The sequence below is a fragment of the Adiantum capillus-veneris genome, chromosome 22 (assembly GCF_014529385.1).
Source record: "Adiantum capillus-veneris isolate H3 chromosome 22, ASM1452938v2, whole genome shotgun sequence".
In the NCBI taxonomy this organism is placed as follows: domain Eukaryota; kingdom Viridiplantae; phylum Streptophyta; class Polypodiopsida; order Polypodiales; family Pteridaceae; genus Adiantum; species Adiantum capillus-veneris.
Genome location: NC_140952.1, coordinates 114,089,426 through 114,161,514, shown reverse-complemented (window position 1 = coordinate 114,161,514; position 72,089 = coordinate 114,089,426). Strand labels below are relative to the sequence as shown.

General features: G+C 41.1%; 1 protein-coding gene and 1 long non-coding RNA gene across 3 annotated transcripts; one reads left to right on the top strand and one right to left on the bottom strand.

The window, feature by feature from the left end:
• Positions 1-16,982: 16,982 nt before the first annotated feature.
• On the bottom strand, positions 16,983-42,649 carry LOC147430047 (uncharacterized). Its single transcript, XR_015185920.1, has 2 exons — positions 42,521-42,649; positions 16,983-18,081 (listed from the first exon to the last, which is right to left on the bottom strand). It is a non-coding gene; the product is annotated as an uncharacterized LOC147430047 (long non-coding RNA).
• LOC147430046 (uncharacterized) lies at positions 42,230-45,425 on the top strand. 2 transcript variants are annotated; one of them, XM_086496238.1, is made up of 4 exons: positions 42,230-42,319; positions 42,616-42,620; positions 42,722-42,987; positions 43,282-45,425. In XM_086496238.1, exons 1-4 carry the CDS (start codon positions 42,245-42,247, stop codon positions 44,952-44,954), a joined length of 2,019 nt encoding a protein of 672 aa, XP_086352364.1. In that variant the 5' UTR covers positions 42,230-42,244; the 3' UTR covers positions 44,955-45,425. The 2 variants fall into 2 exon arrangements, with proteins under 2 accessions (XP_086352364.1, XP_086352363.1); XM_086496237.1 differs by lacking the exon at positions 42,616-42,620 and having other exon boundaries at positions 42,232-42,389.
• The last annotated feature ends 26,664 nt before the right edge of the window (positions 45,426-72,089 follow it).

Below are 72,089 nucleotides of genomic sequence, written 5' to 3'. Positions count from 1 at the left end.
ATATCTTCTCTCTCTAAATATTTTCCTCCACCTCTCTCTCTATCCCCATCAATCTTTGATCCCCTACTTCTCTCTTTATCCCTCTTTTTCTCCATTTCTCTATGTATCCCTACCCCTCTTTTTCTCTATACCTATTTGTTGATTTCTTTTCCTTCCTCTCTCTCTCTCTCTCTCTCTCTCTCTCTCTATCATAATAATCAATATCTAATTCTCCTAAATGATTTTCTCATATTAAACTGGTCATTTAATGTGGGGAAGTGCCAGGGGAGAAAAGGCTAGAATACTAGTTAAGCTAGCAGACCGGCCATAGTAGGGATCCAAAGGAGGGAAATAGGGATCCACAGGGGGGGGCATCTGCAAAAGAGCCATGTGCAACAATGGGATAAAAAGACCCTAAGGTTCAGCCCATTAAGACTTCCAAAATGCTAAGGTTCCAAAATTCAAAGGTTGTGTCCAAAGGGTTAAAGCTTAGGGGGAATTGGATGCTTTGTGTGCTCTCCAAAGTCAACACATATCCCTACATGGGAGGGGGCGAGCCCTTCTTCTAGGGGATGAGAGAGAAAGCCACACACACACACACACAGAGGCTCCCTTTACACAAAGGGAATGAGGGACACATGTCAGCTCCCTAGGCCAGATGCCCACAAGGTGTGCCCAGTTTCTATTGGCTGACCCTTGAAGTGGACCAATAAGAATTAAGCTAGAGTAAATTTAGTTTAATTAATTTAAAAACATTTAATAAAAGAAACCAATGAGAATTAAGTCTCCTAGAAGACTATTGGGCAGTCTCACAAGGGGTCCAATGAGCATTCAGGAGCCCAATGGCTTGCTTGATTCCTATTGGGCACGAGGCAAAGGGGTCCAATGAGAGTTTAGTTTAATTATTTAATTACCTAAATCTCTCACAAAAGGGGAAAGGGGGACACGTGTCAGAACGCTATCACTTATGCTGCTTAATAGTCATTGGCTTGACTTGGCGAGAGCCAATGAGGGCTCAGCAAGAGCAAATAGCAAGAGGGCTCGCCCAAGAGAGAGAGGGGGCTGATTTTTTCAAGGCATTATCACACACACACTCACACAATCTCATGTGTGAAGAAAGAGAAGACTATCTCTTCCCAAGCTTTAATGGAGATCTCATCACCTACTCCAAGCTTGTGAGATAGAAGCCTACATCAACACACTCTTGGCATGTGGATGAAAATCCAACCAAGAGCCAAGCTTAAATGCATGCTCATCTCCTCTACCAAGCTAATTACTAAGCTAAGCTTTGCTAATATGAGTGATTATGTGAGGAGATGTACATCTTTCTCGTAAGATACTCCTTCTTCCTCTCAATCTACTCTCATACCCTGCTAGCTCTCACCATCTTCGAAGGTATGTGAGGTCTTGGGTCTGAGAACGGGGATAATTCAAGTTTTGTTTGCTAAGTTTTTTGCTTAGTGCATGAAGCTTTCATCTTCATTGCACTAGCTAGTCTTGAAGGAACACAAAGAATTGTATTGTACAATGTCTCTCTTGATGGGAGAAACCATAATACAAAGCCTTTTGGAGGGGGGACCGGCTCCATGCAAATCCGGTCCTCAACTGTTGTCATTAGCTTAATTTCTCTCTCTTTTGAAATTATTGTCGATGCTATCTAACTAGGTGTTATGCTTTTTGTTGCTCTCTCCACCCAAGCACTCTTGTAATTCTCATTAGGAATCTATTCTAATGAAATGCCCACTATGTTCATGCTCATTTCCGCTACACACAAGTTATTAGTCCACTAAATGTTACATTGGTATCAGAGCACAAGGTTTCTCTTTTCTTGCTCAAGAAGGGAGGTCCTCAAGCTAGCTACAAATGGTTGGTATTATTAATTGCCTGTGAGTAAGTAGAATAGGGATTTTTCAGCCTTGCAGTGTGCCTGCCTTTGTGCAGTTAACGGGGCATCACCGTCGAGACCTATGGTCTTAATAGTGGAGTACTACAGGGCTTGCCTACGGCTTAACCACTATTGAGCTATTAGAAGCTTGACAGGAGCCGGTGCTATTTTGATGTCGAAAGACCCTCTCTTCTATTCCTTGCAATTAATGGTATTCCAGCCGTGGATACAGTAGCTTGAGTGCGTTTTCTAAAGGGGTAAAGAGGAGTAGCAACTAGGGCTTGAAGTGCCAAAGTACACCTAAAAAGTTTACACCTAAAAGTTGTTAGAATGGCTGACAATAGTAAAGAGAGTGAAATTAATGTTGATAACTTTGATTTTGCTCATAAGCAAGCTACTAATGATGCTTCAATGCTTGTTAACTATCTTGTTTCTAGGCTTCAACAAGCCATGGGTAATCCATCTCTCCAAAGTGAAGTGCAACGGCAACTCCGTGCTCACGGGATTCTCCAAGCTCATCACCATGACAAGAGAACACCTAGGAAGCCTCCTTGTGAGACTACCAAAAGAGGTCTCTCTCCGATTCGGGAAGAAGAAGAGAATCCATATGAAGGGCTCAAGAATTTACTTCTTGATGATGCATCTCCTTCCCAAAGGAGAACTCAAGAGCCTCCACCGAAGGAACGAGAAAGAAGCGAGTCTCCCGCCACCTCGACAGAGATGGCTCCACGAAGACGACGGGCTAAACGCTCTCCATCACCACCAAAGCGTAGAAGACCATCATATTCTTCTCCTCACTACAATTCAAAGAGGGATGATAAAAAGCAAGAGAAGAAAAAGGTGAGAAAGAGGACACCCTCTTCTCCATCTTCTTCATCCTCTTCCTCTTATGAAAGTGATGGTGAAGACGACAAAGATCAAGACAAGAAAAAGGCGAGAAAGAGGTCACCCTCTTCTCCACCTTCTTCAAATTCTTCACCTTCTGAAGAAAGTGATGGTGCAACCTTTGAACCATAAAAAAGAAGAGGCCATAGGAAATCCTATGCCGCATGGAAGAGGTCGTCCAAGCTGAAGAAATTCAAAGAGGGAGGGAAGAGAATCTCTTTCCTTACTTATGATGGCACCTTTGGTGCTATGGACAAAGTCTTGGCCTTTATCTAGCAATTCGATGCGGCGTTTGGAGATGAGGGCTTCACGGAGTCCTCTAAGCTACTCCATGTAGCTATGCACTTTCAAAAGTCCTCCAGACAATGGTGGTCTAGCCTACGAGCCAACGGTAAAGCTCCACGAACATGGAAAGCTTTAAGAGCTTCCATTATGACAAAGTACTCACCGAATGGCGAAGCTTAAAGCTCTCCCCCAATGAATCCATCCACAAATATGTAGACAAGTTTTGGGACCTACAACTCAAAGCCACTATCTTCAAAAAGTTGGATTTTGGAGAGAAAAAGCAACAATTTTGTGCGGGCTTAACCAAAGAAATGGCAGAGTATGTCAACTCCCAAAGGCCACGTACCATATCGGCGGTAATACACCATACTATGGTGGCCTCTCGAATCAATTTTCAAACGGGGGCTAAAAGAAATAATAAGCCCCGGAAAACAACGGTTCCAATGAGCCTAAGGGGAAGGACAATGTCCAAAAGTCTCATAAGGGCAACTCCAACAAAGCTAAAGAGAAGGGAGTTTACAAAGGTAAGAATAAACTCTCTCTTGAAGAGCTTGAGTGTTATCGTAAGGATAACCAATGTTTCAAGTGCGGCGAACAAGGGCATGCGTACCGCACTTGTCCCCAAAAGAACAACCACCAAGATCCTCCTAGATCTTCCTTGGTTGAAATCCAAGAGGAGGAGACTCACCAAACTCACCACAAAGGATCTCCTCTATGCCATGCTTGGGGAAAGGTAAGAGAACATGATGCTTTTATTCTCTTTGACCCTGGTTCTACTCACAATTTTATATCTATGGAGTTAGCCACCAAGCTAGGCATACAATCCTACGAGATGGGAGATGTCCTACCTGCAGACAGTGCCTTCAAGGGGCAAGAAGCTTCAGTCACTCCCTTAATTGGGAAATTGAGGCTTCATGTCCAAGGCTATGTGGACAAAGAGGACTTCTTTATCTCTCCTCTCAAGCATGAGGATGTAATCCTAGGGGCACCATGGTTTGACCGCCTGGCTGCCGATGTTAAATTTCCTGAAAGGAGAATCTCCTTTAAGTTCAGGGAAAAATACATGTATATAGATGCTAAGGAAATGGGTAACACTATCCCCATTGTACAGACACCAGCTTTCAACAAGTCAATAAAGAGCTCTATTTCCATGTACATGATTTTTGTTAAAGACTCTCAAAATGAACCTAATGCTTTAGCAAAAGAAAATAAAAGCAATTAAAAGGAATTAGAGTTATCCAATTTTCTCAAGGGGTTTCAAGATGTTTTTATTGACGACATCCCTTGTGAGCTACCTCCTAAACGAGGTAATGATGACCATGCAATCGAACTTCTTCCAGGAAGTTCACCGCCTAACAAACCTTCTTATAGAGTTTCTCAAGCTCAACAAGAGGAGATTATGCGGCAAGTGCATGAGTTAGTTGAGAAGGGTATGGTTAGGCCAAGCTCATTTCCATTTTGCTCACCTGTGCTATTAGTGCAAAAGAAAGACGGCACATATCGTATGTGTGTCGACTATAGAGCACTAAATAGGCTCACTATCAAGAATAGGTTTCCCGTTCCACGGGTAGAAGACCTATTTGATAAGCTACAAGGATTGACCTACTTCAGTAGGATTGACCTAAAAAGTGGCTATCATCAAATAAGGATAGTTGATCAAGACATTGTAAAGACCGCATTTCGCACCACATTTGGTCTTTACAAATACATTGTCATGCCTTTTGGCTTGACCAATGCACCAGCCACATTCAACCGCTTGATGGAGAAGCTGTTCAGGCCTCATCGAACCTTCAATGGAGTGTTCTTTGATGATATTATCATCTACTCTAATTCATTGGAGGAACACAAGCAACACCTCCAGGTAATATTTCAAGTTTTAAGAGACAATAAACTTTATGTCAATCGAACGAAAAGTGAATTTTTCTTGCAAGAGATTCAGTATTTAGGTCATATTATCTCTCAAGATGGCATCCAAATGGATCCATCTAAGTCAGAGGTAATAAAAGGATGGCCTAAACCAAGGAATCTTCATGAACTAAGAAGCTTTATAGGTATGTGTGCATACTATAGACGCTTCATAGAAAAGCTCTCACAAATTGCGGGACCATTACATGACCTAACAAAGAAAAGCGTTAGGTATACATGGTCTGCTAAGGAGAACAATGCTTTCGAAAAGCTTAAAGAAAAGCTTATCTCTCAACCTGTGCTTACACTACCGGATCTCTCAAAACCATTTGAGGTCCAATGTGATGCTTGTGGTGATTGCCTTGGAGTTGTTTTACTCCAAGAAGGGCATGCCATAGGCTATGAGAGTCGAAGGCTCGACCCTGTTGAACAAGCTCTAGGCATATATGAAAAGGAACTCCTTACAATTCTACATGCCTTAGACTCATGGAAGCACTATTTAATGGGGACTCCTTTCATTCTGCGAACGGATCACCAAAGTCTTAAGTACTTCATGACGCAGACCAAGCTCTCCGACAAACAAATGAGGTGGGCAAATTTCCTTTCGCAATTTCATTTTCATATTGCTCACATTGCTGGCAAGCATAATCAAGTAGCTGATGCACTCTCAAGATGGCCGAGAGTGAATGCGGTTTCCATAGCAACTCACAATGATCTATCTTCAATGATAGATGAGTACGCTATTGATCCCGATTTTAGAGATGTGATTTCAGCCCTTGCATTAGGGAAGAAAGAGGAACCATTTACCTTACAAGATGGTTATCTTCTCTATGGCAATAGACTATGCGTTACTAACTCACTACGTGAGAAAGTAATGTATGAATCTCATGCTTCACCTTATGCGGGGCATAGAGGGATTCAGTCTACCTTAAAGGGAATTGAAACATATTTCTATTGGCCTACCATGAAAGTGAACATACAAGAGTATGTTTCTAAATGTGTGGTATGCCAAAAGACAAAATTTGATAGAGGGAAGCAACTTGAATTGCTTCAACCCTTGCCAATCCCTAATTCACCATGGGAGAGCATATCCATGGATTTTATCTTTGGATTGCCTAAGTCTATCCATGGGAATACGGGAATATGGACGATAGTAGACAGGTTCAGTAAACAAGCTCATTTTATACCTGTCAAAAAGACTATCAAAGCCCATCAAATGGCAACCCTCTTCATTTCACAAATTTTCAAGTACCATGGCTTGCCAATGTCCATAGTGTCGGATAGAAATCCTAGAATGACCAGTAATTTCTGGAAGGGTCTCTTTGAGAATTTAGGGACAAGGCTAAACTTCTCTTCGGCCTATCATCCACAAACGGATGGCCAAAGTGAAATAGCTAACCTAACCATTCTCGATCTACTAAAAGCCTATGTAACGGAAGTAGATCAAAGATCCCAATGGGAGAAGTACTTACCCTTAGTGGAGTATGCTTACAAAAACACTGTACATACTTCCACGGGAAAATCACCTTTCGAGGTAATTGAGAGAAGATCAAAAAGTCCCTTGCTACTTAAGGTACATGGGAAGATCTTCGCTGCATATGAGTATAGCCGAGACCTACAAGAATCTTTCCAAAAGATTAAGGATGCTATCTCTATCTCACAGCAAATGCAAAAGGCTGATGTTGACAAGCACATAAGAGCCCAAGCTTTTAAAGAAAACGATTGGGTCTTGTTAAAGTTTCCCAAGGCTCGATTAAGGCACACGACGGGCAAGAATCCTACGGGCCACCAAAAGTACTATGCTAAACTAGCAAAAAGGTACTATGCTCCCTTTCAGATTCTTAGGCCAATCAATGAGATGGCCTATCAACTCAAGTTCCCAATCATTGGCTCATACACAATGCTTTCCATGTGAGCCTATTAAAGCCTTACAAAGGAGAGCCACCTCAAGAACCAACTATTGAAGACCCGCCGGAGATCGAGGACCAAGAGGAGGTGCTACAGCCCGAGTCCATTCTCCGACATGAAGACAAGGTGCTTAGAGGCGGTAAGACTATCCGACGATATCTTATTAAGTTTAAGAATTATCCTTTTGAAAATGCTAGATGGATGCAAGGCATACAATTAAAGGATAACCTAAACCTTGTCAATGCTTACAATGCTTCCCAATGAGTAAGCAAATGTACAAAATGTTAAAAATGAACAAAGTTTTTGTCTTATAAGACTTTCTTTTTCTTTATTGTGCACAAAAATGAAGTAGTATGCATGCTTAGATCAAGTTTGCGTAGACGACGTCTCCCAAACACCAAGTAGAGCTTGTCTCTCTGTCTCTCTCTCTCTCTCTCTCTCTCTCTCTCTCTCTCTCTCTCTCTCTCTCTCTCTCTCTCTCTCCCTTTCTCTTGCTAAATCTTTCTCTATGTATTTCCCTATTTCAGCACCTCCTCTCCCTTTTGATATCTTCTCTCTCTAAATATTTTCCTCCACCTCTCTCTCTATCCCCATCAATCTTTGATCCCCTACTTCTCTCTCTATCCCTCTTTTTCTCCATTTCTCTATGTATCCCTACCCCTCTTTTTCTCTATACCTATTTGTTGATTTCTTTTCCTTCCTCTCTCTCTCTCTCTCTCTCTCTCTCTCTCTCTCTCTCTCTCTCTCTCTCTCTCTCTCTCTCTCATAATAATCAATATCTAATTCTCCTAAATGATTTTCTCATATTAAACTGATCATTTAATGTGGGGAAGTGCCAGGGGAGAAAAGGCTACAATATTGGTTAAGCTAGCAGACCGGCCACAATAGGGATCCAAAGGAGGGAAAATAGGGATCCAAAGGGGGGGACATCTGCAAAAGAGCCATGTGCAACAATGGGATAAAAAGACCCTAAGGTTCAGCCCATTAAGACTTCCAAAATGCTAAGGTTCCAAAATTCAAAGGTTGTGTCCAAAGGGTTAAAGCTTAGGGGGAATTGGATGCTTTGTGTGCTCTCCAAAGTCAACACATATCCCTACATGGGAGGGGGCGAGCCCTTCTTCTAGGGGATGAGAGAGAAAGCCACACACACACACACACACAGAGGCTCCCTTTACACAAAGGGAATGAGGGACACATGTCAGCTCCCTAGGCCAGATGCCCACAAGGTGTGCCCAGTTTCTATTGGATGCCCCTTGACGTGGACCAATGAGAATTAAGCTAGAGTAAATCTAGTTTAATTAATTTAAAAACATTTAATAAAAGAAACCAATGAGAATTAAGTCTCCTAGAAGACTGTTGGGCAGTCTCACAAGGGGTCCAATGAGCATTCAGGAGCCCAATGGCTTGCCTGATTCCTATTGGGCAGGAGGCAAAGGGGTCCAATGAGAGTTTAGTTTAATTATTTAATTACCTAAATCTCTCACAAAAGGAGAAAGGGGGACACATTTCAGAAGGCTATCACTTATGCTGCTTAATAGTCATTGGCTTGACTTGGGGAGAGCCAATGAGGGCTCAGCAAGAGCAAATAGCAAGAGGGCTCGCCCAAGAGAGAGAGGGGGCTGATTTTTGCAAGGCATTATCACACACACACTCACACAATCTCATGTGTGAAGAAAGAGAAGACTATCTCTTCCCAAGCTTTAATGGAGAGCTCATCACCTACTCCAAGCTTGAGATAGAAGCCTACATCAACACACTCTTGGCATGTGGATGCAAATCCAACCAAGAGCCAAGCTTCAATGCATGCTCATCTCCTCTACCAAGCTAATTACTAAGCTAAGCTATGCTAATATGAGTGATTATGTGAGGAGATGTACATCTTTCTCGTAAGATACTCCTTCTTCCTCTCAATCTACTCTCATACCCTGCTAGCTCTCACCATCTTCGAAGGTGTGTGAGGTCTTGGGTCTGAGAACGGGGATAATTCAAGTTGTGTTTGCTAAGTGTTTTGCTTAGTGCATGAAGCTTTCATCTTCATTGCACTAGCTAGTCTTGAAGGAACCAGCTCCATGCAAATCCGGTCCTCAACTGTTGTCATTAGCTTAATTTCTCTCTCTTTTGAAAGTATTGTCGATGCTATCTAACTAGGTGTTATGCTTTTTGTTGCTCTCTCCACCCAAGCACTCTTGTAATTCTCATTAGGAATCTATTCTAATGAAATGCCCACTATGTTCATGCTCATTTCTGATGCACACAAGTTATTAGGCCATTAAATGTTTCTCTCTCTCTCTCTCTCTCTCTCTCTCTCTCTCTCTCTCTCTCTCTCTCTCTCTCTCTCTCTCTCTCTCTCTCTCTCTCTCTCTCTCTCTCTCTCTCTCTCTCTCTCTCTCTCTCTCTCCATCTCTATCTCTAAACCCTAACCCTCTCTGTGCATCCCCCCCTGGGCGAGGGCGACCATGTGGGGGGGCGTTACTGCACCAGCACCGCCCACAGCCAGAAGGTGAAGCTTGCGGCCGTCGCCCGTGCTCTGCGACTGCCGTCTGTGCCGACCTGCATCCCCTGATTTCTGGGATTGTCGTCCCTACCGAGGAACCTTTAACCCCGCACCACTGTGCAGTACACCCGACCACCAATGCTCCTTGTTGTTTTTGTTACCCCCCTCGACAGCATGACGGCCTCTGTGCCATCGAACCCGACAGCGTGCCGTCGTCCATCCCCTTCTGGAAACCCTCTTGTCAAAAAAACCCTACCTCCGACAGTTGACGGGTGTGTTCCCCCGAATGGCCACTCGTGCCTCGTCCCAAAGCAAACCCGTCTTTGCAGGGATCGTGACAACACCTCCTAAAATGGATAGTATTATCCGCCTTTAGCATGAAGTTGAATGGCTTCGCAAGGAGAATGACGAGCTGAAACGAAAGCTCATCTCCATTGAGACATGGTAATCGTAGTGGAGAACCACCAGAAGGAAGCAATGGAATAGATGCAAACCAAGTTTGACAAAACAAAGGAAGAAGTGGCGACCACCCTTACAAAGGCGGTCAAAAACCAAATACAAGAAGCCATCGCCCACAAGGTTGATGACTGTGTGGCGTCCTGGCTACGCGAACGACAACGGTGAGTGGAGATCACCCTCAATGTTCGCATTGGTGGGCTGCCAAGTGACTAGAAAGGAGAGGGAGACCTCAACCGCGAATACATTGCCCGCATCCAAACAACAACCCACATGATATAGTGGGATCCAACAACAATCAACTCCATCACACATGAGCATCGCACCAATCATGCGTTCTCACTTTCAAGACCAAAGTGGACCGAATTAAATTCCTTGAGCAATCAAGGCTTCTCAAGGGCACTAAAATCTGGTTTTCAAAAGATCTCACCCCCGGGCAACTCAAGCAGAAGAAGGTAGAACTACAAAAGGTGCGAGCAGCACGCACGGCCGGAAAATGGGCAGTTTATCGGGAAGGTAAAGCCATTATTTGGGAGTTTCACACTCCCAAAAGGGTTCCCCTCTCACCCACCCCCCCCCCCCCCCCCCTTAGGGTTTATAGAATTTTGTCTTTTGTTCACCTCCACTGGACCCTCAGTCCTTAACTGAGATGTATCTGAAAATCTCCTCGCTTAGAAGGAACTTTTTTGTAATGTGTTGTCTTTCGGTCCCATAGGTCATATCTGACCTCCATGGACAATATCAATCTCTCTCTCTCTCTCTCTCTCTCTCTCTCTCTCTCTCTCTCTCTCTCTCTCTCGGGGGGTGCACTATGTAATCATATTAATGTATAATGTGAGTTCCATAGGAGGGGCTTTTAAATGCAAAATTTTTAGTCAGTTTAACAGAGATACATTAAAATAAGTGGGTTTTATATTCATTTTTGTAAAACATCCTAAAATAAGGGGGCATTTATTCATTCAGACATGTTAAAAGAGGGGTTTTTTGAATACCCTACGAACACACATTCTCTCTCTCTCTCTCTCTCTCTCTCTCTCTCTCTCTCTACTTGCATCTACCTAAATTTCTCTCTCTATTGCTATCACAAACCCCACACAATTTTAGCTACCCTAGTAGTTCTTCTACGTTCATTTTATTTAACTATATTTTATGTACCGAAACATGTTATCAGATTCACGACTTTGTAACGGTTTGGTCTCATAGGTCATTTTGGCCTTTTGAAGACATTAATATATCTCTTTTTTTCATTTCATCTCTCTCTCTCTCTCTCTATTACAAACCCCGCACAGTTCCAACTACCCAAAGTAGTTCTTCTACTTTCATTTCATTTCATTTTATTTTATTTTATGTACCCAAACATGGTATCAGATTCACTAGTTTGTAAGGGTTTGGTATCATAGGTCATTTTTGCCTTTTGAAGATGTTAATATATCTCTTTTTTCATTTCATCTCTCTCTCTCTCTCTCTCTCTCTCTCTCTCTCTCTCTCTCTCTCTCTCTCTCTCTCTCTCTTTTTGCCTCTATGTAAATTTCTCTCTCTATCTCTATCACAAACCTCGCACAGTTCTAGCTATCCAAAGTAGTTCTTCTACTTTCATTTTATTTCAATTTATTTTATGTACCCAAACACTGTATCAGATACACCACTTTGTACTGGTTATGTCTCACATGTATCCCTACTACTCTTCAATGTATCACATGTATCCCTACTACTCTTCAATGTTTCTCTCTCTTTTATTTCAATTTATTTTATGTACCCAAACACTGTATCAGATACACCACTTTGTACTGGTTACGTCTCACATGTATCCCTACTACTCTTCAATGTTTCTCTCTCTATATCCTATCCAGGAGCTCGCGAGCAAGGGAGCTTTCCAGCTCGCACATATCCTTTGCATGCAAGCTAGTGCTAAAAGGCACGTTAGTGTGCACAAAACTAGCAACCATATCGCCAACATTAGCGGAGCAAGAATGGAGCAAGAGATACCTGTGTGTACGCTTGGAGCAGAAGATGTCTGTAGAGCTCTCAACAGAGCTTGGAGCAGGACTTTGCAGAAATCTCTCTCTCTCTCTCTCTCTCTCTCTCTCTCTCTCTCTCTCACACACACACACACACACACACACACACACTTGCTGGATAATCATAATAGCATCATGGAAAACAATTCTGCTTTTTTAGTATAACGCTGCAATTGGATGCATAATCTCGACCGATGTGTAATACGATGTAATGATTCTAGGAACATACATCTACTATATTAGTAATTTCTAAATGATTGACTGGATATACACATCGTGTAGCTTACTTAAATGTTTTTAGACATAAAAGAGAACATTGTTTAATTGAAAGGCATATAATGGTAAACATTCTCTCATGAAAAAGCATATTGTTTGTTTTTTGGCAACCATACATCAAGGTAACAGACAAGGTGTAGTGTCAACACAAATTGTGCAAATGACAACCTCAGGCTTTTAGGCTTTTAGGTAGACTTCCTATCTACTGAGAGAATGTCTAGCCAATATTTAGAATAATATCTTATTGGTTTTTAAACACTAAGTTTATAAAACAAAGTCTTCTGTGTAATTGGTATTGATAATGGAAAAGGGGGATTGTCTTACACTTCAAAGATTGATTCAATTACTTGTAAAGGAAGTTGTTTCTATGCTTATTGATATAACCTTTGGGAAAGTTTTTTCAAATTTGTTTTTTTCTCATGTGAGGCTCCTCATAAAGGAAAGAATGTTTATTTTGAAAAATAAGTCTAATTACAAATAGAACTCTGCCAAAATTTTGACAAAAGAGAAAAGATGTTTCTTGGTGTTAAAAGTATGACATAACCGTGTCCTTAAAATTGCATACGTACTTTGTCAAGTAATTATGGATTATCATCAAAAACAAAATCCTCATGTGAGGCTCCTAATAAAGGAGGGCCGGTTTACGTTTTGAAAAATGAGTCTACTGACAAACGAAACTCTGCCAAAATTTTGGCAAAATACATTACTTCTTATTTAAAAGTAGTATATATCTTATATCAGTGACATAACCCCAAAATGGAGTTTTTAATCTCTTTTTCTCTCTATCTCTCTCTCTTTATCCTCTCATGCTCTCACTCTATCCACTTGTGGGGTAAGTTTTTTTATTAAACAAATCCACATGTAATCACTATACAAAAAATGTTGCTTTCAGGCTTAGTGTTCTATAGCTACTCTTAGAAGATATCATCAAGCATAGACCACTAATAGATAATATCTAGTTTATGAAATTGTAATACAGGGCGTGATGCTTTCTATCGGAATCCAAACTACGGGGATATACCATCCTTTGAGGATGCGAGCCCTAAAACTCACAAGAGATGTTACTTATCCAATGGAAAGACACGTCTTTCCGCCATACGTGATTTTTTGGAAGGATGCAAATCGGTCTTCCTCATCAAAACCCAAAACAACTATTGTGCCATTTCAAACTTTGGTAGAGAAAAATCTACCCAACAAACCCATTGTAGAAAACACCGTTAAAAAATGGATCATGTCCAATAGACAAGCAAAGAAAAAACTCCATCGAAATGCATATAAGGAGAGTGAAGAGGTTTAGGGCTATGGGACATCAATAACAAGCAGAATAGACTGTTTGGATACCTGTCTTCTCATCAAGGTTTTCCATGTTCTAACTGGCTGCTTGTATTGGATGGTGACAGGTATAGGTCTATTCTTTCATGGGTTCTGAAGCTCAATTGTTCTCCTACAAGAACCGATCGTACCAGCATAAAGTAATGAAATTTGTCTTTTGTCTATTGTCTATTGTTTTTTATTTTTGGTATATTTTGGTCAAGTGTCAATATATGGTTCTCTAAGAGGGGATATCAAATTTAATCTTTCTCTTTATATTTCTCGAGTTGTCCTTGGTTGGGTAACTACCATATATTGAACTTGCCTGCATTCTACACTGTGTATAATTTTGTCTCTTAAAACATCCTTCAGGTTGGCTGGATTGTATCTCTTACACGTTTTGGATACTCCAACTGATTTAGACTTATATTTCTCATCACTACCTTCCATAGTTAAGAAGCTTTGTTTCATTGATAATCTCCCTATCCTTCCTCTTGCAATTAAGCAATGTCAAGAGATTATGAACCCTTGTTTGGATCTGGAACTCTTAGATCAAGCAGAAAAGGAAGCCCTAGGCCTAATTGACGACCCTTATTTTCAAAAAAATTGAAAGGTCTATGCCCAGACATTTTTCGAAGTCATTCCACTACTCCCTTTCAAAAAAATTGAGCTTAACGTTGTTCATCTTGAAAACAAACTGTGGGATTTTGAGATATTGAATCAATGTGCTCCATTCACGATTGATTCTTTAGCTCTAATGTATAGTCTACCACCTGATGTAGTAGAACAATGCAAGACATCGGCACTTCAATCAAAGCATCTACTATCACATGATAAGCCTTATAAGCAGATAAAACTATCAGACATTGACAGTAAAAAGTGCTCTAACACTTCCATGGTAGCCCATACAAAGGGACTATCACTCAATGAGAAAGAAAATGATATTCGAAAGTTCTTGAAGAATTTTTGGAACACATGCAGGCCATTCATCAAGTGCACTTGTAAGAAGAACTCTGGTTCAAGCTGCCCTGCAATGATCATATGGTTTGATCACCTTCTATGGTTTGTGTTTCAAAATCTCCCGAGGTTCTTTCCTTATTCCTCTAGACCCACACAAGTATATGCTTTCATTGGATGGGTTACATCCTTTCCCATTGAAGTTCAACATGCTGTAGTAGTTTTTTACGCTCTTCATGAATATTTGATTGATGCAACAAAAGGTTTAGTATTATATACACAAGGAACTCCATTCCTCTCTCTCATATTGCATCATGGTTTTTAAATTTTAATATATATTGAAAATAAGAAAAATGTTTCAAGAACTGAACATCTGGTTCTTTTGTCTTCAGTTTTAATTTAAAAGCAATGGAGGAAAATGTGGGCACAAGTGGTACGAAGAAGCCAAAGAATAAAAAAGCTCCTGGAAAAGAGTGGGATTATGCTCACAACATATGCGATCGATATATGGAGTGGCAATGTAGATTTTGTCACACAACAAAATTGGGCGGTGCACCACGTATTAGGGATCATTTTTTGGGTAGCGTTAAAAAGAGTTGTAAGAAATGTGAACATCCTCAGGCACCTGCAATCGCAAAGCGTTTGAGAGAAGAGATCGCCAAAAAGGGTGGCAAGAGACAATAGATATATAGCTCTGAGGTTTTGAGTCAAGGGTTCTCAGAGCCAAATATTAACTCCATAGATCCTATAGTGACGCTAACTAACCTTGGAGAACAACCTACACAGAGAGAGGAAATCCCAGACAGTGTTCCTTTTAAGCATCACAATGAAGGTGTACTTAGTCAAATGCGTCAAAAATCATTATATCAAATCTTTCAAGTGAAGTCTCTAGCTGCACTCGCCAAAGAAATATTCTTTACTGAAAGTGCTTTGGTCATGGTAAACAGCAATCATTGGAAGGCTTCTTGGAAGAAAATCAGTGAGTTTGTCCCAGGATTTTCAGCTCCTTCTTATCACATGATACAAAATGTTTTCTTGGACAAATGTTACATCGAAGTCAAAGAGCGTGTTGGCAAAATAATACTTGGGAATATTTTGCTTTTAGGATGTAAGATTGTGAGTGATGACTGGTCAAATGTTAAAAGAAGACCGCTGATCAAGGTAATGCTGGTTTGTCCAAGGGGAGAAATGTTTATCAAGGCGATTGATAGTTCTGGTGCAATTAAAAGTGGCAAATACATTTTTGAGGTCTTGATTTATGTAATTAAAGAAATTGATGCTAAACATGTTGTTCAAGTAGTTATGGACAACGCAAAGAATTGTAAAAACACCAGTAAATCAATAAAGAAGTGCTTTCTACACATTTTTGCCAATGGTTGTAATATGCACAGTTTAAACTTGGTGCTAAAATATTGGTACACTAGCGATGAGACCACATGGTTTGCCAAAATAATTGATACATCACGTCAGGTTGTGAAATTTATCTTGAAACAACAAAGACTGCTCAATTTGTGTAGGATGTGCATGTCAGTGATGTTGAAGCTTCCTGCTGAAACTCAGTTTTGCACACACTTTTGTACCTTGGAATCACTTCTTCGTAATAAATGCACTATGATTGACACATTCAATTGTGTGGCCTTTGATGAATGGCAGCTTGAGCAGAAAGAAAAAGTGAAAGATAAAATTACATGTCTACGTGGCAATGTAAACAAGGATGCTTGGTGGAGGAGTGTAATGGATGTATACCATGTAATGATGCCCGTTATGTTCACAATCTACAATCTTGATCAAAGGGCGCCAAACTTGGGCAAAGTGTGGATGACATGGTGGTCAGTCCAACAGAGTCTTGAAAATCCCAAAGAGCTGAAAGAGTCTATAGTAGAGAAAGGAGTGGCGACTACCATTCTCTGGCAAACAACGAAACGTTTTGGCCAAGTATTTTTATGCAAGTTGGAAGAGTGCTCATAGTCCACTCCATAGTGTTGCTTACATGCTCGATCCAGAGTATTGGAATTTAGATATGATGTCCAATACAAAGGTGGTAAGTGATTTCTATCATGTGGTCAACACGTTCTACTCTAATGTTCAAGACCAAATTGATTGCATCAAAGAGATAGGTGCATTTAGATTAAAAGAAGGTCCTTTTGCGAATGATTTTGTACAGGTAATGGCAAAAGAGCAACCTACATGGAAGTGGTGGATGATGAATGGTGGAGAGCATTACTCTACCTTACGTCTCCTTGCAATGAAAGTACTGGCACAATGTGTAGCAAACTCAAGTTCAGAGAGAAACTGGATTATGTACAAGTATGTTCACAGCACTATTCACAATAGACTATTAGCAGACAAAGTGGAAAATTAGTGTATATGTTTTGCAACAAAAAGATATTGAATCACGTCAAAAGTGTTGGCTACAAGGAGGAAATGTCAACCTGGTTGTATGATTGTCAAAATGAAGACAAAGAAAAGTTCAATGTTGGTGTATCCCAATGCACTGTAGACGAAATAGAAGAGAAATTGATACTAGATGTGGAGGTTGAAATACAAGGAGAACCACAACACTCAGACTTAGAACCAGATAACAACTTTACAGATTCAATATAGCTTGAGAGTAGAATGAATATCGTGTCAAAAACCATTGTAAAAGACCTTGTATTCAAATGTGTTTTGATTATATACAATGCTTCACATTTTGCGATTATACATAGTTTGTCGATCTCAATTGTGTTGCTCTGAAGTAGCATCTTGTTCACCAAACAAATTTCTAATTGTGCTAGGGGTACCTTGGCAGGCTTGCTTGAATTTATACTCATTTGTCATGCCAAACATTATATATATTCCTTGTGGAATATCTTGTGATCAGATTGCGCATCGGTTACTATTTTGCATTAAAAGAATAAGACAGACGAAGTGATAATAATGATTGAATGTCAATGTATAATGTCCACTCCATCCATCAAAATTCTTGTAGCAAACTGGACATTGGGAAGAAGAGGACCCATCTGAAGTACACGAGGGGCCCAAATCTGGATGCAAGACAAGGTGGCTAATGTGTGTCCCTTGTACAGGTGTTGGATTCACTCGCTATGTCAGATTTTGAACATCCTGGCTTAAGCAGTGAATGATTTTCTCCATCCGGACTTGTGAGAGTTGGGGTGTCTGGGTCGCTATAGAAAGTCGTGTTATTTCTGCATCTTTCTCTGCCAATTGTGACGTGTAAATATCCTTCTCTCTCTTTAGCTGTAGGTCGGTGCCTTCCACCATTATATCATGAGTGGAAACCATTGTCTCCTTTGACGAAAAGTCTACTAGTCATTGTTGCACAAAGTGAACATATAACATTTTTGAAAAATATAGCGCACAATCTGCATGTGCATGGGATGGCCATAAACTTCCAAGTAAATCCTCTCATCGGTTTCTTTGATCGCATCATGGTTGCACTTTGAAACCTTCCACCTTCCTTTCTTGATCGCTGAGTCCTCACATGGCCATATTGTCTTGATCATGTCCTTTGTCACTTCTTTATTGATCTCTTTCTATTACATATGGTTTGGATTTTCCCATTTTGAGAGTCATCGAGCAGTGCGCGTTGCTTGTTGTGCCGACATACCGTGTGCTAGAGATTTCATGCGCTGAAATGCATTAACAGCCGCTCGTTGTTGATCATCGGGCACTGATGATGTGCCAATATCTTGTTCTTCATCGGCCATTTTCTCTTGGAGCTGCAATCAACATATAGACGAATATTCAATATCATTGAACAATATATATTCTCACAATTGAACAGTCTCACAGATGCACAAGATAGCAACTTCTCCTTCACTACATTAGACATCAAAATCCACTAAATCAAACCACAACTAATGAGACTAATTGAACCACAAGGCAAATTTGAAATACCAACACTCAACATGACAAATTTGAAATGACTAAAGATAATTGACTCAATTAGGTGAACCACTTCCAACCAGATAATACACTTTAACAAAAAATAGAATACCCTGGACAAGACATGTAGCTCATAAAAATGTTTAGATCGGATAAAATGATGGTGCAAGTTCAACAAGGGGATGTTGGATAGGGTTAGGGTCTGTCTTTAATTGTTCTTTGAAAAATATCCACACGTCACAAGCATTTCTTCTTTGCTCCCACTCTTTAACTTCATCCAACAATCTACTTTAATCCAAATAGCCCTTATAACATCTTCTTCCGGGTGGTGAAAAACTTCTTCTAGAAAATAAACTTTTCTGGCTGCACTCCAAAAATTTGCCAGAATGTCAAATAGATAGCCCAAGGCATAAATGTCGATCGCTTTTGTGTATGCATCTTTGCAGCATGGATCGTATAGTTCTGGAGCAATCCACGGTCGCTTAACCATCTCGGCATCCCTACTCTTTGTGCCTCCAAAACTGTAGAGTCCGACTGTGTGCTTGGATGCAGATCATTAATTGTTGCACGCTTAGCTGGCATTCTAAGCATCATCCCCCAATCAATGATGCCGACATGGGGTTAGTTGGTGTGAGTAAAGTCCAACATTATGTTGAACGGGTGCAAGTCACTGTGCACTATCCTGGCCGAGTGGGCGGCCGCAACGCGATCGATTAAAGCGTGACAAATGGTTGGCATCTGCTCGATCACTGCTTTGATCCATGCCGTGTCTATCTCTTGTATAGGAATATTTGTTGTAGGCAATGACCTCCAGCTGTGTTATAGCCTGTTCATGTGTCGTCTGAACAATCCGTGAGCAAATGGTAAGCGGCACATCATGTCGCCCATGGTACCCCCATTGTAGTATGGGAATATTGTGATCCAAGGAGCTTTTGTAGTAAAGCCGATGGACCTTACAATGGAGGGGTCAAGCATGTTCATTCTTTGTTCTGTCTGAAAGCTGCCAAATTTTGCCTCACTTCCTCCCTTGTAACATTTTCTGACATATGTAATGTGGTCTGGAAAAAAAGAGATGCCTTTGATGGTGTACAATGTGCACACACACCCTGCTCCAACCCTAATACCTTCTACCAAGGATTCGTGAGGGATGCTGACAAGATGAGCGCACTTGGAATTCAAAGCCGTGCGCATGATTGTGTCAGTGCCACTGGCATCGGATCGACCTCCCAAAGCTGCTTGCACATATTGGGCCATCTTCAATCTCTTGGGTAAGGTTGCTTGGTCCTGTGCTTTCACAAGCTTCATCTTTACCTTCTGTTCTTCCCACAATTTATCCCAGAGATTTGATTTTGACATGTTGCAGGCAGGTGGGATATCTTCCTTTAAGTCTCTGCAACATACTTTCATATTGCCCAACACTATCCTAACCTTGTGGTGGGGATCAAATTCTTGAATCCCTGCTAGAATCAACAACGCGTATTGGCCTTCACCTCGTAGCCTGCACTCTGTATTCTCCCATATAGCGCTAGTGAGGTCTTTGATGAAGACATCGCTTCCACTAATTTGCTATATGCGACCATTTGCACATGATGAGATTGCCAAAATACATTCTTTACGAATGGCACGCATAATACTTTTCTTTTGATCTGGCGTCATATTTACAATGGACAATAAAAAACAGCATATCAAATAGTCATTCATGGTTGTGAATGACACTAAAGCTCTCACACTATTTCAAGAAAACCCTTAACCACGACTTGTAGACTTTAAGAAATGTGCAAGAAAATATTGATAAAAATTTTTTAAAAAAATTGTTTAAAATTGCAATCTATTACACGTGTAAAATGCAGATCAAACAAGTGGTTTATAATAACTTAATTCAGATCAAACAATACATAATAACAGTCTGGCACATTTCAGCATATATTGAATTTTTAACTTATATTTTTCTCTGTGTGCACATACTAGTTCTAACAAAGTACACACTGACTTAAAGACTTCAAAAACATTTAAAACATTGGAAGTATACAAATCCGACTAGAAAATTGCAAAGAATGTCTTGTTCTTTAAAAAGATAGAAATAAATATTTAAATGCAAATTGTGTTCACACACTTTTTTACATAAAATTTATGTAAATGTAGCATTCAAAATAGCGATGATAATTGATGCTCTTTAAAAAGATACAAAAGAATATTTAACATGCAAATTGTGTGCAAATTCTGTTTTACAGAGAATTTATGCAAATGAAGCATTAAAAATAGCGATGATGCTTGAGGTCCTTTAAAAAAATTAAAAAATGTAAATGTAGCATTCAAAATAGCGATGATAATTGATGCTCTTTAAAAAGATATAAAAGAATATTTAACATGCAAATTGTGTGCAAATTTTGTCTTACAGAGAATTTATGTAAATGAATTGAAAATGGTGATGATGCTTGAGGTTCTTTAAAAAGATTAAAAAGAATATTTAACATGCAAATTGTGTGCAAATACTTTTTTACATATAATTTATATAAATGGAGCATTTAAAATAGTGATGATTGATAAATAAAGCATTCTTTTGAATATGATTAGCTGGTATATAATTTCATATGGACAGTTAAAAACAACAAAATCAAACAATTCAAACATTTGTATATGAAACACTCTTCACAGCCGCGTTACCGACCAAAAATTTCATATACTTAATACTTAAAAAATTAACTGCACATGCACATACAAATTATATGACGTTCGTACAACAGCCGGGTTAATGACCTGAATGCCACATTTATCCAAAAACAGATGCTTCTAACAAACGACACTCTATAGCCACATTACCTTTCGAGTGCCGCCTGAATCTAAGGAGAAATAATAGCTTGCATACAAACATCATATGGCCGCGTTACCGACCGATGCCCATGTGTTTTTTGGGAAAGGGGAAGGGAAGTTGACTTACCATAAGGATACTAGATTCGCCGCATTACCAATGTAGTACCTAGACAGTAAGCCAATACTTACCACAAGGACACCATCTTCCCCACGTCACCGAGGTGATGCCCCCGTTGTAAGCATTGTTCCGTAGAACAGCTTACGCACACCCTCCAATTGTGTGGTAAGGTGCCTTATGACTGCCGTGCAATACGACAAAAGGCACACCACCACACAACGCATACACACACATAACACATACCCGGATCGTGTGGTCAGGTACTCCTCTACTGCCGTGCACTACGCCGCAAAGCACGCTCCCACACAACCCCCTCTCTCTCTCTCTCTCCTCTCTCCTCTCTCCTCTCAACGTACCTGTAAAGGCGATCTCTCTCTCTCTCTCTCTCTCTCTCTCTCTCTCTCTCTCTCTCTCTGTGAGAAGATGAAGCAATGAAATAACACGCAACGGGCTCGATCGGGCCCACGGGCTCGATCGGGCCCGTATATGTATATAATTCTACGCGCCCATTGGGCTTTTCTGTATTCTCGGCGGGCCCGCAAGGAAAATGGAAAAGCCCAGCGGGCTCGTGGGAATACTAAAAATCCCAGCGGGATTTTAGTGGGTTTCCAGGTTGCCTTAACCGAATTCTTTGTGATCATGTTTAATCATGTAAATGTGTCAATAAAACCTTGAGATCACACAAAATTTGTCGTAATTACGTAAATATTAAATCCCTGATTGGAATTTATCCAAATACACATTTTTACATGTGGTTTGGACAAATCAGCCCAAGCTCCTGTCTTTATTTGTAAATGAATGCATGCAAAGAATAGATTGAATTCTTCAGAATTCATGCCTATACACGAATGCAGTAACACCATCGTCTCTCTCATTAATTCACGATGCAAGGAGTTTAGTGTCATACCTTCTCCTAGTTGAGGCCTTCCCTACATTATGGGTAACTATAAAGTTCACAAATCAGAGTTTTGTTGGATAACAAATTCCCTTGATTGTGTTTTATCTCCTGTGGCTAGTATGATCACTAATTTTTTACAAGGTTTTTCTAACGGGCTTATTGAATATACCAAGAACTTTTGAAAAAACCTACAAACATTCTCAAAGGTTAATACTAACGCGTACTGGATCATTAACAACCAGTACAAAGCTTTAATAAACCTTCCTAAACTGATTTATTCTATACATACATATGATATTAAAGCTCGTCATGAAGCAATTTCTCACCATGGGAAGCATAGCCTGATGGAGTCTTTGCGAAACATCAAAAGATTAGTAATGGGTCAAGGTTATTAAGGTTTTAAACCATCTAGAAGAAAAATCACCCTTACAGAAAAGAAATCAGAAGTAAAATGGTCATTCGAATTCTTTGATGCTTTAAATATCTTTGTGTTAGACAATTGCTTCTCAAGGTTAGGGTCGGATATATACCGAAAAACTAAAGGAATCCCAATGGGATACTCATGTTCTCCTTTATGGGGAAATCTATACCTTGCTTGGTTTGAGCTAGAGTATGTTAGAAAATTATCCAGACTCAAAAAATCTGACATGATTTGAGCTTTTATACATTCTAATTATAAACAATATATGGATGATCTACTATTCATTAATAACACATATATTACGCAATGCATGAATCACAACAAACATTGTCCCCTGAGGACCCCTTTACTATATATCCATTGGATATCACTTCAGTTAAACCAACTCATACCAGTTTTGGTTCTACATATTTGAACACAAATATAATACTACAAGGACCTTTCATTGGGGTATATACTACGAAAACAACATGGAAAAAAGACATATTACCAGGACACCAAGTATCCTTCATACAATCGCCCTACACAATTAGCATACAAAGTGTATGTGTCACAGGTCTTAGCCATCATTTATAATGCCTCATGCGTAGTTACAACATTTAATGATTTACAACGGCTGAGCTTTATGTTTACTTCTAACAGATTCAAAAAAACCCGCATCAAAACATTAATCCACAATTTCTATTAAAAGGTAACTTTCTTGGTATTAGGTTCAAGGTCAAATCTTTGACAAATATAATAAACAAACAAGAAATAGAACATGATGCACATAGTTGTGGGAGCATTGAGAGAAATATCTCTGAAACAACTGGTTTGAATGCAGGAGAGTAATCAACAAAGCGAGGACACACAATGAAAAGGAAGAATGGCAGACAGACATACACTACAAGAGGCTCTTCACATTAGCGACGCTCACACAGCGACGCTCAAAAAAAAAATTCCCGGCGTCGCTATGAGCGTCGCTATAAGCGTCGCTATGAGCGTCGCAAATTTCTTTGTAAATTTGCGACGCTCATAGCGACGCTTATAGCGACGCTCATAGCGACGCCAGCTGGGGTAAAAAAAATAACCGAGCGCGCCCAAAAACTCAGATCTCAGATCTGAGTTTTTCGGCGCCCTCAAGCAAAGAGCAGGTAACGCTCTCCCTCACTCTCTCTCTCTCTCTCTCTCTTTTTCTTTTACACACACACACACACACACACACACGCACGCACGAGGAGAGGAAGGAGAGACAGGTATGCTCCTTCCCTCTCCTCATTCTCATGTTCCCTTCCTTTCTTTCTCTCTCCCTCGCTCTCTCTCTCACACACACACACATACACACACACATATAGTGTTTTTGAGAGAGAGAGAGAGAGAGAGAGAGAGAGAGAGAGAGAGAGAGAGTGCAAAAACGCACACACATACATAAACAAAGAATGCACACACACATTGAGAGAGAAAAAGAGAGAGAGAGCATGCATAAACAAAAAACGCACGCATTGAGAGAGGAAAAGAGAGAGAGAACATGCATAAACAAAAAACGCACACATTGAGAGAGGAAAAGAGAAAGAAAACATGCATACGATCCAAAAAAACGCACACACATTGAAAGAGAAAGAAAGAGAAACTAAGGGAGCGTCGTAAGAAACTAATTAAAATTAAAAGACCTAAAGATCTAGCCGACGAAGAGTTGAACTGAAGACCTATTATTCAAGAGAGAAATGGCATAATCAATCTATCATACTTGGCATGGGTGATAGAAAGGTTATACCATTTATCTCTTTTTATTGGCACACACATCCACACACGCGCACACACACAGGAAGAAGAGAGTTATAACGTCGTAGGAAACTATTTTAAAAGACGTTAAAGATTAGGTTATATGTAGACTTACATTAAATTAGATTTAGGTTTATTTTTAACTAGATTTACATTTATTTAAGCTAGATTTAGATTTATGTTATATTAGATTAGATGCGGGTCTCCATAGACTGCGATGCCTGCATGAAGCGGGTGAAGAAAGCCCTCAATGGAATATAGGGTATTGCTGCCTTCTCTCATAGTGGGCTCCGTCGATCCAAAAGTACTGGTGAAATGTCTTCAGAAGATAGGGAAGAAGGTGGATCTTCAGGGCGGCAAGAGTCACTACATCCCCGACACAATGACCATCTAGACAACCTCTAGTCATTAGACTTACGTTAAATTAGATTTAGCTTTATTTTTAGTTAGATTTACGTTTATTTAGATTTACGCTTATTTACGTTAGATCGAGTCCACGCAAGAATTACTTACGGTTTAGGGTTTAGAGTTAGACGAACAGTGAAAAGATCTACTGTGAAAAGATGTTAAGATGAAGTGAAGTGCTACAGCTAGAGAAGAGGCAAAGGGATTTTGTCCACTACATGCAGTATCATGTAGACGTGGGTGTCTAGATTTCTTGTACCCACAAATATAGGTATTGACCAATAAAGACGAGATTATAACCCGGTGGTTCTGATCTCCGTGCACCTCTAGACCGAGGTGTGCGGGGATTGGACATGACTAGAGAATGTGAGGTAAAGAGAGAGAGAGAGAGAGAGAGAGAGAGAGAGAGAGAGAGAGAGAGAGAGAGAGAGATAAGACGAAGAATGCCAATAGAATATTAAATTTGTTGTCTAGGTTATAAGTTTTTTATCCTCATTATGAGTAGCGACGAGGATGTGGGACCGTCCAACCGAAACACCTATCTCTCAACGAGGGTCTTATGTCCTTGTAATCAATGCAAGCATGCTGTGCGACGGACAAGACGTGTTTCTTTGCAGCACGTTCGTGAATTTGGCGAGTTCGATCCATCTATTATAGATCGAGTTGTTGCCAATTATAACTCGTCGGACTCTGACGCTGGCCAACAAGCAGCAATCTTGCAACCCAATAGACGTATTCGCAGGCGCTTTGGTCAAGCAGCATATGTGAGGCCACAAGATGTAGCCTCTGACAGCTCGGGGGATGATCATGCAGAGCACATTCCCAACGAGGCAATGTTTGAGCCCGAGATTGATGAAATGATCGAGACGATCATGGATTCAGAAAGGCTTATCTATGATGATATGAAAAGTGAAGCCGATACATCATTGTATAATGGAGCACGTATGTCTAGATTGAAAGCACTCCTGGTTCTTCTCAACATGCAGGCAAAGTTTGGATGGAGTGACACTAGCGTCACAGCGCTTTTCAGGTGATCTATTACAATTAGTTTACTTTAATAGAACTCATGGTGTATAATGATCTGATAGATTTTTACACGACTGTATCATATTTTTATGTTGTGTAGATTGCTGAAAGAGCACATTCTACCAGCTGACAATGTGATGCCAGATTCCCGAGATGAAGCAAGAAAGATTTTGCGAAACTTGGGGATGGATTACAATTCTATCCACGCTTGTCCTAATGACTGCATTCTTTTCAGAGGGGAATACACAGACATGGAGAAGTGTCCGAAATGTGATTCCGAAAGATATCGAGTAGATCTCCACGGGACAAAAATTCCACAAAAGGTTTTGCGACATTTTCCTTTGCTTCCTCGCATCAAGCATTTCTTCGAATGTAAGTCCATGGCCGCCCTAGCATCATGGCATGAGGAGAATAAATCTTCGGATGGTGTGCTACGAATTCCTGCAGATTGCGCAGCCTGGAAACATATAGATGGAACATGGTCGGATTTTGCCAGGGAAGCTCGAAATTTGCGCTTAGGCCTGGCTATGGATGGCGTAAATCCATTTGGTCAAAGATCAACATCTTACAGTGTATGGCCCGTTGTCATCGTCAACTACAACATTCCCCCGTGGTTGACTACGAAGAAGGGGCACCTATGGCTAAGCTTGATTGTGCCAGGGCGATATAAAGTGGGGAATATGGATGTGTATCTTCGTCCACTATTGGAAGAGCTACAACAATTGTGGATTGGCATAGAGGTGGTGGATATGAGCCGACACACAGGACGACGGAATGCTTTGATCAGAGGTATTCTAATGTGGACCATGCATGACTATCCCGGGCTAACAGAATGCTCAGGTGATCTATTGACACTCCTCTCTCAGACACTGTAAATCTGGTTTTTCCCCATAGTTGATCTATTATCATGTGTATACATGCAGGGCTTCAAACAAGCGGATACAGAGCATGTGTCACATGTGGACCTAGACTGAATGCACGTAGAGCACCCTCACTGAAGAAGCAAATCTACGAAGGTCATCAAGCGTATCTTCCGGAGAATCATGTGTTACGCGACGGCTTTTTGGGAAGAGAGCCACCAAGGATGTCTGCACAAGCATGGTTAGAGCAGAAGGAGATGTGCGATGACGGATTGCCTCCAGGGATGAAGAGACTATCTCTATGGTACGAGTTACCATACTGGCCTCGACTCGTGATCAATCACTTGCTCGATCCAATGCACATATTCAAGAATGTGGGTAATCTACTATGGGACCATTTGACCGGCAAGAAAGATACTTTGGGAGCCAGAGTTGACCTTAGAAATGTGGATCGTATGGAGCAATATTGGCCGCAAACAGCGTCTGATGGATCGATAAAACTTCCTAAAGCACCATGGATTTTCACAGGAGCCCAAGAACGCAAAGTAAAAGAGGCCATTCGATCTTTGCGGACCCCCACTGGCGTAATGCACTCGCTCCGAACGTGTTTTACTAAAGAAGGAAAGCTTACCGGTTTGAAGTCACACGATTGGCATAAAATGTGTCAGGTACGTTCATAGTGGACTTTAATATCATTGCATAAAATGTAGACTTTAATATCATTGCTGCACATACTTTACAGTTTATTTTACCGGTTGCCATTGAGGGATGTTTGTCTCTCGACATCCGTAACACAATCTACAAACTTGCAAAGCTGGTGCAATGGATCTCACAAAAGGAGATCGACGTAGACTCCATACCATTCGCCAAACTAAATGCTGCGGAGCTTGTGTGCATGTTTGAGAAACATTTTCCTACTACAATGCTAACCATTCAGGTGCATCTTCTTATTCACATAGTTGATGAGGTGGAAATAGCTGGCACAGTTCATTCCAGATGGATGTTCTTCTTAGAGCGTTTCATGAAAACGCTTAAGGGATATGTGCGTCAAAAGGCACGTCCGGAGGGTAGCATGGCAGAAGGTTGGTTGGTATCAGAGTCCCTAGTGTACATTGGAGAGTGGCTAGACGGATTTGATAAATCCCGGGACACGCTATGGCGAACCATAGATGATGAGCGCATATCTGGGATTGTCATGTGCAATCTCGGTGTTGAGAAGAAGATGACGGAAGATCTAGAGGCTAAAATCAACCGATTTTGCATGCTTCACAATCCAGTGATGCAAAAGTGGATTTCACAATATGAGGATGCAAAGCAAGAGCGACAAAGGGCACGAATCGAGTGGAGACGGGGAAGACGACCACCGATGCACTATCCAGCGGTTCTGGAGAGCCTACCAACCTTCATGAGCTTAAGATGGTTGCACAACCAATTGAAAAGCGCACAACAATGCGGTGACGAAGTGACTGAAGAAGAGTGGGAGTACTCTCGGGGTTGCGCGACCAAGGTAAGTTTGCAATGTACGACTAGCAAGTGACTTTATTTATAAACGTTTGAACGGCCACTCATAATCTTTGTTCGTTGTAGTATAAGTCATACACAGCAGCATGGTGTAAAGGTCGACATTTTAGGGTGGAACGAATCGACAAAAAGCGTTTTACTCAAGATTGTGGAATCATGGCAAAATTTGAACAGTCTAGTCGACGACGTTCCTCTGATGCAGATCCCGTGGTGGCGGAACTCACTTACTTCGGCACGCTGCAAGAGATTTTGAGGATCGATTACAGAGGATTTTTTGTCGACTTGTTCGACGTGCAATGGTTCAAGATAATCATGGAGGGTCGAAACGCTACTGTGCGTAGAGGAGAGTCTGGTTTTCTTGAGGTGGATTCTACTAAGAAATGGACTGACCTAAGAGACACTTTCGTACTACCCGAGCATTGTGAACAAGTAAGTATATAAATAGTTAACATCCCCCTTTTACAAGTTATGTGCTTGAAAGCTCTCATGTAAGTTATGTGGCTTTGGCAGGTAGTATTTCATCCTACAAAGTCTACATCAAACTGGTGGTACGTCATAGAGTTAGCCCCTCGTAGTGCAAGGACGTATGAAGGCTACCATGTGCCAATCACAACGACATCAATGGAGGAGATCAGAGAAGATGCTCAATCAGAAGCCGCTGCGGTGGTGCCAGACGAGCATCAAGATGCTACTGCTCTATATGGGGTGCATGCAGAGGAGCTACAAAATGAAACAGAGGATATGTGTTTAAACGGAGAGCTCTATATAGATATAGGAAGTTATGCTGAGTTATGCGAGGATGAGAGAGAGATCTCTTAAAGCCACAAATATTGTATTTGAACAATTTTGCTCCGTGCTGTAAAAGCTCTAGCTCTCTAAGTAGCTTCCATGGTGTGTAACGCTCTTTTCTACTCGCGCTCACATCTTTTGATTGAAAATTCTGAGTTTTCGACTTGCCTCTTCTACCACTCGATTCATTGCGTCATTGTATTTATATGCGTCATTACGTCATTGTATTTAATGGTCTTTGCGTCATTGTCTACTCTATTCATTCAATATTAAGTTTAAATATTCGTGTGTTTAATGCAGGTATGGATGATGAGGAGTTTCTTTCTTCTTTGTCACCGCAGCAGAGACAGTGGTACGTGGAGCGTCATCGCTCTGGCGCATCATCGCGCGTTCCTACACCATCCGCATCTCCCTCTCTTTCGGAGCATTCGGCGCGCTCCGAAGCTTCGGCGTCGACGAGACGAGCGTCACACTCTTCTAGACACCGGCGCTCTAGTGGTGGCGGTGGCGGTTGTTGTGGGGATTCCGCCACCGATGCCTCCACACCGCCTCGTGTTCGACGAGGCTCTTTACCCTCCCCTTCTTTGCCCGCCCCCACACCAGCCACAGCATCGCCGTCTACGCCAGGTTTTGCACGGCTGACTGTTCCTAGAAGCTACACACCTCTACCTACTCCGCCAGGAGCCACCCCACTCGACACTCCTCGCTTCGGGGCCCAGACGCCGGTGGAGACACCTGACGTCCGTACCCCCATCGACACGCCGCTAGAGACCCCTGCCGGGACACCCAGGTTCACGCGTCACCGGCCAGAGGGCTTGCCTTACTCCGTCGACATCAGCGGCGGCATCATCATGGATGATGACGGCAAGAAGGTGATCTCGCGCATGCGTGGTCTTTGCTCTCAGCTGTTTAGACACTATATACTAAACAAATGGAGTGAAGTACCAAGTGATTTAAAAAACAGAGTCATCAGCATACTTCATGATGAGTTTCCCGTTCCAACACGGGATCAGCGCTTCAATGAAGACCTGATGAAGATTCGAATGCGCGAATACTGCAAACACAAGCGTTCCGAAGTGCAAAAAGCAATCAAGAATGGGTGGAATAGGCCAGATTGGCTGGCCAAAGAAGATTGGAAGAATGCGAAGAAAGCAGCGCGCGAGAATCCCGACAAGTGGAAGCAACAAAAGGATGCAGCCAGAGCGCGAGTAGAGGCAGGGAGCTCGCACCACTTGGGGAGCGGTGGATGGGCATCATTTGAAGCCGATTTTGTAAGTCTTTTCACATTGCTCTTTATGCATGTTCGATAGTTTAGGGTTTATGAGTTTTTTAGTTCTAACATAATGAAATCTTTGTATGTTTTGACAGTGGTCGATGACAGGACGTGATCCCACACCGTACGAGCGCGAGTACGCAGGCAGGAAGGGCTTAAACGCCCTGATGGACATTCTCAGTTCTCGCAGCGGCATGGTTAGTATTAGGGTTTACTCTTTTTTATTTTTTGTATTGTTTTATAAATGTCGTTATATGTTTATACTTACTGAAAACTGTCTTATTTTCTTTTTTTGCAGAATCCGACAGATACGCCGCTTGGACGCGATGAGACGTCTGATTAGACGACGTCAGTTTAGCCGTATCTAGATAGCATTAGTTTAGGGTTTCTCATAGCTTATGTATCATGAGACGGATTTTATACGTCTTTTTGAACCATGTATATTATTACATTTGTCACCGCAATTCCTTTTGCCAATCAATTCTTTATGCCTATGATGTTGTACAATTGTCATTATTACATTTGCCAATCAATTCAGTTTGTCTATGATGTGTACAATTGTCAATTTTGCAAACAATGCGTCTTGTGGGTGACTATTTTGGGTCTATTATTTACCTTTGCACTTTTTTTAAAAAGTGAATCAAGTACAATATGGTTGATGGGTGGCAGGCATTCAATGCCCTGCCACCAAAAAAATATTCTCTCAGGCGTCGCTATATGCGTCGCTATTTATGGCTCTGTAGCGTCGCTATATGCGTCGCTATACTCTTCTGTGAGAGCGTCGCTATAGGCGTCGCTATAGGCGTCGCTATGAGCGTCGCTATATAGCGACGCCTATAGCGACGCCTATAGCGACGCCTATAGCGACGCTCATAGCGACGCTCTCGTAGCGACGCTTTTAGCGACGCTTATAGCGACGCCGGGGGTTATAAAAACCCAGTGTATTTCCGTCGCTAAGAGCGTCACAAGAGCACATAACCTCTTGTAGTGATACCATTTCAGTACACAACATGATGGCGTCCTTTTATCTCATATGTAATTCATTAAGATGATGTAATGACTTTTTAGTTCAGTAAAAATTTGGTATATACTCCTTCATTTTCTTTGGAAAATGGAACGGGTACCATGACATATGTACAATTTTTTTTCTATAAATAATAAACAATGCAAGACAACTTGTCACCTAATGTGTTACAGTACTAACCATGGGTTGAATGCTTCACATAGTCATGGATATTGTTTACTATTGGATAAATTATATTCTGCAAAAACACCAGAATTTGGAAAGCAAAGGAAAGCTTGATACATTCTCAAATAAACAGATCACTTGAGAATGGAAAGTTAGAAATTCATAATTTTAGAAAACTCAAATATTAATCATTGGTGGGGGATATGTCCACATGGTGGGCTATCCCCCACCAAGTGGGCATACTCCCAGGGTTGAGTCTCTCTCTCTCTCTCTCTCTCTCCTCTCTCTCTCTCTCTCTCTCTCTCTCTCTCTCTCTCTCTCTCTCTCTATCTATCTATCTATCTATCTATCTATCTATCTCTGAATCCCGGATGTTAGCATTAAGAGCATCACCATATTTTTTAACCCATATCTTTCCTCTCTTGCCCAAACTCTCTCTCTTTATATAGAACAATGTGTGTAGTGGCGGTTTTTTTAAAAAAATATTGTTCTTGCTCTTGCTTTTTCCCAAGTTCTATCTCTCTATCTAGGAGGTCCGTTTCAAGAAATTGGTAAAACAATTTCTATCTCTCTATCTAGGAGGTCAGTTTCAAGCAATTGGTAAAACAATTCTAAATGAATGAAAAAATGATATTATATGGTAAGGCTACCGCCATCTTGATTATCTGTCAATCTTTCTCTCTCTCTCTCTCTCTCTCTCTCTCTCTCTCTCTCTCTCTCTCTCTCTCTCTCTCTCTATCTATCTCTTGCATGTAACTTAACCTCACTTGAGTAAAATACTTAGCATGAATATAGAAAAAAGAGATCTTTGAAAATCAATTTTGGGCAAGATTAATATAGATCAAAAAGTTGGCTTGTGCAGATGGTAAACATAAAGGTGCCGCTGTGGGTTACATGTATAACCTTTGATGGAAGACTGCAGTAGCGTACCCTACTTTGCAAGTGCACACAAGTTTGGTTATTCTCATACACACACACACACACTTGGGAGAAATGTTGCTCATATCTCTCCCTGCTTAACAATTGCGCACAGATCAGGTAGTCTCATACACACACACATACACACACACACACACACACACACACACACACACACACACACACACACACACACACACACTTGAGGGAGGTACTGCCCGGGTCTTTCCTACACAAGCTACACACACACACACACACACACATAGTCATACAACCTTTGCAAGCAGTAGGCTACCCCAGTACACAATCGGCCAGTGATCATCCGGACGCACAAGCCATAAAATCTATTTTTTACGGCATTGGTAATACTACACAGACGGTAAGAAGACTTCTTGACGGTTTTTCATGGTTGTTGATTTGTATACGCTGAGATAGATTGTATGATTTTGGTTTGCATAAGCATGTTATACAAAGATTCTACTTGTTGGATAATCATAATAGCATCATGGAAAACAATGCTGCTCTTTTAGTATAACGGTGCAATTGAATGCATAATCTAGACCGATGTGTAATATGATGTAATGATTCTAGGAACATGCAACTACTATATTGGTAATTTCTAAATGATTTATTGGATATACATATCATGTCGCTTACTTAAATTCTTTTAGACATAAAAGAGAACATTGTTTAATTGAAAGGCATACAATGGTAAGCGTCCTCTCATGAAAAAGCATATTGTATGTCTTTTGGAAGCCATACATAAAGGTAACAGACAAGGTGCAGTCTCAACACAAATTGTGCAAATGACAACCTCGGGCTTTCAAGTAGACTTCCTGTCTACCGAGAGAATGTCTAGCCAATATTTAGAATAATATGTTTGGTTTTTAAACACTAAGTTTATAAAACAAAGTATTATTTATAATTGGTATTGATAATGGAAAAGGGGGATTGTCTTACACTTCAAAGATTGATTCAATTACTTGTAAAGGAAGTTTTTTTTATGCTTATTGATATAAATTTTGGGAAAGTTTTTCAAAATGGTTTTTTCCTCATGTGAGGCTCCTCAGAGGGGAGGGCATGTTTATTTTGAAAAATATGTCTAATTACAAACAGAACTTTGCCAAAATTTTGAAAAAAGAGAAAATATGTTTCTTGGTGTTAAAAGTCTGACATAACCGTGTCCTTAAAATTACGTACGTTCTTTGTCAAGTAATTATGGATTATCATCAAAAACAAAATCCTCATGTGAGGATCCTAATAAAGAAGGGCCGGTTTACTTTTTGAAAAATGAGTCTACTTACAAACAAAACTCTACCAAAATTTTGGTAAAATACATTACTTCTTATTTAAAAGTAGTATATATCTTATATTAGTGACATAACCCCAAAATGGAGTTTTTTATCTCTTTTTCTCTCTATCTCTCTCTCTTTATCCTCTCATGCTCTCACTTTGTCCACTTGTGGGGTAAGTTTTTATACAAATCACATGTAATCTCTATACAAAAAATGTTGCTTTTAGGCTTTATGTTCTACAGCTACTCTTAGAAGATATCATCGATCATAGACCACTAATAGATAATATCTGGTTTATGAAATTGTAATACAGGGTATGATGCTTTGTATCAAAAGCCAAACTACGGGGGATATACCATCCTTTGAGGATGCGAGCCCTAAAACTCACAAGAGATGTTACTTATCCAATGAAAAGCCACCTCCCTCAGCTAGCCATACGTGATTTTTTGGAAGGATGCAAATCGGTCTTCCTCATCAAACCAGATGTTGAACATATCACACATCCAATCAGGTATAAAAGCTCTTGTCCATATAATCATTTCTCGCTTGTTATCTTGAAGATCTCCGGCTTTGTGAGTGACCAACTTTTTGAGCCCATCACACACATCCTCAAGAGGAAAAAAAGCAGGTGTACATGGGAGTGAACCATAAAATGGCATCTTTCCAGCATTTGGTTACTCATATAAATCAACAAATGACTGATCTCTATCCATGCAAGAAAAAAGGGGAAATCATGATGAGAAATGTAGCAATCGCCTACAAAAGAAGGGTGCTATTTTTGGTGTCATAATTTTTAGTCATACATAACGTTTGTGCTTGTTATCTTTCACACTTGATACAAAATCTTCCAATCCTTTCTTAATCATACATGCTACCCCTCCTTGCCCTCTTTGTTGCTTGAGATTCTTTGACCACGTCAATGAATGTACATTGTAATCCTCTAGCATGTAAATCCTTTGTGTATCATGCTCCCAAGTTTTAATAAGAAGTATAATATCGGCTTCGCTTGTTAATTCATCTATACCAACCCTTGCATTCCATGGGTATCCATTGCAGTTCCAAAAGCATACTTTCAAATGTAACTCGGTCTCATAGGTCATGCATTTCTATTTTCATGAGGGACTTTCCTTCTCCTTGGGCATGTTTTCTTCATGAGAGATCTCCTTGTTTTTATTACTTTTATCCTCATATGTCTTTGTTGGAATTAGGGTTGCAGAGAAATGACACAGCTTGGAGAAGACGAAGGAAGCTCAAGGCACACAATAGAGAGTGTGTTACTTAGTGTGCAATGGAAAGATTGATAGCCCAGAGTGATGGGCATATATACAATGCTCGGGGGGAAAAACCTCCTAAAGAGGGAAAAAATGCCCGACGATCCTAGTGTGTTCACACACATCACTACCACATGTATATGGTAACAAATCTCCCCTGGAGTGATGCGGTGAACAAGAGCTGGCACATGAGTAAAGGGAAGTGCCATGCCCCGAGGACATGATCAGTCCACAAAGGGGAGTAAGCCCAAAGCTTTGCAGAAAGCTTCAAGCTTCTCACGAGACAATGCCTTTGTGAAAAGATCTGCAAGGTTGTCCTGTGTTGGCAGATAGCCAAGTTGATCTCTCCTGCTAGGAGCCTCTCCCTGACATAGTGGTAATGCACCTCAATGTGCTTTGTGAGAGCATGAAAAATTGGGTTCCTCGCAACTGCCAATGCGCTCTGACTGTCAGTGTAGATAGTGTTGGCAGTGTCCTATCCAACACCCAAATCAGCCACAAGGCATCTGAGCCATACACACTCAACCGTAGCTTTGAAGACTGCCCTGTACTCAGCCTCACAACTCGAAGTAGCCACAATAGGTTGCTTCTTGCTCAACCATGATATACATGAACTGCCAAGCATGAAACAAAAACCACTTGTGGACACTTGTATGTCAAAACAACCAGTCCAATTTGAGTCCAAAAAAGCATGTAAATCTGGCGGCAATGATCCCCCCTTGTGATAAAACAAGCCAAGATGTAAAGTGCCACTAAGGTAGCGGAAAATCCTCTTCACATCCTGCCAATGCTTAGACCCTGGCTATGCATAAATCAGTTGACCTGTGAGACTACAAACTGAATATCTGACCTCGTGTTGCATACATAAATGAGGCACCCCCAACATCAGTTTGGTAAAGAGTGACATCAGCAGGATTGCCAGCATCATGTAGACTCAACTTCAAACCTGTTTCCATGGGAGTGGCAATAGCTTTTTTAATCCTCAAGTCCCAACTTACATAGCAATGTTTCTATGTAACTTTTCTTACACAAGGCAATACCACCATCACACTGCTTAAACTGTATACCCAAGTAATGATGCAACAGCCCCAAATCTTTCATCTTGAAAGTAGCATTCATCAGCCTTAAATTCAGCAATATGTCTCTCATTTGGTCCAGTGATCAACAAATCATCGACATAAAGAACCACAACGAGAAGTACATCACCCTCACGCTTTACATACAATGTGCTTTCTGTTGGACTGTTACGAAAGCCTTGTTTGACCAAATGAGTGTTAGCTTTCTCATACCAAGCACGAGGAGATTGCTTCAACCCATGCAAAGCATTCTTACATCTGCACACTTTGTCCTCTTGTCCTTTCTTGACAAAACCGCGAGGCTGCGTTACATAAACTTCCTCAAATATGTCACCATTCAAGAAAGCAGTAACAATGTTTGATTGATGTACATCCCAACCAAAATGAGCTGCCAAAGCACATAGAAAGTGCACAGTAATCATATGACAAGTGGGAGCAAAAGTCTCTTCATAATGTATGCCTTTTTGTTGTGCATAACCCTTTGCAACAAGTCGAGCCTTATGGCGATCGATCTCACCATCCGGCTTGCGTTTCAACTTGTAAACCCACTTCGTACCAATGGCCCTTTTGCCAGGAGGAAAATCATAAAAAGTCCATGTGTCATTTTCTATAAGTGCATCATATTCTGATTGCATGGCAGCCATCCAATTTTCAGAATTCTGTGCTTCATCAAAAGACAAAGGCTCCTCAACATCATGTAAGCTAGACACAGCCAAAGCATAACAATCTGATGCATAAGATGCATGGCGAGAGCCTGAACGAGTATGACTAGACAAAGGTGCATCCAATTTATTGTCACGCAAAGTGTGCACCAGCCATTTTGGCATACCTCTAGCCTGCTCATTTTCAGCCCTTTCCTCATCAAGTACATCATGTACATCTGCATCAGTAATAGGCTGATCTATAACATTTTCAGAAACCCCCATAGGCTGTACATTTGCCTCATTGGAAATTACATTCATATTTCCACCACTGAAAAGAGGCAACAAAGTGTCATAAATGTCCTGTGAGCTTACATTATTGTCTCTAGTACATGACAGCAAGGGCTGAACATAATCTTCCACAAACACTACATCCCGCGAAACCAGAATACACTTTGTTTGTAGATGATATAACCTGTAACCTTTGCTTTCAGCACTATAACCAACAAAAATGCATTTGACAACCTTATCATCCAATTTTCTGCGTTGTGTTTGTGGCACCAAAGCATATGCCAAATAGCCAAAAACACGCATGTGCTCAATAAAAGGCTTTCTATCATGCCATGCTTCATATGGAGTAATAGACTGCAAAGCTTTCGTAGGACACATGTTAAGTACATAAGTGGCACACATGATGGCCTCAAGCCAAAAAGAATGTGACAAAGCTTGACTTTTGACCATACATCATGCCATTTCCATCATAGTGACCTGTTTTTCCTCTCAACAACACCATTTTGTTGAGGTGTATAAGGCACTGTACATTGGTGTTTTATCCCACGACTAGCTAGAAATGCATTAATGGAGGGTGCCCATAGTACATTTCGAGACATTTTCAGCCATAGCCAGAAATTGTTTGAAGCACATAAAAACTTTCGACTTCGCTTTAAGCGGAAATACCCATGCATGCCTGGAGTAATCATCAATGAATGTCACGAAGTACAGGTAATTGCCCAAGGACGGAGTTTGCATGGGCCCACAAACATCACTATGCACAAGTTGCAACCTGCATGTGTCCCGAACTGAACCATCCTTTATAAACTTAGAACACTGCATCTTACCTAAAATACAACCTTCACAAACATGTTTGACAGGTGCTTCAAGAGGCGGCAAAGAAGCAACCATATCAGATTTTTGCAAACGCAGCAAACTGGCATATTTCAGATGACCAAAATGTGCATGCCAAAGTTTTGCATCTGAAATAGCCCTTCAATCTGCAACAACATTTGCAAAATTTTGTCCACACTTGTCATACAAAGTGAGCTTATAGAACCCACGGCACAAAAGGCCAGATGCAACAATTTCATCACCAAAACTGAGATCGTGAACTATACATCTGTCATCCACAAATTTGACTACAAGTCCAAGTCTAGAAAGTGCGGATACAGACAAGAGATTCTTCTTGATCCCAGGTACATAAAGTGCATCAACAAGTGTGAAGGAACTGCCATTAGCAGCAGTAAGCACAATCTTTTCAACTCCCTGAACTGGATAAGAGGCATTGTTGGCACAAGTGACAGAATTCCCATGAGGGACAGACTCGAGAGATGTGAACAATTCACGATGTGAGGTAATGTGCTTTGTAGCACCACTGTCGAAATACCACACATGTGAATCTACAGCAACTGACAAGCATGCATCATGGACAACAGGATTGTAAGTGCACTCTGCGCTAAAAGCCCATTCTGCATCGACATCAGTATCACAGTCTCCTTTCACTGAAGACTCAACAATGGCTGCATTTGTAGTGGAACCAGTATTTGCAGTGGAACCACCCTCTTTCTTCTTAGCCTCTTTGGCCTTCAACTTAGGACACTACTTGATCAAGTGATCATTAGCTTTACAATAATGGCAACGCATCTTCTTCTTGCCCTTATCACCAGAATTTCCAGATGAAGTGCTACGAGCAGAAGCATTAGGAACATAAGTTTTGCCACTCGCAGCAGAACCATAAGAAGTGGCTGCATTGCTGTTACCAACCTTTCTTTGAGAAGCAATAAAAGCGTGTTCAACTGCACGTTGTCTAGTCCTGTTTTTTCTAGAAAGTGACTCTTGCAACAGCAATGTGCATAATGCATCAAACTTGACAATTTTTGGATTTCCTTGGGTCATAAGTCTCTAAGTACTAGCAAAAGTCTGGTAAGAATCTGGTAAGGCATCAAGAACAGTCTGCACAAGGGAACTGTCTCAAATGACTTCACCTGCAGAAATAAGTTGCTCATTGATATCCTTGACACTAGCAAGGAAAGTGTCCATATCATCTTCCTCATGCATAATCTTCGACTCCAGCTCTTTACGCAGCAAAGCAATTTTAGCCTCATTGTGGCTTGCATAAAGACCAGGCAAAATATCCCAAGCCTGTTTTGCAGATTTTGCTGAACGGATGTGAGAAACAATGGTGTGCTTCACACACAACGCAATCAATGCATGAGCCTGCGCATCCTTTACATCCCAAGGAGCTTGTTCTGCCATAGGCAAAACAAGTCTAATAGCAGCAATCCTTGCAGCAAGACCTGCAACATCCTCAACATCGCCTACATCCTTAGAACCCGGACGTACACCAATGCCCTGCACAATATTCCAGACGCCCTTTGACAGAAGAACGTGTTGCATCATATAATCCCGCATAGGGTAATTGTCCCCATCCAACTTGCCCTCAGCAGCAAACATCTTGAAGACATTTGTGTTGTTGTCAACCATGGTAAATGCTGCACCTAATGTGAAAACTTCTCAAAAATAAACGGAGGGGGAACACCACGTGCTATATAGCACAAACCGTAGAAGACTGTAAGGCACCTGTTATGCAGAAAACGGCACTGACACAAACTCTGCACAAAATGACGAAATAGCCTGTGGAGTACTGCCTGTAGTGGAAACGGAGGCCGAAATGAGCCCAAATCAGAAATCTGAGCAAACTGAGCTCTATGTGCTTGCCCAAAATATTTGTCGACCTGCGAACGCTCGCCAAAGCTCACTGAAATCGAAGAAAGTGAGCAGACGTGTACTAGAGCAGCTGGCGACTAAGCTCGGGAGGACGCAACCTGCTCTGATACCAATTGTTGGAATTAGGGTTGTAGAGAAACGCACACAGCTTGGAGAAGACAAAGGAAGCTCAAGGCACACAATAGAGAGTGTGTTACTTAGTGTGAAATGGAAAGATTGATAGCTCTAGAGTGATGGGCGTATATACAATGCTCAGGGGAAAAAACCTCCTAAAGAGGGAAAAAATGCCCCGACGATCCTAGCGTGTTCACACACATCACTACCACATGTATATGGTAACAGCCTTGCGACGCACATTTTTTTTTAATTAATAGTGCAATCTTTAAATATAAAATATTTTGTATCTCTCAAATAAATCCTACTATTATCAAGAATAGTCTCTCATTAGGTCTCATCCGGCATGGTGCATACAAACGGCCATTCTCTCAAGCGAGAAGCTCCTTACTTATTTACTCTTTGTGCTCCGTTAACCATAACTCAGGGCATTCCAAAGTGGGTTTTGAGAAAATATTCGATAACAATGGCAAGAGAAGGATGTGTCTCTAACTTCTCTTATTCACTCTTTGTGCTCCGTTAACCGTAACTCAAGGCATGCCAAAGTGGGTTTTGAAAAAATATTCGATAATAATGGCAAGAGAAGGAGGTGTCTCTAACTTCTCTTCGAGAATTCCATAAATAACAATGTTCTTGGAATGTCGCTCCTGTTCCTTCAAATATTCTATATCCACATCCTCAACATTCTTTGTTTGGACCATAGCTTGCACATGAGAGAGGAATTAGGAACCACATTGGTATCACATACATCTGACCAAGACTTGTTTGTGAATACATTTTTCATATCACATATATCACAAATCATGGTGTCAAATTTCTCCTCTTTCAATACATGGTTATACTCCAGTTTGCGCATACGTTGCTTCAAAGCATTCAAGTCCACAATAGAGTTTTTACATTCTTTAACTTCCTCTTTAAGTTGCATCAAAGGTGTTGTTTGTATCTAAAGTTTCCACTCAAGATGCTCATTCTCAACAACAAGAACCCCTGGCGTGCCATTCTCCATTGCAAGTGCCCCGTAAGTCTTCAACTTGCTTGTTTACGGTCACTTGCAACAATACCAAGTATGACATGATCATGGTTTTTAATGTCGTTGATGGAGTGGTTGTGTTGCTATCTCCATATTTGAGATATTTTGGATCATTTTCTACAATGGTTGTGGACCTTGTTGAAGAAGAAGAACTCTTGCGAGGGCCGGAAGACATTGTATGTAAAATAAGAGATGAGAGTCAACTTCCTCGCGCCTGTTCAATTTAGAAATTTTGTTGCAGAAAATCATTTTATTAACCAATTCTTTTTTTTACATTACTACCTACAGGGCATCATGCTCTTTGATTGAAGCTATAGATTACCCAAATCGGAGTCTATTTGAGAAAGTTACGATCAAAAGAGTGAACTATTGTCTACTAGGTCAAAAATGGATGAGAGAGAGAGAGAGAGAGAGAGAGAGAGAGAGAGAGAGAAGAGAAGAAGAAGAAGAAGAATACATAGAGATCTCGTGGAGTATAGGCACAAAAATCATGCAGCTTCTTATTCTCTATTATCCACATAGTGGTGATATGGACGGCCAATAATGTCCACTTGCCAAGCCATAGTGGTCTTTATCCCAACAAGAAGGTTGTCAGTTACTAATGATAACAATCCACATTTTTGTTTGGGTATCGAGAATGCAACTAAGCTATCTATCAAATATTTTAGGCTAAGAGAACTCCATTGAGCTACATTAGTTTGATGTACCAAAAGAGCATTACTTTTCCATTTGGTCAAGTAAGTAATCCTATCCTAGATCACTTTGTTTTGAGTCTTTCACGAGTAGCATGTTCCTAGTATCCTTTTGGCCATTATCTAAAAACGTGGAAAGGAATTGCCCTCATAGTACGCATAGAGAGCTGCACATAGGTTCTCAGCGCACCGTAAGAGAGAAATTTCCACCAAAATTCATGTGTAGGATAAGGCTAAGCATTGTGCAGTTCAAACCACCTGCATGCCTTATTCTACACGTGATCCCTTTCCATCTCTTGTTCAAGAGCTCCTTACTCAGTCATTGGATGGTGTTCACCTTTCCATCTCATAAGCGACATGAATAGGTTGAAACATCTCCTCTCGTAGTTGTCCTCTAGCCAACTATTAGGTAAGCAAGAAAAGCAAGTTGTTTGTGGGATGTGGAAAAATTTTGCTAGTTTTCTTTATAATGAGGTGAAAACTAACATAGGATTTTGGAGTTTCCATTGATGAAAAATTCACTAAATTCTCGATGGAGTGGCATAGAGTCAATAGTAGGCCAGTGTTGACTAGTAGTAGCATCTTATAAGGTTACAAGACCACTAGTAGCATCTTTTATTTTGCAATCAAATAATGTTAGGTGATTGTACCCACACCGACACCCACGCCCGTACGTCGTAGGGGTTGAATCATAGTGGGCGTGCTTAAAGCTTCTCGCCTTTACCACTAGTAGCATCTTATGTTAACCTAATTAATAGTCATGAGATTTACATCCCATATGCATATGCATTATTATCGAGTTCCCTTTGAGCACAACAGTACATAATATGCAACTGTAAAATGCCAACTACAACAACATGCACACTCTTTTATGTAGTGGGAGTCAACATGTTTCCGCAACAGCGTCGCCATGTCTTTGCTGTTGTTCTTGAGCAGCGAAAGAAAGGAGGCGGGGCAGGGAAGGTGACCCACCTACACGCGGTTTCTCTTTCACTCCGACGCCCTGTCCGTGGCATACCACCCATGTTTCCGGGTAACTCTCTCTCTCTCTCTCTCTCTCTCTCTCTCTCTCTCTCTCTCTCTCTCTCTCTCACACACACACACACACACACACACTCACACACACACACACAGGCACCCACGCGCACAAGGATCAGAGTGGACCTTTCTTTTTATAAGCCCGATCCCTTGCATTCCAAGATTCTGGCTGCTTCTCATCACCTTCACATCCTTGACTCATTTGGGTCTTGCGATTGTAGGTCTTGTAAGTTGGCTTGGCTTGGCATTTTTGCAGTCACACCAGTCTGCCTCTAGTTGTAACCTCCAATCCCTTTGCCAGGGTCTCACTTCATTCTCTTTTTGCAGAATTCTCATTCTCTCTTTTCGCAATATTATGGGATGTGCGTTTTCGAAGGAGGTCGAAAGCCCTACCACAAGCTTAAAGGAGACCTCCTCATGGGACAAAATGATTCACAGAAGGTTTACCATCCAAATCAACAGGAGCTTGAGGACAAAGTCGGACGGGAGCTACGTCGCTGCTATCTTCTCAGCCAATTATGGAATCCTTAGAAAGCATGCCCCTGTCAAGCCATTGGATAGCAAAGTTTTCTTGCAAAATTCCTCTACGTCAGGTATGTCTTCTCCTGGACGTTTGAGGCTGTGGTCTCACGTCAGTGCATCTTGGGGAGAGCAATCTCGCCCTACGAAAATTATTTTTTGAGTTCTGAAACCCTGGCCTCTTGCTTGGCATTCATAGTAGATATCAAAGCTCCAATCTGTAAAGACGTTCTCTTTTGTGCTTTTCATGTAAACGATATATGCCTGTTCATCATAAGTATCATGCTAAAGCAAGGGTTCATGACAAGGGAGAGGTTAGCTTCTTAGCGCAGCCTTTCCGTGGGCTAAGTTTTTATCTTTTGCTACAGAAAGCTGTGTTCCTACGCATGCAAGGTGTCCGATTATAAAATCAGATGCAATTGTACATACGAACTCGGTGGAAGATACCGTTGTCCCAGTATCGAGCATAAAGAGCACGTCTGATTCGTTAGAGCCTGAAGGATCAACTTCCAGCACCAAGGAGAGCTTGGAGACTATCGACATCCTGGAGCTCATGAAGGGGCTTGGCGAGGAAGATGTTTCTGCAAATTTTGAAAACTTGCATGAGTTTTCTTCGAATTTGGTGCTACCTGAAATCAAGCAAACATCTTCGACAATAGTCTCTTGCAAACCTTCTGATAAGTTGCATGCAACTGATATTGTCTCAGCCAACAAGAGAACTAGAAAACAAAGGCCCAAATCTTCTTCATCTATCAACTTGATTGGATCTGTAGAAGATGTGGATATGGCTCTCTCTGCAAGACGAGGGATTACACTATCGCCTTTGATGAGCTCAAGAGAAGTTCACCAACACAAAAAGAAAATGATGGTGGCCCCATTTGGACAAACCATATTAGACCAGAACATCCACCCTCATGATGAAAATGGTGTCATTAGTATCCCTGAATGCACAAGCATCACCACCATAGATGATCCATTGAGTCAAAAGAGAGAAACTCTGCAAAGGGAGATTTCCTTCAAATACATGTTCAACCATAATAGCGGTAGTGAGAGGAAAAACTCTCTCTATTCAAATGTGGATGCTCTTCACACACCGGTCCATGAAGCAACAGCAGCTATTTGTATAAGTGATAGTCTGGCTTTTGCAACTGCTCATTTGTATGAAGGGGAAGGCACCGGGTCTCCTTCAAGTCCGCAGTTTTCAACCACCACAAGCCTTAAGGATTGGTTGCCCTCTAGTAGTCATCCTTTGACGCCTGCAATTAGCTTACTATCTGACAGAAAATGTCCTATTTCTGAAACACTTCATATACTGCCATCCCAAAGTGCCTCAAATTACTTGCCAACATTGCAATGTCAAGATCGACTGGAGCTAGAAGACTTTGGAATTCCCGTCTTCGATCCTGAGATGGTTGACTCTTTTGAAAATGCTGTAAGAAACCTTTCCAAAGAGGAGTGGAATGCAGTGAGAAGTATAGAGGACAGCCCACACAATTTTCTGCGCCTGGTGAAGGCTCTCAGGAAGAGCAGGTCGAACTCTGTGTGTAGCCAGAATAAAAATGCAGAAAACTTGAATTTTGATACGATGAAGCCAGACAGCAATGCAGGGAAGGACGCAAAAGACTGCTGTGAACCTTGGAAATTGCCCGACAGAAAATGTAAATACGCAGAAAACATGCGGGCTTTCATGCGACAGAACAGCTTAGATATAGGAAAAGCTTTTTTCCAAGTGAGAGCTAGAGATGACACGGGCATGACCAGTGTAGTGTTCTACTCCACGGCAGAAGTGGGCTCAAAGGCTTATGAGGATTGCAGTCATGTACGAAGCATTCTGCAATCTTTAATGGGGATTTCTTTTGAAGAGAAGAGTGTATCGGAGCATCAAGAAGATGAGCAAGAGCTCAGGCATGCTTTGAACATCTCAGTGGCGATAGTGCCCACTATTTATGTGAGAGGGAAATACATTGTGGGCATTGACAACATTCTGCATCTACACAAGAAAGGATTGTTGGGCTCCATGTTGAGGGAAGCGGGTGGGTAATGAGTCGAAAGCGATGATGCAAAAATTTGCAGAGGGCCGATCCCTGTTTGTTGGCTACTTTGCAAAGCTAGGAGCAACCAATTTATTGTCATGCAAGGTTTGCACCAACCATCTTGGCAAACCTCTAGTCAATTTCAGCCCTACCTTTATCAATTATATATTGTAGATCTGCATCAAAAACTGGTTGATCAATAACATCATTTGAGACCTGCATAGGCTGCACAAGTTTCTCATTAGGCCTTACAAGGAGGAGGAGGAGGAGGAGGAGAAGTGAACATTCACAAAGAAATGTACATTGTAGATTTAAGATTGATGACCATCCCTAGTTAGAAAATGGATATGTTAGTGACATCCTCTAGCTTATCAACTCTCCCAATTTATTCCCAATGCTTCCTTAAAGGGAGCTAGTGCCAAAGGCATAGTTTCAATTGTAGGTGAACACTTAGTTTAATTTAAAAGTAGGTGAAGTGACACTTAGTTTAGCTTTCTTGCTCAAAGACGAGTGCCTCGTTTGCTTCGTGATGGCCTTGTTTTATAAAGTTCCTAATGGTAATAAAAATAATTATCTTTTTGTGTCATGGATTAAAAATAGAGATGATTTGAACACTTTCCATTGCTATTCTCTTAGATATGAGAAGTTGTTTGCTAGCTTTTCATAAAAAAATAAATCTTAAAACATGGACACAAACACATATTTGGCTCCTATCAAATATATGGTGATGGTTTAGTGCAAACTTATGTTCCAAGCACCCTTACTTACACTAGAATGATATGATACACTTTTGCAACGATTTGTTTTTCAAGGCAAAGTCTATGATATGATCAAAGGCTAAGTTGCCATTCATGAGCAAGAACATAGATGGAGCATAGGTTTGCACACATTATATTTATGTATAATTCAATGAACAAATTCTTCATCCGATTTTATTTTATATTTGGTGATGAGTTCACATCATTTCTATTTCTATTTTTTATATTACCTAATTCTTCGAACAAGATGTTTGTCAACATTTAAGATTACCCAAATTTATTAAATTGGAGGTCTCCATCAATACAAGATTTTGGATTTTGAGTAGATATATGAATTTGAAAAAAATATTCAATTGAGATTGGTGATCTTGCAAGAAGCTTTCCCCTTAGTTTTCTCTATTTTGTAAAAGACAAGCCTTGTTAGTGCTTCTCAGTGTTTCCATTAATAAGCATGCCAAATCGTCCATGCTGGCCTGATGCTTTATGCCACCAGCCATGTATGATGTTAGGATGCCATATCGTAAATGGGAACATGGAAAGGCCATGTCACCATCCTACATGATAACTATAGTTTAGTAGTCACCATGTCCGCTCAACATGTCAATAACCCACCTAACACTGGTATATCATGCATGCACACATGGAATGTCGCTTCATTGTCTTTCATGGTAGCTTAATAAGGCCTACTCACCATGCTGTGTGGGATTCCATGTCTCCATGCTAAACAGACTACCACCATATCATGCCACATGAGATGCCATATCGTTAGCATGGACCTTATGATTGTAATTTTTGAATTCGATTATTTTAGAATTCGATAATAATGAAGTTAGTTATTTATTCAAAAAAGAATAGAAAGATATTTTTTGTCCAATACATACATTTCACATTGAGTTTTCTTTAATTATGTTTAAAGTAAGTATATATTGATTGTTTTAGCACCTTTTTCTCCTACCCTTGTGGCTATTTTTTGAAGTGCCATACCAAAAGGCAAGAGCACTCAACCATGTCTACATAGATACTCTCTTAGTTCTTGTTAGTGGTATGCACACGCTTAAGCTACATCCATGACCTCCTCTTTGAGTATGAGGGAGGATCACAATCCTCCGACCATACATTATGCTCGGGGGGTTCACCGTCCAGTACCCCCTATATAACGTGTGTTCATGGTGTTATAAAAACACTTCCTTTAACACATGAATGAATAAAATGACCTCTTATTTTAGGATTTTTTTTTCAAAATTGGATATTAAACCCTCTTATTTTAATGTATCTCTATTTAATTGCCTAATTTTTTTGAATTTTAAAACCCCTCCTTTCAAACTCATGTTATACACTAACATGATTACATAGTGCACCCCTTGAGACATTATGGATACTTAGAAACATCCCATATATTCCTTTATCCCCTTTAATTGAATAGTCCACACATTATAGTGTTGACGCACTTTGTTGATGTTGACATGGGCTTTCCAACATATCTTGAAGCCAAATCGAGGCCTAGACCGTGTAGAGCACACTGTGTATGCACAGTTATGGATGGAGTCCACAGGGGTTTAAAGAGGTCAGACATTCATAGAGGTGTGTAGCCCAACACACCACAAGCTTGGTCATGCTCGATCAGTGAGCGAGCAAGTGTGAACTACCAAGCGTTTATAAGAGGGATACCTATGGTTGGGTGATGGAGATCTATTTTAGGTGTTTCGTGTGGAGGCATATGATGCCTATGTTTCATTAGTATCAAAGTAGTAACGATGCATTGGGCAAATACCAATTCCATTTAAAAGATAAGTCTATTTCAATCATCATGGATTGGAATGGTTTCCTTTTAAATTTCCTTTTCTTTGAGAAATTGTGTTCTTTGAATGAGATTAAGAGCAATTGCTATTAAATATTTGTGTATTCATGCACACATATCAAGCATCATTAGGTGGTGATTTAATAATGTTGAGTTGCTTTAGGTTTTAGAAAAGTGATAGAATCAGTTGAGATAGAGCCTAGTGGGCCTCACATTTGGCTTGATTGTGAAGAGAAAGCACAATTAGAGCCGAATCACACAATGCATTAGAAAATTCAGTGAGGTTAAGTATTAATAAGGTGTCACACTACCTTTTAAATTTTGGAAATCAATTGGTTGCATAACTATGTGCACACATTGCCTACACATGTACAAACATTTTTCCTCGCATAATCACCTCTTGAAAACCTCTCGGATGAGCCCACGATTTGGTGTTTCCATTTTCAAGGAGTTTCACACAAGTTTTTCAAAGTCACGTCCTTCATTTGAGGAATCTAAAAAGTGCCTTAGATTCTATTGGTTAGTCTCACAAATGCTAATCTAATACTTACAAAAAGGTGAGTACTAACAATATCACTAGAATTCAGGACGTGTTCCTTGAATTTGCTAAAACAAAATGTAGGGAATGTGACTACACCATAATATTTTTTGTTTAATCTCACTAATATCACAAATCTTATGCGGGACTTGGCTCTTAAAGAGATTACACGGAAGAGAATAGACCTTGCCAACTCATTACCTTCCTTTTTTGCCACATAATCATTACATGTCACCATTTTAACACGTCATCATATGACATGGCAGATGAGGGGATCCCATCCACCACCTCATCTTTCTACCTATGCATTCTATGTCATCAATCATCCACATCAGTTTGTCACATGGATGACCATGTCATTCATGCATGGCCACCTCAATAGCCATGTCCTTTTTATTTTTATTTTAAAATAATATAAATAAAATAAAAATCAAGATATCTCAACCTAATTATTTATGTGATAATTTAAGAAAAAAAAATATATTTTTGGGTGATTTTTTTTAAAAAAAGTGTAAATTGACAATAAAATTCTATTTATTTGAAATATCATTGGATTATCAAAAAAAGATTAAAAAAAAAAAAAAACAGCTTTTGGTTTACTTATGCACAGGGGTTTGGGACCTTCCGTATCGATACAAGCCGCACGTAGCTTGCGACGGAAAAAACGTCCTCCACATTCCTTGATCACATCGCGGACCAAGCGGGAGCTCATCGTAGTCGATGCCCTGGTCATGGACACGGTCCACCGTCACTCATCGCCTATCGAGCCTCGTCGGTCACCCCGACCGTGTCGAGCCTCGCGAGACCCGAAAACAGCCGAAAGTAGCCAAGCCCGTCGGTCGAAGGTAGCTTTGGCACTCGCCCGAGGGGGGGGATTGCATCCCAACGTCACAAGAGGGGTGCGGGAAACTCGTCGCCTCACCTTACCTGTCCTTCGCTCCGCGGTTCACCCCGTTCCCGTCTCAACTAAGCACCACTATCCTTATAGTTGTACACAATCCGGCACGGGCTAACAAACCCCCCAAGAACCATGACCCATGGGCCAGCAAATGGGGGAGACACACGGTGAGTTGACGGGATGGCTCATGGTGCGGCGAGGAGCCAAGCGCACGGACGAGGGCCGACGGGTGCTTGATGTAGTCACCGGTGACTCCATTGTGATTTGGCCGACTACGTCGATGGAGGATAACTGAGGGCATGGATGCGTTGATGGGACAGCATGGGCTGATAGTTGGGCCGACGCTCCGAGCATGTCAGCGAGGGCTAACAGGTACGTGAAGCATGAAGCAAACGACATCATTGTCAATGACAACGTGATAGGGCCAATCAAGGTCGGGTGCACCTACGGACTGACTACGTCAAGAAAGGACAACCAAGGGGTCATCTGTGTAAGTCTTCGATGACGGGATGGGGCGGGGCGATAGGGGTGGACAGGCAAACAGGTGCCTGAAGCACAGAGTAGACAACGCCACCATTGACTGCATCGTGATGGAGCCGATCGAGGTCAGTAGCACCAATAGAGCCGAAGAGCCATGCATGAAAAGAGTAATGGGGCGGCGTGGGTCGACGGGTGAGCCACGGGAGGATCAACAAGTACGTGAAGGACGGAGCGAACAATGCCACCGCCGACTCCACCGTGATGGGGCCTATAGCATCGACGAGGCCGAGAGGCCGTGCACGGGTGGGATGATGGGACGGCATGGGCGAATGGGTGATCCAACACAATGGGTGTGTCGACGGGTGCATGAAGAATAAAGCGGACAATGCCATGGCCAATGACACCATGATGTGGCTGGTAGCGTCGATGGGGCCACCTGTGTTATAACTAGAAGGATGGCCACGAGACTTTGTAGGGGTGGAGAAATGGAGTTAAAACCCACCCGTGCACGGCCTCTTGGCCTCGTCGATTTGGGCGGTTCAGATATAATTTGGACGGTTTTGAACCATACTATACGCTAAAATGGACCGTACATGCCATACGATCCATTTTAATGCATAGTATGGGCCTTGACCACCCATAGTAGTTTGGATGGCTATTCAACTTTACACGTGTTGGGAAATAGCGCTCATCTCTACCCGTGAATTTTTTTTTGGCCATCTGATATCGTTTGGGAGGTCCCGATACATAATATACACTAAAATTGGCCATATCGGAGCCAATGAACCATTTTAGCATATAGTATGAGCCTTGATCGCCCAAACCATATTTGATCCCTGTGAAAATTTGGAGAGATGGAGAAATGGCTCTCACCCCCTGACGTGCAAAGTCTTATGGCCATCTAATATGGTTTGGGTGTTCCCAACTCACACTATGTTCTAAAATGGGTCGTATGAGCCATACAACCCATTTTAACGCATAGTTTGGGCCTGGATGGCCCATACCATACTGGATGGATGTGCAACTTTGCACGCGTGGATAATTTTTTCTCAATTCCACCCATGAAAAGTTTTAGAGCCATCCAATATGGTTTGGGCAGTCCCGACCCATTCTATGCACTAAAATGGGCCCTATGTCTCATACGATCCATTTTAGTACATAGTATGGTCCTTGAATGCCCATACCAATTTGGATGGTTGTGCAAATTTGCAGGGGTTCAATAATGGTGCTCACCCCCACCCATGAAAACTCTCCTCTCCATCCAATATAGGTTGGGTGATCAAGATCCATACTATGCGCTAAAATAGGCCATATGAGCCATATGGTCCATTTTTGCGCATAATATGGACCTTGATCACCCAAACCATAGATCAAACGGCTATGAAACTTTTTCCGAGTGGGAAAATAATGCTCACCCTCACTGGTGCAAAGTTTGGTTGCCATCCAATATGGTTTGAGCGGTCTCAATCCATACTATGCATTGTAAACCCTAAACCCTGAATCCAAAATTGTAATCCCTAAACCATAAACCCAATACCTTAAACCTTGAACTCTAAACCTAAATCCTTATTCTTAAACTCTAACCATATACCATAAACCCTAAAGAGTAAATCATAAATCATAAACCATAAACCTTAAACCTTGAATCAAAAAACCTAAACCCTAAACAATAAACCTTAAAACCTTGAACCATAAATCGTAAATCCTAGACCCTGTACTCTATACCCCAAAACCCTAACCCTAAGCCTTAACCCATAAATATTAAACTCGAATGGTTGTGGAACTTTAATTTGGTGGGGGAATGGTGTTTCACAGCCATCTAATATCGTTTGCACGGTCCCCATCCATACTTTGCGCTAAATGAGCCTTATGGCTACCCTACACCCTAAATTGTAACCATGAACCATAAACCCTAATCCATAAACCCTAAACTTGGATGATTGTGCAACTTTGCACGGGTGGAGAAATGGTGCTCACCTCCACCCATGAAAAGTCTCACAGCCATCCGATATGGTTTGGACTGTTTCGACCCATAGTATGTGCTAAAATGGACTATATGGCTCATACGACCCATTTTAGCACTTAGTATGAGCCTTGACCACCTATATCATATCCGATGGTTGTGAAACCCTACATGGGTCGGGAAATGGTGATCACCCCTACCCATGCAAATTTTCCAAACTTTTGAAACGGTAAGGGCAGTCAAGACCCATACTATGTGCTAAAATGGAATATATGGCTCATACAACAAATCTTAGCACATAGTATAGGTCAAGACCTCCCAAACCATATTGCATGGCCATAAAACTTTGCATGGACATGGTTGAGCACTATTTATTCATTTGTAAAATGTCTCACAACCATCCGATATGGTTTGGGTGCTCAAGGCCCATACTATGCACTAAAATGGGTTGTATGAGCCATACGACCCATTCTAGCGCATGGTATGGTTTGAGACCACCGAAACCATATTGGATGGCCATAAGACTTTGTACCGGTGGGGATGAGTACTATTCTTCCATCCCTGTAGATTTTCATAGCCATTTGATATAGTATCGGAGATTAGGACCCATAATATGTGCTAAAATGGGCCGTATGAGACATACGGTCAATTTTGCACATAGTATGGTTAGGGACCGCCCAAAATATATTTGATGGCCACAACACTTTACAAGGATGGGAGTGATCACCATTAACTTACCCCTATAATGTTACACAACCATCCGATATGGTATGGGCGGTCAAGGCCCATATTATACGCTAAAATAGGACGTGTGAGCCATACAACCCATTTTAGCGTTAGTATAGGTCGGGATTGTCCAAAGTATATTGGATGGCCACAAGACTTTTCATGAGTGGAGAAGAGTATAATTCTTCCACCCCTACAAATTTTCCAGCCGTCCGATGTGGTTGAGCAGTCAATGCCCATACTATATGCTAAATTGAGACATATGGCTCATACAACAAATTTTAGCACATAGTATGGATCTAGACCTCTCAAACCATATTGTATGGCCATAAGACTTTGCATGGGCAGATTTGAGTACTATTTTCTCATTCGTGCAAAGCCTTGCAGCTATCCGATATGGTTTGTGTGGTCAAGGCCCATACTATGCAATAAAATGGGTCGTATGAGCCATACAACCCATTCTAGCGCATAGTATGTTTTGAGACCACCAAAACCATATTGCATGGCCATATTACTTCACCCCTACAATGTTACACAACCATCCGATATGGTATGGGAGGTCAAGGCCCACATTATGCGCTATAATGAGACATACCCATTTTAGCGTTAGTATTAGTCGGGATCGCCCAAAATTTATTGGATGGCAACAAGAATTTTGACAAGTGGGTGAGAGTATAATATTTTCATCCCTGCAAATTTTTGAAGCTATCCAATATGGTATGGGCAATCAATGCATGGCCTTGCTTGTGGCACATCTCTTATTATCCTGAAATGTAACTTTTAAAAAAGAGCCATTTCTAATAAGTTTTGATTGAGCTTTATATTATAAAGAATAGCAAACAACATACTTTAGAGATCATTTTGATAGGCTTGTGTGTATTTCGAGTGAATATCATGCTTATTATTTTTTTCAAAAAGAGGGGATATTATCAAGTCATAGGGGAAGGGAGGTCAGGAATGAAGAGAGAGGAGAGACTTGGCACATAGTGGATATATGAGGGCCAAGAGGGAAGTGAGCACTATGCAAACAAAGCCTTGACTTAGCCTTATTCTTTTGTGTATGGTTAAAGATCAACAATGAATTTTTTTGTGAACTACAAGGTGTAAAATGTGCATCATATGTTCCAAAGGGATAGTATGAATGCAAATGTGTCAATCAGAAGCTACTAGCTATGGAATTTGGGAGTTTGACATGAAGCATTGCTCTTGTTGTACTTTTTTGAAAGATGAATTTCATGAGCAACTTGTTTTAGAGATGGCCATATGGTATGGCAAGGGGCTGTTGCAGATGGAGGGAAAAGGGGTTGTTGCCTCCAAAGGCTCCTGGTCTTATATGCTCTACCAATCAAAGGAGAGCAAAAGCAAAAACATTATTCAGCTATTTAGAAGCAACATGCCCATATTTGGTGTACAAACTAGGGAGGAGGCAATGTGATGTAAGGTTTGAATTTATACTATTATATGTTGTCTGGCTGAAAAATTTCTTACACCAATCATGATGAGATGTCTTAGAGGCATAGGCAACTATAGTCTTGTATGCTCTAGTAGTCAAGGGAGAGAAAAAGAGAAAAAAATATTCATATCTCTAGAAGCAGCATGTCAATAGTTGGTGTAAAAGTTAGGGAGGAGTCCGTGTGATGTAAGGTTTTAATTTTATAATATTATGTGTTGTCTACCATAAAAACATATTATAGCAATCATGATGAGGTGTCTCAGAGGCATAGGTAGCTAGACATAACAGCTACTTGGAACTGACGTAGTGTTGGGCACTTTTGTGAGTTGATATGCATGCCAATTGTATGCCCTTGGCAAAACACCTAAATATTTTGGTGACAAAATGTAATCTTTTAGAATGCAATTCTAACAAGATGTGCCCAAATTGGCCAGGATCAATGCTTTAATGTGTTTAGAATGAATGCACTGAAAGGGCTTCTCCTTGAATAGGGTGACTTTTTCTAGCTACTTAAACACATGTGGCAATGTAGAAGATATTGACTTGGGGGAACAAGTTCATGAATAAATTTATAGACAAGGATTCCTAGGAAAACATTACTACGCTTGGACATGATATGTGTACGAGATGTGGTGCTCTAATAAAAGCTCAACAATTGTTTGAGGCACTGCCTAATTGTGATGTGGTCCCTTGGTCTGTATTGATTGGGGTATGCCATCAAGATGCTTTTGAATTGCTATGTGTGGATGCATTGAAATTCAAAGCAGCTTGATGTAGTCACCTATGTGTTGCTTCTAAAAGCTTGTTCTAGCAATCAACCACTTGAAAAAACAGAGAAAATATATGATGATATCACGAAATAGGATCTGTTGGGGGAGGGAACTCTGTTTGGCAATGCTTTAGTGGATATGTATGCCAAATGTGGTGATCTAGTAAAGACAACATAAGTGCTTGATGATGATCTGCATGCGAGAGAGAGAGAGAGAGAGAGAGAGAGAGAGAGAGAGAGAGAGAGAGAGAGAGAGAGAGAGATAAAATGTTATATTAAACATCTTCAAAAGGCCAAAATGACCTATGAGAACAAACTAATACAATCTTAGTGGATCTAATCCAATGTCTAGGTACAAAGATAAAAATGAAGTGAAAGACTAAAATTATCATCATCAATGCTTGAGAATGTGTGGCATTGAGCCTTGTCCAAAAAAGTATTGCATTGGTTGTTGAAGAACTTTGTCAATGTATGCCTCTATTAATAGTCATATTGGGCCTCTCCCATGTCGTGCTAGAATATTCCTGGTCCTATGATGGAGCCTCCATCAATGTTGTGGTCGCCCTCGTAGACCTTGGGCGTCTAGCTCTCCTAGGCTCAATGGCTCTATCAGCTAGTATACCTCTGGTTTAAGTGGTCTCTGAAGTCTGTTATCATGAAGCATGCTCATTTGGCTGCTAAGTCCATGCTCTAAAGAAATCAATGATCTCCCTCTGTAAATGTCTCCAACTACATGAATCTCAAGAGACTCTCCATGTGTTTGCATAGCTCTAGCAAAAACAACTTGAGGAATCTATGATCTTGATATCTCATGACGTTGTCTCTGGCATTATATGACACAGTTGGCATATACTGGTCACTATTAGTACTCTCCTAAATTTGTCAATCTCTAGTTGATGCAATGATGTGTGCATCTGACCAATAGCATATCATATCCCGTAGGATAATTGAGTGTCCATATAGATTGGTCTAATCACATATCCATCCTCTATTAGCTGGAGAAGATTCTCTCTATAGAAATCCGTTATCGTTTCCATCTCATGAATTGGATGTATCCATATGTTTATAGTATCTAGCTGAATCAAATCTCGACCTACAAGTCTAGTGATCGTGAGAGAGATAGGGAGGGTGCATGCAAGCATCTATTATTATTGCTAACTGGTCCTCAAGTCCTGACCCTTCATCGTCTCTAGGCACCGCTCGTGTTAGGGGCTCGCTTTGGACGTCGCATTGCTAATAATAGCCAAAAGTGGAGATTGCCCCGGTACTAATAATCAGTAGCAATGTTTCAGAGCTAGCACTAATAATAGCCTAGACCGCCATGAATGAGTAGTTGCATTCCTCGTTTCTGCTGGCGGCCCAGCTCGCCCAGCACTCTACCCTCCATGCGCTCCTCTGCGTGATGTTGGTGGCCCACCATTCCTCCCTCTGCAATGTGTCCTCTGCATGCTGTTGGCAGGCCACCAAGAGAGGGGAGGTAGCTAGCGCGCACAAGATTAATCTCATTAGGCACTGAGGCCTCATCCCAAATCACCCGAGATATTATATAGACTTGCTATGAGATGTGCCGTTGAGAGAGAGAGAGAGAGAGAAAGAGAGAGAGAGAGAGAGAGAGAGAGAGAGAGAGAGAGAGAGAGAGAGAGAGAGAGAGAGAGAGAGAGAGAGAGAGAGAGAGAGAGAGAGAGAGAGAGAGAGAGAGAGAGAGAGAGAGAGAGAGAGAGAGCGAGCTAGCTCGAAGCTGATCCGTGCAGGCAATAGTGTCAACACACAAACCATGCAAAGGGAAAAAAAAGGGGAGGGGCTGGAGCTCCCCTATCATCCGCGTGCGCGCGTGGATGATGGGAGGGCTCCAGCCCCTCCCCTTTTTTTTTCAAACTTTTTTGGCTATAAGTTCTCTTCGTCGCTCTCGTGCATCTATTAGGTGGCCATATTGGTGATGCTACGAATGGCTCTTGTCCCATGCTATGCAGCCCCTGTCCGCCGACCATGTTTCATGGATAATATTTGAAAGGGATAAGCAACTCCTCGTGTTCACTTCCTTGGTCGACATGTATGCCAAATGTGACGCGCTTGAGGGTGGTCCTGCTAGGAAATTTCCCTTTGCTTGTTTGTAGAGACGTCCAACATGCTTGAATAAAGCTATATTGATTACTATAGTTACAACTATATATAATTTATACTTCAACTATATATTCTATATATTATATATACTATATATTTATATTTTGGAACTTATGGAGCAGATAAGCCAAAACTTGAAGCTCCAAAACGAAATTTTTTTGCAAAAATTGTATAAAAAAAGGGGGGGGGGGGGGGGGGTAGAGCTCCCCCATCATCCGCGCCCGTGGATGATGGGGGAGCTCTACCTCCCCCTTTTTTTATATAATTTTTGCAAGAAATTATCAAAATTCCAAAACAAAAATTTGATGAATTTTTGGCATTTCTCTAAAAAACACTAAAAAAAGGGGGGTAGAGCTCCCCCATCATCCGCGCGCACGGATGATGGGGGAGCTCTACCTCCCCCTTTTTTTATATAATTTTTGCAAGAAATTATCAAAATTCCAAAACAAAAATTTGATGAATTTTCGGCATTTCTCTAAAAAACACTAAAAAAAGGGGGGTAGAGCTCCCCCATCATCCGCGCGCGCGGATGATGGGGGAGATCTACCCCCCCCTTTTTTTAGCGTTTTTTTAGAGAAATGCCGGAAATTCATTCTACATTCAGACTCTCTGTCCCCCTCTTTTTATTCAAAACATACAAATCATCGAAATTCAAGTAATATATATATACAAATAATTAAAATTCAAGTAATATATTTATACGACACTATATACTATATTGTACAATATATATTAACGACACTATAAATTATATGGTATAATATATATAATATAGTATATATATATAATATCATATATTATGTACTATAACATTATACTATATAGTACTATGCTATATATAATACGTAGTAGTTATATAAATAAATCTTATATATAATATGTAGTACATAATAAATATATTATTTATTATATACTATATAATAGAAAATTTTGTACATATATATCATACAAGTAGTATATAATATAAAGTATATATTATTGTATTTACATCTTATAATATCTAAAGTATATAGATACGTACTATACATATAGTTTACTATAAAGTATACATACCATACATTACAATATATATTTTATAATATATTAAATATATAGATAGATATACAATAAAATTTTTAAGCAATCATATAATGATAATATTTTGTAATATGATAAATATGAAGAGATATATAGTAAATATATTATTAATCAAATCTTAAAAATCAGTACATAATAATAATGTTAAAATATAAAATTTAAATTATTTTTAATATTTTATTGCAATAAGTAAATATGAATACAATTTATTTTTTTATTTATGCACATATTTCAAAGGATTGTGAAAGCAACGTGTGCTAGCAGAAAGATATAAAGAGATGTTAATTTGAATGTGTCTTACTGAGATGATTACTATGCGTATCTTGAAGAATGAATATTTCAAATCTATAAGAACCGTCTTCAATGAATGCATTAACTCGTTAGAGCTATATCCTTTTGCACTTTCTTTGTGTCTTAGACACACTCTCTATCTTTCTGCTTTAACTCGAAAGAATTATATCCTTTTTCACTTTATTTACCTCAAGCATTTATCCTCCTTGTCTGTTTCAAACATGAAAACTTCAGTCATTCTTTCTTGGAAGATTATGTTAAGTATGGAGCCTGATTTACCCTTGTAATTTTCTGTGGTAAAAGCGCACATTTGTAAGGCTCCCATTATAAGAAGAAGCCATCGTGCGTGAAGGAAAATCACTCACCGGAAACCAAAATTTTCACGGACAAGAATCAGGGGCAACTTTAGAGGCCTCGGGGGCGGAGGCCCCCGAGACCTTTTTTTTTCGCCGGAATATTATGGCCGGACGGCGGCCGGAAAGTGGTCGGAAAACAACCGATCGGTTGGCCGGTGGCCGATAGTCAATGGCCGGTGGCCGGTGGTCAGAAGTGAATGGCCGCTAGCCGGTGGCCGAATTCAGAAGCGGACTTGTCTTCTCAAGGGCGGCCACACATGGGCAGATTAGATGGTCCGATTTGGACTTATTCGCACAAGGGCGGCTACACATGGCTGTTTCTCATAAGAGAGGGCAGCCCTGTTGGCCTATAAAAGGAGGCCATTTCTACATACATCTCATAGTGTGAAGTTGATGCAACAAGGTGAGTGTGAGTTGGTGAGAGTGAAGCAAGGCGGGAGCTCTATCAAGGGTTTAATCCCTTTGTAAACTACTTCTTCTTTTGAAGTGCTAAAGCCATCGAGTGGCTGCTTTCCCGTGGACGTAGCCCACATTGGGTGAACCACGTATATCGTGTGTACTCTCTCTCTCTCTAGTCTATAATCTCTTGTGTGTGAAATCTATCTCTCTCCATTAAGTATTCTACTCAAAAATCTATTTAGCTACGTCTTATTTTCTAACAACTGGTATCAGAGAGGTTTGCTCGTAGCTAAATTATCTCAAGGAAAGGATTCCTTGAATTGAGTGGGAGTTATGGCGGAGGAAGGGAAGGTCAAGATTGAGAAGTTCAACGGCAAAAAATACCAACATTAGAAGATGCAGATTGAAGACTATCTCTACCAGAAGGACCTCTATTTGCCACTAGGCGGTCTTGCGAAGAAGCCCGCAACAATGGCAGATGAAGCATGGATTGTCCTTGATCGAAAGGCATTGGGAACAATCCGGTTAAGCTTGGCGTCAACGGTGGCCTTCAATGTTTCGGAGATGAAGACCACGGAGGACTTGATGAAGTCACTTGATGACTTCTACGAGAAACCATCGGCATCCAATAAGGTATTTCTTATGAACCGCTTGTTCAATCTAAAGATGGCAGAGAATGGTTCAGTTGCAGAACACCTAAATGACTTTAACACAAACATAAGTCAACTTCGATCAGTGAAAATCAATTTCGATGACGAAGTGCGAGCTCTCCTTATACTATCATCTCTACCGGATAGTTGGGACAGCCTTGTGATGGCTGTAAGTAATTCTATCTCTGGCACAAATAATCTTAAGTTTGATGATGTTGTGGGTGTTCTCCTAAGCGAGGAAATGCGAAGGAGAAGCACAAGAGAATCATCAAGTGCTGCACTATCAGTGGAAACAAGAGGAAGGCCTAAGGAGAGGTTCAAAAACCAAAAGGGTCGTGATCGCTCAAGGCGGAGCAAGTCACGCACAAAGTCAGTTCTTGAATGTTGGAACTGCGGCAAGAAGGGCAACGTCAAGAAGGATTGCTGGTCCAAGAAGAAGAAGGAGACAGAGTCTCAAGACAACAAGCCAACATCGGAGGCCAATGTGGCAGGTAAAGTAGAGCAAGATGCTCTAATTCTCTCATTAGACAATGTGTCTAATTCCTGGATAGTAGATTCCGGGGCTTCATTCCATGCAACACCACACAAGCAACATTTCCAAGACTACACCAAAGGTAATTTTGGGTATGTATACTTGGGAGATGATGAAGCTTGTGAGATTGTCGGCAAAGGTACAGTTTCTATCAAAACTGCTAATGGAATCAATGGAAGCTTAAAGATGTTAGGCATGTTCCTTCTCTTCGCAAAAATTTGATCTCTACAGGACAATTGGACGATGAAGGTCACAACATTGCATTCGGAAACAAAAGGTGGAAGATCTCAAAGGGATCTTTGGTGGTTGCCAAGGGAGAAAAAGTCGGTACACTTTACTTGTGTACTGTTAGCACGCAACCTTCAGCTTGTGCAGCAACTACAGAAGTTGATAGTGCGGTGTGGCACTACCGACTTGGACATATGAGTGCCAAAGGAATGCAAATCCTTCAAACAAAGAAGCTTCTACCAGGTTTGAAAGAAGTGGACTTAGAGTTCTGTGAAGATTGTTTGTGTTTATGGTAAACAAAAGAGGATAAAATTTCAAAAATCAGGAAATGAAAGAAAAAATAAAAAACTTGAGTTGGTTCATTCTGATGTTTGGGGTCCTGCAAGTACACCATCACTTGGTGGCTCATTGTACTATGTAACATTCATAGACGATGAGAGTAGAAAAACATGGGTTTATGTCATGAAGAATAAATCCGATGTATTTTTCATATTTCAAAGGTGGAAAGCCTTTGTGGAAAATGAAACAGGTACCAAGGTTAAATGCTTCAGATCCGACAATGGAGGCGAATATTGCAGCCAAGCTTTTGAAAGCTTTTTTGCTACCAATGGCATTCGGAGGCAAAGTACAACCCCAAGGACACCTCAACAAAATGGGATTTTGGAAAGGATGAACAGGACAATCATGGAACGAGCACGAAGCATGCGGCTACATGCAGGCCTACCGCTTGAGCTTTGGGCGGAAGCTGTAAGTACGTCTGTGTACTTAATCAATCGGTGACCCTCAACAGCATTGGATGGGGGAGTTCTAGAAGAGGCATGGACAGGTAAACCAGTGAATTATGCATTTCTCAAAGTGTTTGGGTGTGAGGCTTTTATGCACATAGATAGAAGCCTAAGATCAAATCTAGATGCAAAGTCCAAAAAGTGTTTCTTCATTGGCTATGGAGAAGGAGACTTTGGGTATCGCCGATGGAATCGTGAAGATGGTAAAATATTAAGGAGTAGGGATGTAATTTTTAACAAACAAAATATGTACAAAGATTACTTGGAAAGAAAACAAACAAAAGAAACAGGTGATGAGTACATGGAGCTTGAGGACGGTGAAGACTCAAGGACTGCAAACGGTGACAATGTGCAACAACGTCAACCAAATGAGGAGCCTCAACCTATTCCCTGAAGATCTACAAGAGCAAGTAGACCTCCAGAAAGGTTTGTTCCTTCCTTCAACCATCTCTTGATCTCAGATTCTGGAGAGCCGGAATCATATGAAGAAGCTATGCAACATGAATCCAAAGAACAATGGACGAAGAGCATGCAAGTGGAGATGGACTCACTACATCGCAACCAAACATGGGAGTTAGTTGAGTTGCCTAAAGGTAAGCAGGCACTTCAAAACAAATGGGTGTACAAGCTGAAGGAAGAAGAAGGTGGGAAGAAAAGGTACAAGTCTAGGCTTGTGGTAAAAGGTTTTTCTCAAAAGAAAGGTATTGACTTCAATGAAATATTTTCTCCTGTTGTAAAAATGAGCTCAATTAGGCTTGTATTAAGCCTTGTGGCTGCTCATGATCTAAATCTCGAGCAAATGGATGTAAATACGGCATTCCCTCACGGTGACTTAGAGGAGGAAATCTACATGCTTCAACCAAAGGGGTATGAAGTAAAAGGTAAGGAGAAAATGGTTTGCAGATTAAAGAAGAGCTTGTATGGTTTAAAGCAAGCATCAAGACAATGGTACTTGAAGTTTGATCGATGGATGTTGGATCATGGATTCACAAGATGCAACTCGGATCACTGCGTCTACACGAAGAATTTGGGAGATGGGAAATTCATCATCCTAATGTTGTATGTTGATGACATGTTGATTGCAAGTGCTAACATGCAGGACATCAAAGACCTAAAAGAGGAGCTGTCCAAATCTTTTTCAATGAAAGATTTAGGTGCTGCAAAGAGGATACTTGGTATGAAAATATCAAGGGACAGGACGAAGAAGACAATAAATCTATCTCAAGAAGATTACATCAAGAAGGTACTAGAAAGGTTTGCAATGCAAAATGCAAAACCAGTTTCTACACCTTTGCCTGGTCATTTTAAACTAACGAAGGATATGTGTCCAAAGACACAAGAGGAGATAGCCTATATTTCTAAAGTTCCATATGCTGCAGCGGTAGGTTCTCTAATGTATGCTATGGTCTGGACAAGGCCAGACATTGCACATGCAGTGGGAGTTGTGAGTAGGTTCATGGACAACCCAGGTAAAGAGCATTGGCAAGCTATGAAGTGGATACTTAGGTATCTAAAAGGGACAACAACAAATGCTTTGTATTTTGGAGGAACTGATATTTTTCTAGAAGGGTATGCTGATGCAGATATGGCAGGTGACAAAGATACTCGAAGGAGCACTACTGGCTATGTGTTCACGGTTGGAGGCACAGCAGTAAGCTGGGCTTCAAAGATACAGAAAGTGGTTTCACTTTCTACCACGGAAGCACAGTATATAGCAATGACGGAGGCAAGCAAAGAAATTCTGTGGCTTCACAGATTCTTAGAAGAGCTTGGATTCAAACAAGACAATTGTGTCTTGTACAGTGATAGCCAAAGCGCTATCCATCTTGCGAAGAACTCAGCCTTTCATTCAGGACAAAGCACATTGAGGTGAGATATCACTTCATACGCACTCTTTTGGAAGAGGGACAACTAAAGTTAGGAAAGGTGCATACAAGTGAAAATCTTGCAGACATGTTTACAAAGGTGGTCAACAAGGAGAAGTTGAGCTTTTGCTCATCTTCAATCGGCATTCAAGGATAAGAAGCCAGGATGGAAAGCAGTCACACGTTTGGTTTGGAGATCAGTCTCCAAGTGGGAGATTGTTAAGTATGGAGCCTGATTTACCCTTGTAATTTTGTGTGGTAAAAGCGCACATTTGTAAGGCCCCCATTATGAGGAGAAGCCATCGTGTGTGAAGGAAAATCACTCACCGGAAACAAAAATTTTCACGGACAAGAATCAGGGGCAACTTTTTTTTCACCGGAATATTATGGCCGGACGGCGGCTGGAAAGTGGTCGGAAAACAACCGGTCGGTTGGCCGGTGGCCGGTAGTCAATGGCTGGTGGCCGGTGGTCGGAAGTCAATGGCCGGTGGCCGAATTCAAAAGCGGACTTGTCTTCTCAAGGGCGGCCACACATGGGCATATTGGATGGTCTGATTTGGACTTATTCGCACAAGGGCGGCTACACATGGCTCTTTCTCATAAGAGAGGGCAGCCCTTTTGGCCTATAAAAGGAGGCCATTTCTACACACATTTCATAGTGTGAAGTTGATGCAACAAGGTGAGTGTGAGGTGGTGAGAGTGAAGCAAGGCGGGAGCTCTATCAAGGGTTTAATCCCTTTGTAAACTACTTCTTCTTTTGAAGTGCTAAAGCCATTGAGTGGCTGCTTTCCCGTGGACGTAGCCCACATTGGGTGAACCACGTATATTGTGTGTACTCTCTCTCTCTCTCTAGTCTATAATCTCTTGTGTGTGAAATCTATCTCTCTCCATTAAGTAATCTACTCAAAAATCTATTTAGCTACGTCTTATTTTCTAACAGATTAATGGTGCTCTCATAGAACATAGTGTTTCATTAAGGAATGGAGAGCTTCTGCTAAGTGAATATTTCCTTCAGAGCTTGTTACCTCCTTACTTAAACTTAGAATATTTGCAAGCAATCGTTCAGATAGGGAGCTCTGTCTCTAAGGTCAATGTGCTTCCAAGATGGGATCACAAAGACCAAACGCATTACCTCCTTCATCGTACTATGTCCTCTGCTTACCACATTTTACATTCAGATGATTGCGTTTATGTGTTTGATAGTTTAGAAACAATGGAAGATGTTGGTGATGATTCTCTCTATGCCACACCATGTAACAACAATTCAACTCCATTACATTTTAAATGTTGATACTGATGAAGATGCAAAAACAATTGTCCTTAAATAGGGAAAACAACCAAGGAACCAAAACCCTATCTACAAGCACAAGGGTTGGTTGAGCAAATGAGGTAGCAGTATTCAAAGGATACATCCATCATTCTATGGATGAAAGATAGAGGTAAATCATGCAAGCTTTCCAAACTACCAGCGGTTTGTGACCCTCCCAAAATGGTTGAAGAGCTCCCAATCATCTATAATGGCAATGTTTGTTTCGAGCTTCCCCCAGCACATGACAATAAAAGTATGCTTGGGATGGAGCAGAATTAAGATGGTCACCTTTGGTCTCGACCAACATGGCCATAGATTGCACAGTGCGTTTGGGCTATTGTCTTGGAAGTCATCAATCTTGTAGGCTGACATGTCCTTTTTACCTTAGTGAAAGAAAATACAATGATGCCCTTTTACATGGTCATCTGGATAGACAAATCAGCATGTGTTATGTTGCCCACAAAGGAAAAACTAAAATAACCTGTCACTATTGTGAGAAAATGGTCACTTGTTCACATGTTTGCAAGTGTATGATCTATTATGTGATTCCAACGAAATCCACAATAAAATGTTTGGTGATCTAGTCATGCCAATACGAGTTCACAAAAACCTTGATATATAATGGAAACAAGGCAACACAAAACCAGAGGGAGACCACGCAATATACAGTTTGCTAGAGAGGATAATGAAGAGATAGATGTCAGTGGACAATGAAGCAAGAGAATGCATTTCAGAGAAGGAAGGAGAGACTTCAGAATGGTGTATTCAAGAGGTCAAAGTTGCACACAAAGAGTGGGCTTTACAAAGGATGCCAACCAATTGGGTGAGAAAATGTTTCAGAATGGAAGGGAAGAAAAATTGTGGTAACAAGTTACAGAGCCGTCAAGTGGGATTTGTAACAGGACTTGATTTTACAGATCTTTACGCAGTCCTTCGATAAATTTTTTTGTCAACGCCTCTCCTTCTACTTCAGGTGCATACTTGTGAAGTCGCAAAAACTTCTCCTTATACTCATATACAGTAAGACTTGGCTCGTCCTCACGTTGCTGCTGAAACTTGTAAAACTCCATCTTTTTATCCATTTCATAGTGTGGAGAATAGTACCTTTTATATGCTTGCGTTTTAAACTCCTCCCAAGTGATTGGAGTAACCTTTGTTCGCTGTTTAAGGTATGCTTTCCACCAAAGCTTTGCGGTTTGTCGAAGATGAACAACTGCAACCTTTGCTTTTGCTTCTTCAGAGAACTTCTTCAATGCAAAATAATCTTCTAACTCTTCAATCCATGCTTCGAGATCTTCACCAGTTTTCTCGATGCCATTAAACTCGTTAATCTTTGCCTTCTTGAAGACTTGCTGCAAAGCTGCCCTTTCAAAATCTTCATCTGCATCTTCTTCATCACGTCTCCTTCTTCGTCCTCTCCTTTCATTAGGTTCCTCTTCGCCGTCATCCCGCTTTCTTTCGTGTGGACGGCCTCGACGCCCATCACCACCGTTCCCACCGTCACCATCTTCATCATCACCACCATCACCACCGCTAGGTGCCCCAGCGCCGACACGTTGATCATTGTGTCCTGGTGGAATAGCATGGTTTCCGTCTTCTTGTTCGCCATTAAGTTCCACATAGATATCAGGGTCTCGTGATGCCTTGCCCCGCAGAGCCTCAGCACGCTCCCGATTTGAAATTTCCAGATCTTATCGTAGTCGTCGAATCAGGTCTTCTTGCTCCTTGATCTTCTTCTCGTATCCGTCCATGTCCAGAATCAACCGCTTGCTCTGATACCAATTGTCACAGGAACATAATAATAGAGATAGACAACAAAGACAGAGAAAGAGATCTTTGTATTGATAGTGTTTGATACAGCAGAGGAGCAATAAAATATATGGGCGCACTCCGTTGTAGGGAGCTCGAACCTCCCGACCACCCCCGAGCTATTGTCACAGGAATAGAATAATAGAGATAGACAGCAAAGACAGAGAAAGAGATCTCTGTATTGATAGTGTTGGATACAGCAGAGGAGCAATAAAATATATGGACGCACTCCGTTGTACGGAGCTCGAACCTCCCGACCACCCCCGAGCTTCAGTTCGCTTGCATGCAGCGTCTCACTCGCACTCGCACTCCCACTCTCACTCTCACTCGCACTCGCAGAAGAGAGATCGTTGAATGATCCCCAAAAATTCACCACCCGTCTTTCTATTCAGATTTTTCCTCCAAAAGCATGCGACCTCTCAAAATAGCCGCTTTTCTATTTTTGGCCTTCGGTCGACTCGACTTGCGCGCCAAGTATACCTGCAAGAATTTTCAGCTGTCTTCAACTGAACATAACTCCCAAACGGAGCCAAAACAACCCAAGTCCGTCTCACACAATCTTGTTGCCCTCACTGCGCTCTTCGACGGCCATGTGATGGAAAATTTCCATAGCCCGCTCTGATCTGTTGAAAATCAACCCGCAAAACAGCATTTTCTACAAAAACGATGCAAAAACAGCAAATCACACTTTTTTTCTTAATCTTTGGCCCTCAACGAGCATCAAAACATCAAAATCTCTAAAGACTCAGAGAACCAAAGTTGTTCCTTATAACACAGGCTTCAATCGCTTCATACATCACTTTTCCAAAATCCCACGTTAACACCTTCAAAAATGCCCCAGAAAGTGCCTTCTGGATCAAAAAATTTTATTGGACGAAAACAATCCACACATCCTTCTACACAGTGGACTAACTTTAAAACGACCAAAACTTCCTAGAAAAACAGAATTTATTGCTAAAACACCTCAAAATCAAGTCCTGTTACAATCTCCCCTTTTCAAAATTAACTCTGTCCTCAGAGTTGGAAGGAGGGAAATTCGCTTTGCAAAACACTAAGATCAACCCATGATGCATCCTCTACTGGATAGTTCTGCCACTTAACCAAAACTTCCACAATGTCTCTATTTCTCAAATGTTTGACACGCCTATCGAGCACTAAGTCTGGTTCTACTGTTAATGTTCCGTCATCTTGCAACTTAGAGTTGTCCTGTAAAACATGATGCACGTTAGGAACATACTTTTTCAATAAACTCACATGAAATACAGGATGCACTTTGACATGAGAAGGCAATTCCAATTTGTAAGCTATTGAACCAATGCGCTCCAAAATTTTAAACGGCCCAGCAAATCGTGGAGACAATCTCTTATCCTTTCCAAGAATCAAATGAGACTTCTCGGGGGATTGGTTGCACCATGTTTTTGGTCTGAGAGAACATTTATAGACAGTTTGATTTCACAATGGATATGCATTAGGAGAAAGTTGGACTCACTTTTGGGCCCTGTAAGAAGTGCCACGTCGGCTTAGAGAGAGAAAATGAAAATGTTAACTTGTGCATTTTATGTGATACTTTTCTGCGCAACAAAAAGCCAAAATGACATTCTTTGGTAGGTAGCCGCCGTCTTTATCATTCTTATCCTTCGTTCTCTTGTCAGGAATCCAACTAACCGTATGACTAATGATTTGAAATGCCAACTTACAAGCGTTCCCTCCAGAAACATAAGCCACATGAACTCTATCAACTCTAAACTTGAGAATATGGCTTTCCCTCCCAAAACCTGAGATATTTCTTCGTCTTCTTCTCTATCAACTCTAGGAATGGAGAAAGAATCTTTTCCTGATGAAAACACTAATTTGAACTTACAATCCTCGGCCCCTTCATCTTTAACACTTACCCAAAGAAAGAACACACATCATCTTCATGTTGATGTATTGCAAAAGTACGCACCGTTGCAGAAACGTAGGAGGAAGTCCTTCTTATCTCAACGAGAGAAAGAACTTAGAAGGACAAACAAGGAACATCATTTGGATTTGTGGACCGATGGGTCTATTTATCCAAAGGATCCCATGACAAATGCGCCACCTCCATTTGTTAATATCACTAAACTCTTACATTTCACAGGCGATGGCAAGGATGGGCTATTGGGATACACCGAACATTTGGAAATGAGAGGATTGAATGCGGAAAGGCAAAGAAACTTCCTGGCAATGGAGGACATGCAGCTGAAGAAACTTAATGAAGCATGCTCTCAAAAGATTTCATCAAACAAAGAGACAATCCAAGGCCTTGAGAAGAAGATCACAAGTTTGCGAGAGAAAGACACCGTGCTTGGTAGTCGAAAAAGAAAGCGAGATCTGTGCAACCTTGAGAACATGAAGGTTGGTAGTGGTGGCCTGAAAAAACGAATACGAGCTTTAAGGTAACTCGAAGTTTGTTTCTTCAATGTGCTTCATTAAGAAGTGGATACACTTACTTTCCTACACATGATCATAACGCATTGTACTTTTTTGGAAGGTCTTTACTGCATCCAAACTCGAACGGTGCAGGTTTCAATGCTAGAGTGCATTACAGCCGTCTAGTTCCAAAAGAAGTAGTTGAAGAGATGATAACTCAGAAAAAATTTCGTAAGTTGAAAGGGAGGCTACTTACCTCCTTCATGAACGAGAATCAACTGGAACCAATGGAAGTGCAAGCAATACTTGATGAGAGTGGCATCTTGCAGATGGGATACAGGGCACTCTTCAAAGCATTAGCTAAAAAAATCTCAAAATAAACTACAGAGAGGATCATTGCTGCCAAAGCCATCACATGTAAAGGCTGCTCGCCGGCACGTAAACGATGAGGTGTTTGAGAAACTTGGGTCACCATTCCATATTGAAGCGACGTTCTTAGGCAAGGGCGGTAGAGAGGTACAGTTTAACGAGCACAACAACCTCTTCGTTGATCTTGAAGCATTGCAAAGGTATGCAGTTCACTTCTTTGACATCAGTCGAGACGAGTGCAGTGGGGTTCTCAAGTTTGTTTTGAAGCTTGACGAGTGCGAGGTCCTGAAGCATAAGAAGTTGGAGACAGTCACCATTACCCTCATGAACAGAGCTCTGGATCCATCAATAACGAAAGAGGATCCACGATACTTTAGCGTGCAATCAGAAAACAACATTCTATCTCTAGGATCATTTCAGGTATACTTCGGTCAATCTCTGATAACAAAAATATTGATTATTTGGTTGTCGATTTTGTGTTTTCATTTTTCACTGCAGGTTGATAAGGAAAATTTTGAAATCCTCGATTGGGTTTTTAGTCAAACCCAAATTCCTTCTATCATCAGTGAACAAAGAAACGGAGCCGTTCTTTCAGTGGAAGGATTTGGCGACTACACAATGGAATGGCACATGGCAGGTGACTTAAAGACTCTTAAGTGTATGTACAACATAACACACGGAGTAGCTGTGGAAAATCCATGCTTATATTGCATGGCTGATGCACAATCACTTGAGAGTGTGCAATGGATTAGAGCTCCCAACATACATCTTCAAAATAAAACTTTTAAACCAGTGCTTGATATTCCTCTGAGTAGAGTTCACGTCTGTACACTTCATGCACTCTGTCGAATAATTGAAAAGGTGGTTCATTTGTACATATGTTTTGCACGGACATTAAAGCTAGAGAGTGAGTCAAAAAGAGTGATCAAAGCATTAGAGGGAGTGCTCTCAGAAATTGGTTTGCATGGAGGCAATGTCAAAATCAAAGAGGACCCTAAGATGTCTCAAAGTCGGTACAAGGTACCAAGGAAAGCATCGATAGGCGGAGTGAAGGCAAGAAGGTTTCTTGGGTTTAGCCTCAAAGATTCAGATAGAGAAGAAAGGAGAATCCTGTTCAACAAATGGAAACAGTTACATAAAGTGGTTAAAGACAATGCTGGTGGTGGGACAATCCAGAATCACAAAGTGAACGTGTGGAAATCACTAGATAAAATTTTCCACTACCTTGAGCAACATTCTTGGGACCAAAGTAAGCTCACATCATTTCAAGCAGCCTTGCTGGATTGGAAAAAGGCTTACCTTACAGGGTGGGGTGGGCAACATATCACACATTACATGGTAGGTTGGCATTCCAGGTATACAAAACAAAATTTTAAATTGTACTCAACTGACCATTTTGTTTTATTTCAATGCAGCACATACTGTTCAACCATGGTCCATATTTTTCCAAGACATACAGTTCACTATCAATATGGTCCACACAAGGCATGGAAAAAACCCACTACATGGCAAGAACAGGTTATTTTAAGCACACTCGGCATGGGGGAGGAAAAGAAAAGGCCAATAGCCTATTAGAGTTACACCAATGGACTTATAGACGACTAATTCATAGAGCAAGGCAGAAGGAACTTCTTAAGAGTTCATAAATTACACGGTCTTTACAACACATCCGCAAAGATAAGAAACAGATGGCTTGGGGAGCATCAAATGCGGCCGAGCGCCATGCGAGGTGGCTTCGGTCACGAGTCAGGAGCGGGAGAAGATGGACCTAAGCCCGTCATTTTTATCCTCTTCGATGCACCTCCTTCCTCCTCACTTTGTACCTCTTCGATGTGCAAGCTTTGTAGACGAGCTCGTTCCTCTGTTGATGGCAGCATCCCTACGGACATCATGCGTCTTCTTTCCCTCAGAAACAGCCGCTTATTGTATGGATCTAAGCCTTCCGGGTCTTCAACCCCTATAGCCAGAGCCTGAGCTCTGTAGGACATGAAATATGGCGCTCTGAGTGCTTGGCACCCATACCCAATGCCAAATACACGTAGAGCAAATTGTTTTTCAATCAGAATTACTCTTTCTGCGTTTAGTGGGAGGGGGTGCCCACCACACAATCTTGTAATAGCTTTCATTGCAAACAGAGGGAACTTTGCATTGTCATCGGAATATTCCTTGTGGTATATTATGATCTACATAATAATTGCAATCAATTTATTAGCCGTAAGTGAGATGAGTACAATTGTCAAGTACTTGAATTGTTTCTACAAACATTTTTGTGGTTGAAACGCCCGATGTAGTGAGACAACGCTGCATCCTTGCCTTGGACTCCAGTGACAAGCCCTTGGCGTGAGCCTCCCGCTCTTCTAAGGAAACTATCGTCATACACTAGCACCTGGTAGCAAAAAAAAAATGTTCATGATATTTTATCACTCGGCAATCTCTAATACTATATGAATGCTCGACAAAAGTTACCATCTGATTCTCGTCCATTTCCAGCATCGACCTCCCCCATAAGTGAATAGACTGACTATTCATTACATGATCTTCTGGTGCCACGTGTCTACCCATGTTTTCCAAGACGATTTGTTTTGTTGTCAATTCAAACTGCTCATCTATTGGCAAATTGGCCTCTCCGGACTTCGCCTCATTGAACGTATCTTTAATCATTTGCGACCCTGAAGTGAACTATGAGTCACGGGGACAGCTGTGTCAGCAATAAGATATTGGTCCACTGCATCATCGTCCACAAACCCCATGTCTGCCTCACAAAAATTTGCAATTGCCGCTAGGCAGTAGTCCTCCCGTATATTGAGCTCATGCATAATATCTGTGAGCAGAATATAGTGGGTGTCGCCCGCCATAGCAAAGCTGGGAGCACAATTGAGAGGCAAAGTCGCTTCCATACTTGGGATTTCTTGCCTGCACCCTATTTCTGCATCCGCAAGAGAAACAAGAGTTAAGCCCGCATCAAAGGTTTCCTTTAGTACCTCTTCCCGCTCTTCTTCTGGATTGAATTGCACCTCCACATACTCTACCTCTTCCTCCGGCGCCAATGGACAACTACCGAATGTTGTTGACTACAAAGTCTCTGACTCGCCATCCGTCTGCAAGTATAAGTAGCAGACAAAACCATGGTAGAATTCCAATAAGCGACATTTTTTAAAGTGATTTATACACCTATCTTGTACAAGCAGTGTATTGGAGGGACACTTTTCAAGACAGCGATTCAGTCTCCTTGAAGCACTCTTGTCAGGGTCAAGGTCGGCAGGGTGCACATATCTCATGCCATCAACTGTCATGGAATTGTCACAAGTGACTGCCTCATACTGTTGCAAATGGTTTTGTAGGTACTCAAAGGAGAAATCTATAATCCTCTTTATAGAAAACTCTGCATTGAACATTCCTGATAGTTTTGGTGCACGGTGATGAGCTCGGGCGTTATATAAGAATGTGAATAGTTTTTCTTCACATGTATCCTCGCTCACGTCTGTCTCCAGGACTATGATCCCCATGACTGAAAGAAAAAGCAAGCCAAAACTATTTGGTGTCATAACAAAGCGAATTTTGAGCCTCGAGTACCCCTC

Coding starts and splice junctions, on each gene's coding strand:
- LOC147430046 (XM_086496238.1), top strand. CDS start 42,245: ATGTTTCCGCAACAGCGTCGCCATGTCTTTGCTGTTGTTCTTGAGCAG. Junction 42,988..43,281: donor GCAAAATTCCTCTACGTCAG/GTATGTCTTCTC, acceptor CTTTTGCTACAG/AAAGCTGTGTTCCTACGCAT.